Here is a 72,089-nt window from a genome sequence, read left to right as displayed (position 1 = left end):
GAAGTCGCCTTGGTCAATGGATACATAATCTACCAAAAGGCAAGTGATGAAAATAAGCTGTCACCTATAAGGTTTCGCCAGGACGTTGTAAATGGTCTTCTGCAAGAGTACACCCTACCTACAATCCGGCAAGGTCGTCCTTCTTTCCTACCGAACCCAGCAAGGCTAACTGAGCGACACTTCATAGCAAAGTACACAAGAGCAAATCATCGCCCAGACTGCATTGTTTGCAGCGACCGTCGGCAAAACATAAGACACCAGACCACATTGTACTGCCAGCAGTGTGAAGTACCTTTGCATATTGAGTGTTTCAAGCGATTCCACACTTTGAGAGATTTCCGGAATGTTCAAAATTAGATCTTTAATACTGCTATGCATAGAACATTTACCTTTTTGAAAACAGTTGTTGATGCTATTTTCTTCATGTACATTGTACACGTTACATTTGTAAAGTTTCCCATTTTTGACAAGAAATTCAAAATATCAAAGCTGAAATCGCAAGCTATTATCTGGATTGCATAGATAACCTCACAATGTTATAAAATGAATTTTGAACTACAGTAGAATGTTTTAGAATCATATTTCGTGTAATACATGGAATAACATACTCAGGTAAAACATGTTTTTGATACAGACCAATATGCAACTTAGATTTAGACATTTATCATGCGACCACTCAAAGATTCTCATAATGCATGTAAAGAACTATGTTTAGTGCTATGTAGATCAACTTTTATTTGTAAGACGTAACGTAAGATAACTCTGGGTTTTTAAAACTTATGAGAACGTTCAATTTTGCAGTTCTAAGTAAATTGAAATGCTGAATACTGTAAGCTTGCTGCTAGGCACATAAAACCCTGTGTTTGATTTCTCATTATGATGCATATCATTTCTATTTTTCTGATATGCTTTATAAATTTAAATCATTGTTGTACACATTGACTTTACTTTATCAAATTGAACATGTAGATTTATCATTTTGAATTGACAATTGAATTTCTCAGGTAAATTGCACTTTGAAAGTGCCCATATCTTGTGATGATATATGTAATTTTACTTTATTAATTCATTATCTAACGGATATAAAAATTGTGAAGAAATGGTGATATGCAGGTACAAAATACATCAGAATTATGTAGACGCTTTTTCTGCCAAATATTTGCTAAATACCATGTGAAATGTTGCTTGCTTTGTTTTTACCTACCTTGGTAACCTACCTTTTCTCATCTATAGATATTGTACAATCTTCAGGAATGTTATATTTTACTTTTACAGAACCACATTTACATGAAACACAGTTTTTCATATTTGTTTTACAAAAAAAAAATCCATAGAAAGACTTCAGATGGTATTTTTATTTACATTCTTTGTATTTATTTTTAATATATATTTCAATTTCTAAAGTTTGAATTTACAGAGTTTATTTTTAATTTATATCGAAGTTCAATGAGAAAACTTGCTTCTTTATGGTAAAGATGATACAAGGATGTGGGTCCCATTCGGAGCTAGAAGGAATATTGTTGGCAAGAAGAACATTTACTAAAAGTATTCAATAATTCATGATTATATATTCCCCCTGCCCTTCAAAAAATATTGACAATGTATTTCTTATCTTTAATATTATTTCCTGAAAGGAAATATGGCTGTTTAATTGCAATAGAAAAGAATATGTAATACTTGAACACAGCAGCATGTGACTATGTAGCTAGGTAACATAACATATGCTGCATCTTTGATGGTCTACTTTTAAAGTAGTACCCTATTTTCTGCAAAATTTAAGTTAACAAAGCTTCAACGTATGTGCTTACATGATTCCCACTTTTTGAAAGTGTAGTACATGATCAAACAATGGACTTTACAATTGTTCAGCTGATACCCTATTGCAACTGGGTAATAATATGAGAATGTCATGGGGCTAATTAAAATTGTTTACACTGAAGAACAATATTTCACAATAATTAACATCTATTTCTTCATTAGAGATGTTCAAACGTATTACCTATCTTTTTAATTATTTTCCTAAAAGGAAAATGCTGTTATTATTTTTCATAATGCAAGAATAGTGCAATTTTTGTATTTATTTTTGAAATCCAATATGGCTGCCATACCCACGTGACCTTTAGGGTGTGTCACATGACCTTTGATGTATTTTTGATGAATAACGTGCACTTACGTGTATGTTCAAAATGATAAATTGAGCTTACAAAGCTTTTAGCCTATAGTGGTTAAATTTGACAAATTTGGGTATCTGGTGTAACACAGGCTTACTATGCATTTTACAAAGGTGCCCGTTTACTTAATTGATTAGCAATATTTATCAATGATGTGTTCCTGGTTCTCAAGTATTTGAATTGTTGAATGTATTTTGCATCTTTTGAAATGTGGTGCTGAAAATAAATGCATTTATTTATTGAAATAACCAAAAAATACTATAATTTATTTGTTTTTTTGTAAAATCCAATATGGCCGCCAAGGTCACGTGACCTTCTGCTAGGGTCACGTGACCTTTTGTGAGATTTTTATAGTGTGGCTTTATGTTGCAATAACCTCTCAAAATATTGTCCCGAATACTAACACAATAAGAAAGATACAGCTTGTGCATTTGAAACAACACTTATGGTCATATATTACCATAGGAAACTACGCATAGGAATGCATGTATAAAAATTAATTACGCAGCGAAAGTGTTAAATTATACATCAAATACAGCAATACTGATGGAAAATGTTTTCCAGTGGGATCATTTGATATGTGAAATGTCCGCAGCATCGTTTACATTGGTTGTGACTTTAGTTGTGGGTAGCTGGGTAAAATTTGTGAAATACTTGCGCAGTAGTTGAAGTACATCTCGTAAATCTGCCTTCATGACAAACATGCAAGTTATTCATGCAATCAAATTCAACATTGTGTCGATATGTGTGTGTGTGTTGCTGTTGTATTATATGAAGGCAAGGTGTGTGTGTATAAAACCCACTATGTATACAATAATATATACTGGCATACTCAGTGTTTGTATTGTAGGGAATCCCTGTTTGAGAGTATGGTATGTCTGTATGTGTGTGTGTACGTTTGTGTGTGTTCATAAATGTGTTGAGTGATTGCTGTTTCCAATATGTTACTCTGTGAGATACCTAATGATTGATTCCAACATTAAGTGTATCTATAATGAAAATTATACTAATGAATATAGAGCTTACAAACCACTTGATAATGACTATAGGAATATTCATTGGTGTAAAATTGTGCAATAATATACAAAATCAGTAACATTTTGAAATGTGATTCTTTCTGTTTCAGGCCATTCAAGGTTCTCAAGACATCATCACTATTGGAATTCCTGGAGATGTTGTCACAGGCAATGGGATATTCCCTGGACCAACTGAGACCCTGGCCAATATCACAGCGTACCAACACTACCTACAGACCTTCTATGTTGTATATGGACAGTGATATCAATAGATCAGTGAGTTAGCTATTCATTATTCAAGCCACTGTAGATCTCTACCAGTGCTGTTTGAATGAATCTGTATCGCTAATGGTGCTCTGGGAAAAAAATATTGTTTACTACACCACTTTTCTGACAACATAGTCTGATCATAAACAGATGTTTGTTTTAGGCCTAAGGAGGTGAAATTAGAAGATTGTGGTTTTTCTTTTGTCTCCAAAGAGGTGAAGGTTGCTCTGCTTTGTAATTTCAGACTTTAAAAATTATTCAAATTATGGTATTTGTCTATTCCTAAACAGGTATATGAACTTGCAGAAGGTGAAAGTCCATGGAATGTATTTCTAGAGACTGTGGATGCAGAATCTGGCAATGCTGCATTGCCACCATTTGATAAAGATAGTAAGTCCCTGAATGGTACCATCTTTAGGTTGTGAAGTCGTTACACCTTGTAAAGATCACACCAATTTTTTGCAGAGATATATGTCATCACAGTAACATATGAGAGCTTTTTCTATATTCCACATGCCAAGAGGGGCTGGTCAAAGTTTGTCCGTCAGGTGTACGCAACATCTGAGTGTACAGTATTGGTGTGCAATTTCACACCTATTAATACCTTGATTAAAGTCTTCTACAATCAGCTGTTTCTCAGTCCTTGCTATACTTCTACAAAGTATTCAAGTATTGTCCCAGAAATTAATGCTGCCTCCATTTCTCTACAGAAAGCCCTCTCTGGGCGACCGCCATACACAGGCTTATCTACATTAAACACATATATTTTATTTACAGGTGATGTGTTACTATTCCTTAAATTATACGATGCCAAGACAAAGAGTATTTCATACTGTGGTCATATCTATCTACCTATTTCTACCAAAGTGTGTAAGTAATTTTACGCTGTCTGTCTCATACACTCGATGTATGCTGTTGTCGCTGTTGGACAGTGACTGTTGTTTTTAGATCAGCTAGATTATCTATTAAAAGTTAGTGGTTTGTATGCTAGTAGTGATAATTTATAGTAAAAAGTGTGTATGCAGGTAACATCTGTGCCACACAACAAAATTGTACAAATTTTACAGCTTGAATATCAATGTACAAGTGCAGAAAGTCAGTCATATGTGATTTACTACAAGGTAAAATGAGAGCTGTATCATCAAAGTTTTGGGTTACATATTGATGTTGTTTTCCTTGTTCTTGTTCTGTCCATACAACAGATGAATTGTTGCCTGTTCTTTGTGAAAGAGCCGGTTTCCCTCCGGTTGGCACAGATCTTCTTCTCTATGAGGTGAGTTGAATACTCAGGAATATTTTGAAAGAAAGGAAACATTACAGTGATGCTTGAAATTACCTACCTGTCAGCATGTCTTTTGAAATGCCTGGTATTTTTTTCAGGGTTCTCTGTGAGGGGTTTTTGAGGTGTTGGCCAATCCTCCATTTTTCGAGCAATCTATTTGCATGTTAATAACTTGTACAAAAGAACAACTTTCATGACAAAATAATATGCAAATTATTCACTATAATGTGAATTGGTTGTTTGTCTATTTTTTCCCAAGCCGTAGAGAACTCTGTGGTGGTTTTGATTCTAAATTTTTGTAATTTTTTTTCACTCCGATACTGATTCCAACTGTATGAGATTTTTTTGAGAAGACAGTGGAATGACATTTTTGATCATTGTATTGATAAGTATGGTACGTTTGGCACATTTGTCATATAACCTTTCTTCATATGTTTGCAGGAAGTGAAGCCCAACCTGACCGAGAGAATACAAGACTATGACCTACCTCTAGACAAAGCATTGGATGAGCTCATGGATGGAGATATCATAGTCTTTCAGAAGTAAGTCACAACACTTCAACATTGTGAAAATGGCGTCTATGTATGTCATTGGTCAGAATCCATGCTTGTCATTTGTCTTATTTTGTATGATTGATGCAGTTGTGTCACCAATGTTATTGTCTTGCAAATGTAATTTCATATTTCTGTTATCAGTGTGACATTGATATGCCCAAGTGATCATTTAGTACTCTTCATACTGGATTTCCACAGTAGACCAAAAGGGAAACCACAATGTACGCACCATGTGGATGTGAAAGATGAATTTGCTGGAATTTCATTGCCAAGTTTTAATGATAAATGCTAATTCCAAAGCCCCCAAAACCTGATATTTAGATACTGGTATCGAGGAGACTGACTCTTTGGCATTTGAATATTTTGTTTGTTTGTTTGTTTTTTCTAGGGATGATGTAGAGAATGAGCAGAGTGATTTGCCCACGGCCAAAGACTATTTCCGTGATCTGTATTATCGAGTTGAAGTGACCTTCTGTGATAAGAATATACCAAATGACTCTGGCTTCACGTTGATCTTGTCTCAGAGAATGAATTACTTCATGGTAAGTCTTGACTTTAAAGCCTGATTGATGGCATTCCTGCATTTGTAGCAATCAGTCTTCAGTAATCTTACTCATGCATAGTGGGTTAACTCTTCCTGTGCCAGTACATTGTGTACTGGTCAAACCACAGCATTAAAAAACACTATGAGTTTCATCAAGTATAGAAAGTAAAACAATCGGAGAGGTGGGGTGGGAGGGGGGAGGGAGCTACTGTTAGAAGTTTGGCTTTATTGAATAAATAATTTTAAAAAAAAGATAATTAAAAGAAGAGTTTCATTATGATAGTTCTCTTTTGGAGGACGGGGTCACCCATGGTTATAAAATGTGTTAAGAAGTACAATTTCATTGAAACACAAGTAACAATAAAGTATCAACTTTTGATGAACAGAACCGACCTCGATGTAGGCCGGTAGTGTGACAGCTCTGCTGAAAAAGGGGTGCGACTTAATAATGCATACATTTTCCATTTTCGATATTTTAAGGATTTCATCCTACACAGCTCAATCAAATGAGGGTGCGACTTATAATGCAGATGCGTCTTATAAAATGACTTTAACGGCATTTGCATTTCTCCATACAGGTTGCAAAGGCTGTTGCAGGTCGGCTGAATACAGATCCCATGTTGCTTCAGTTTTTCAAGAGTCAGGGGTGAGTGTGATTGCACTTTTAAGTTTCCCATGATCTGCTGAGCCAACCAAAAACAAAATGACCCGGAGAAAAGATGAAAGTTTCCACACCAGCTTAATTTCCTTGTCGAGTTTCAAGTCCTTGTATGATACTCCCTTGCAGATATTGTGACAGTATTTCAGTAAAATTGAAAGAGACTGTAATGTAGCTATCTAGGGACCTAGCAAACATCTCACACTGAGTGCCTCTGTTGGTTGCATCCTCTAACTGACCTATATGTGTACACTTTCTTGAACTGATGCAGTCAAAAGTCCACAAAGAGTTTTGTGGTCAAGTCGGATTCCGTACATCCATCCTTACTTTGGAATAATGAGTCTACTGAGAAGATTTGGATTTCTAAACAAAATCCAGGCCTTGATATGATGTTATGATGTAGAGCACGGGGAAACTTGACAATCTGATTGATTTACTTGATTTCATGCAGGTACCGTGATGGACCCGGCACGGCTTTACGGTGTACATATGATGGAACGCTTAGAGATTTACTGCTTGGCTTCAAACCTAGGCAGTCCAAAAAGTTGTACTATCAACAGGTAAGTGCTGTGTACAGTGTTGATAAGCATGTGGATATTCAAATGTGTCTGTAAACAGTGACTTGGATAGAAGAAGTAACAGTGTGCTCAGTATTCTTATTGTTATTTGTAAAAAATTATATCTGCGTATCCCATACTTTCAGCCAACGTTTATTTTTCACTGCAATAAAGGATATAACATTTTTTCAGTGGTCTACAAAAAAACTTTGATTGATATATTTGCAAATGAGCTTTTGTTCCCTGTAATCACAGTAGATTTAAGATGACACAGTTTAATGAAAATGCATTGATTTGTGCTTTCCTGTGTAACTTTATTTAGGAAAAGTCATTGAATAATTAATTATCTTGCTCAGATTTCAGTTCCGTCTTGGTAACAATAGTTTCCTATTATTCTTTCTTTACAGTTGAATATTAGAATAAATGAACTTGAAAACAAGAAACCTTTCAAATGTATCTTTGTAAATGGCAAACTGAAGGAGGAGGTAGGTTGACAGTAGCACTTTCTTTACAGTTTTTGAAAAGTTTGCGTACCCAGTTTTCTTTTGTAATATTTTGCTCTTCCCACTTAACTCAATGGAGGAGAACCATTGGTGTACTGTGTAGCAGGATTCTTAACACACCACGAACACTCTCCTTTTTCATCGCTGCAGGAGTTGATGCTTTATCCAAATAAAGGTGACAGCGTTGCAGGCCTTCTACGAGAAGCCAGGAAACAGATCACCATCTCTGAGAATGGCTCAGGCAAACTCAGGTAATGTTTCGCCCTTCTGATAGAATACAGAATAACAAATCAGGGCTTGACAATTTTTTTTTTTCCAGTTCACTTGTCCGTCGGACAAGTGGATTTTTAATTTCACTTGTCCTCTCAAAAAATTTACTTGTCCTCCATTTGTAATAATCAAGACCAAAATACTTGCGACGAATTCCGTAGCAGCTTTCAGGGCTTTCTTATTTTGGTAATTTTCGCCGATGTTGACGCCGATTTTTCTCAAAAGTTTACATTGAAGTAGGCCTGCGTACGGTCTGTGTGTTCCCGGCGTTATACGGCCTCCACCACAAGAGGCGGTATAACGCCGGGAACACACAGATCTGTACGCAGGGCTTACATTAAATTTGAAGGTACATATCATACATCGGCTTCCTGTGTTTGGCAAGCATAAATGCCGTCGTAAAAAGATTGGTCAGTTTCTGTCGCTGGTCGTCGTCATTCGGTTAACGCATTGCGAGTGCATGCGATCGGGGTGTTGGCAAGTGAATCCGTATCGGGCTCAGTGGGACCCACAAAATTTCCACAATCATTGTCCCCGTCACGATCTCATCTGCGATGCGCCAAACAGTCCAAATGCGGTTGACTAAACTCGTGAGACCTTATCGATTCAATGTGAAACATGTCGCATCCGTCAAGAAAAGCATTTCGCTTGGTTTGGCCATGGAGGTAGTCTCTTCCTACCTCCATGGTTTGGCAATGATGGGGTATTTGAGACACGACGTACAGAACATTTTGGAACCGTCATATTTCAACCAAGGCTACTGTGCTTTCCATTTCGGCAGATAACATCTACGGCGTTTTTCCTCATCAAAACACTTATGTTTAGATCTTTTGTCAGAAACATCGTTCTAATCATCACATCGAGTCGTCGATTCTCAGACGATCCCACTCACGCTGGCCCTCGTGGCGCTGTCGTAAATCATTGCAACGTCGTTTCTCAGAGTTACACATGCCCATCATCGTAAACTACGTGCCTCTTTACGGCAACAGTTTTGCTTGGTTTTTGCGGAGGTCTGCGCAACTGCGGAGCGGAAATTACGCTCTGGCTCGCGAAAATGCACAATGCCTTGTTTGCGTTAGTGGAAATATTACCGTAAAATACTCATATTTACAGCGATCACTCCACAAACTATCTGCCAACAATGTTCGTCTACTTCGCGAGGCTGCATAAATGATTTTGAAGTACTGCACGGTCGATCGCCGATAAGCAATATGATTGGGTTTTGCAATTTTTACCAAATTTGTTGGGGCGGAGCAGTCAGCATACAACAAAGAAATGCTGTTTACGCCAAATTTTAAGCGACTTTTTAATTGGACGATGAAACAATTTCATGTCGATCATCGAAAAATTGCAACATCGTGTGAGTCGGCAAGTGAATCGCAGAAGAACGTCACAATTGTATCTAAAAAAGTCAGTGATTGACATTTATTTTGTTGAACATGGAGGTAGTAGTACTACCTCCATGGTGTGAACGACAACGCAAATCGGGCGACACATGCACAAACCGCAACTTGGGTTCGCGTTGATTGCGCCAGAAGTTGTATAAACAACTTGTCCGGCGGGCGACCAGATTTTATTTTTGACTTGCCCGAACGTAAATTTCACTTGTCCCGGGCGTCGGGCGATAGGAATTGTCAAGCCCTGCAAATGTGTCACCTATTGTGCTTCAGAGATCAGTGGTAATTCTGCAGTGTACAGCTCAGCCAAAATGTTGAGTCACATTGTATGGAATGCATCACCAATGAACATAAAACTACACTGTGTTACCTCTTGTACTCATAACAATATGAATCTTAGTACCATGCAACCAGGTTCATGTCACTGTAATTTACAACACCCTGAATCCTATCAACGTGCTTTGTTTCTTGTCACTGTGATTTACGACACCTTGAATCTTGCCCAGGTTCATAAAACCCAGCCCCCCCTCTATCATTGGCTCATAACACCATAATAGCCATGCTTCACACCCTTATGGTGTGGCACTATGCTCTGGCTCATAACACCAATCGTCTCACTGATTCATAGTACATGGCCGTTTCCCTGGATGGTAACACCAACCTCCACCTCCCCATTCTGGTCCATAACTCACAGAAGATTTTCATGGCTCTTACAGTAACACTATGACTGATAATACCCTTTGTGTATCTCTTGCAGACTGCTTGAAGTTATCGGTAACAAAATCTTTCAGATTCAGAAAGATGACATATACCTGGACTGTCTGAACACAACTGGTAGCAGTAAAACTTACAGAATAGAAGTGAGTACCTCTGGCTGTGCTCTTCCGTGAGCCGCTGTAACAAAATACAGGCTTTGGCAGTCAGAATCAAACTGATGTAACGTTTTCAAGTCCCTGAAACTCAGAGACTGTTTCTAAATGTCACTTTTTTGCCTGTAAACTACAGTACCCTTTCGCTTTTGAAGCTGAATCACTGTAGAAAGAATAGATTTTAAGTTATGTAAAGTGTGTTGATAGACCAATAGGAGACAGTGAATCTCAAGTGATCACACTAGATGGAAAGATGTGTTATTCATATAGTTACTGCATAGCAATAGACAGAGATATAAAAACGGTTTTTATCACCCTTATTTTTATCAAATAAATTTGTAGGACATTGACTAGGAGACAGGATTCTTTGATCAATATAATAATTGAATAAAAATAAATACAAAATGAGAACGGAAATGCATAAATGCACAAGGTATTTCACGTAAGCATATATAGTTGTATGTACATGCAATAAGTGTACATTATCAACCCTTTGAGTGCCAAGTCAATTTTTGTCGCCTGTAAAAAAATCAACCCCTGTCAATTCTTTTCAAATTTTTACCAAAATTTTGAAAGGAAACAGTAATCAATGAAATGTGATGTTCATTAGGTCCAAAATGATGACAAAAATTACAGAAAAATTCATAAAAATTGGTAAAATATTGCAATAAAATTTTGGTGGGAAAAAATTACAGCACTCATAAGGTATAACGAAAAAATTCCATCAATTTACTGAGAAAGAAAAGTTTTTAGGGATTTTTAAAAGAAGTTGAGAGACAGCATGGCAATATATTCCATAGAGTAGTACCGGATTTTTCTGAGAGTACGCCCAGGGCCGTTAAACAGAAAATGGCTACATTGTCTGCTTCACACCTGTAGCTAATAACGGCCCAGGGCCGTAATTTGGTAAAAATTTACCGCCAATTATTATCTAAAAAATCAAGGAGTTTATCAAGATTAAGTTCGTTCGGGTAGTTCGGGTGTTTCGGCCGTCCCTCAGCAGTTGACAGATCTTCAAACATGGCGTCACGTGTCCAAGCGTCGCGTCGGGAAGTTCGAGTCGTTCCACTGATTTTGATGTACACGATGTTAAAGAGGTCGAGGAACAGATAATTGAGGAAGGGAGCTTTTGTATCTGCAAAGGCGCGGAGACTGAGTTGATGATAGCTTGCGATTACAAAAAAAAATGCCATACATCGTAGAGCAGCATTGTTAACACGCCAACTTTTTCCAAATCCAGTTCTTGGTTCTTGCCGTGTTTTATCATGTTGTACTGGCATTAATGATAAGGTAATTATCTCAGTTGTGACTCCTTCTCTACTACCTCCATGGTTTGTCGAACGCATTCAAATTTAAGCGAAGAAAATCATCGATCAGATTTTGACGTGTGCACGTGTTCTGAGGTTGACCTAGTTTGTAAGTGTGACAAGTTAATCAAAGTAGTTGAACGTGTGAAAATAGATACAGTGTTTCACATTCGTTGCACGCAAAGAGGTCAATAATCGTAAACAATTGTGGATCGTACCATTTCTACTAGGGATTACTACTACTGTTACGTTTGTGAATGCAACAAATTTACGCGAAAAAAATCATCAGATTTTTGTATCAAAGCGAAAAAACCTGAAAAGTAATGATGTACATTAAATAAAAAAATAATGAAACAGAGTTATTTTTAATGATAGTCATTTATTTATTTCATGATCCCCATCGTGCAGAATGGAAAATTCCTGGCTCCTGCTTCATCTGTCAATCATTGTCGGCATTGTGTGGCAAACTCTAACGTTGACTTTGCGTTCTTCTGGATCATTCCACCTGCATTTTAGTTGCGTAAATAGGGGGATACGGACATATATCGCCGAAGTAATTATCTTAGAAGTGTAACTTATTTTATTTTGTACGCTATATAAAACGTTTCGACCTTTGCGTAGGTAATTTTTTTCAAGGGGAGTCAAGTTGAAATGCCGTAGACAAAGGTTGAGATGAAATTTAAAATTCTTAATAACGGCCCACCCCCAAATAACCGCCCATGGGCGGTTTTTCGAGTGGCGTACTCTCAGAAAAATCCGGTACCAGTGTAGGATATTGCAAATTTACCAGAGGTTTGGCATCAAATGCAATGGTGTGGTTGAAAAAATTATTTTTGTGTCTGAAGTGTGCATCTCCAATGTTAGAGTGTGGTAATTAGTGCAATGTATGCAAAATAGAAGTGGCATATTATAATGTATTCATGTTTAATTATTATTCTCACACCAGGAAATTCCAGTAGATCAGCAACATCCAAAGGAAGATGAAATGTTAATCTGTGTAGCACATTTCCACAAGGAAGTCTTTGCAACATTTGGTGTGCCATTTCTACTCAGGATAAAAGATGTAAGATTCATTCATGATATCACTTTGTGCTAGGCTTTTCTGTCTTATCCAAAAAAATAGGTGTGATTTCTGACCAGCTGGAGAATTTTCAGTATAATCCATGGAATGAATAGCATTTATACGGTTATGTGGATCAGACTTTATACACAAGAGACAAGTGATTGATGGCAAAGACACAAGACCCATAATACACTATGCTTCCATGTCGACCAATACTGAACCATATAATATCCCCATAGTGATAGAGTACTAAGCTCATTCATTTTCTGTTCACGTGAACAAATGTCAAATTGAATGTTTTGTGTGTACACAATTTTCAGAAACTCTGTGGACTTGTCTACCGAAAATTGAACAGATTTCACCATTGTAGGCTTCATCCTTACTTTGATTGTTTCATTTGCAGGGAGAGCCGTTCACTGATGTCAAAAAGAGAGTAGGATCAATACTTGGCATCAGTGATAAAGAACTAGAAAAGGTAAGCCCACCTTTCTCCTCTCTCCTTCTTTTCGGCTTATCACAAGTAACCAAAGTCTTGTGATTTTTGGCCAAAAGTACACCTTTGCTTTTCTATCGAAAGCTTGCCCCAGCTACGGCCTTGTGACAACTGAGCTGCTGAGATGGTGTTCCTATCATGTCAAGTCAAGAAAAATTTTAATAAAATTACTTAACAAAGTCATGAAACAATGTTTTCACAATTTTGACCCTCATGCTTTTTGCTAAAATATCAAGCCCTAATTTCTAAAACTCAAACGTTCATTGTTTAGTGTATTGAGTATCCCACGTTCTCTTCAGCACAAAGGTTCACAGTGACAAGCAGACAGTGATCACATTTTATCTCCAAATTCTCAAAACACACTCATTCTGTTATCCAAGCAGTTGACTTTTTTTTCTGTATCTGTGAAGATACTACCTTGTGCCATGTTTCTCAAGTTGTAGTTGCATTTTCACAAATTATTATTATGGGACATCTAATACCAATAGTGATGTTTTACCACAGGATTTGTACAAGTGAATGATTTTGTCTTGGTTGACAGACATTTTAGAACCTTTTGGACTTGAGCACAGTGTGGCATTCAAAAAACTCCAAAATTTGTTGATTTTTGTAAGATTTCAGTCATTGTTGTATTTTTCCCTCAGATAAAGTTTGTCATAGTGGTTATGGGCAGACCAACCTCCATACCTGATGGTAAGTAACAAAAATTCCCTTGACCTTCTTCTTATCAAAACTTTTCATCTTGTCTGAAAAGGATGCATACAGGATGCATACAGCTCCTGTACTTCATATAAGTCTTTCAAGACTTTCAAGAAGTCTAGGAGTTGTATGCGTTCCTCTTCAGACAAGATGGGAAGTTTTAAAACTAGCCTAAATTTATGAGATAAGCACCATAACTTTTGGGAGGATAATTTAGGTCTGCTGCTGAGATCATCATATTGCCACAGTGCTCATTTCTTTTATGAATGTGCAATAACCAAGATACCAGAATATCATAGTTCATGGAGTTTAAGCCTCAAAAAAACCTCCTCCCCCTACCCCTCTGTAGGGTGACACAAAAGTTCATCTCTTCTGAAATTGTTGAGTGCATCATTCACTCCTTTCTTGACAACTGGCTCTAATTTTTCTTCATCACACAGATCAAGAGTATCATGTAAATCTGAAAGATTTCAGTCCTCAACCACTGCCTGGTAAGGGTTTCCATTTGCTTCATGTCTCTCGTCTTTTACAGTCCCTATATACTATTGCATGCAACCGTCTTTTTTTTTTACAGTCCTTAGGTAGTATTGCTTGCGACACTTTTCAAAATAATGAAATCTTTCTACACCAACCATAGGTGGCGCTGTTCGTTTTGAAATATTTGAACTCCAGGAAATGTTGCTTACTGAACAAAGAGAGTATTTTGAGAGAAATCCTGTTTACCATAGAACATCTCCTACTTTGTGCTTTCAGATCACTGCGGTATCTGAAACAAGAAAATTATCAGTTTGCCGAGAGTGAGTTAGAATACGAGCAAGTGAAATGTCCTTGTACAAATGCACACCTTTTCACGTTCTTTTCTGTGATCTGTGCTGTCCCCTAATCATTGTACACTTCTTCTTTGCTCTATGGCAATGTACAATTGCATTGCTGTCTCATGGTGTCATAAAAATACATCAAGCCATGTCCCTGTGAATTTTGCTCTCATTTTTGTTCCAATTAATTTTTTCAACTTAATTCCCGCAGGTGGCAATATGCAGCCAAAACCCTGGCTTGGCCTGGACCATATCAACAAAAACAAGAAATCCCGCTACACCTACTTGGAGAAAGCCATCAAAATTCTGAACTAGAGTGCTTTGTACAGTAACCAAAACACACTACACTGACATCAACACACCCACACACACACACACAAAATGAATTTAAAGATGAAACAGTATCAAAGAGAAGGAAAAATGAGAGTTCCCTAGCGCTAACCCTATTTATTGTCACAAGTAAAAATGCAGTGCTATCATTGGCTAGACTCATATCTGGCGGGACTATGCATGTACAGTCTTACATAGGATCTTACACCTTGATTGCTCGTCCATGTCCTTCACCTCAGTTTGTCCTCCCCACGCCAGCAAGCATCACAACACAACCTACAAGCAACAGCAAAATACTAAAAAAAAAAGGAATATAGTCTTTCTTCAGTTGTTTTTAACTATTGTACATTGTTAGGGGGATACTTGAACCTCATTTGCATACACTCCTAGAGTTAGCTGCAAAAAAAATATTGTTGTTAAGAATCAGTGTATGTGTAATTATTCCAAGTGATTTTATTTTTTTTTAATGTAAGTCTTGGTAATTCTTTGTTTCGGCAATGAGCAATAAAAGAGTCTGGAAACTGAATGATGTGGCTTTGTTGTTATTAACTTCTCATTCTCCCAGTCATGACCCTCATTGTTTTTTAGTCTCCAGATGAGTTGTGTCAGAAGATTTCGCACAATTCTAGAGGTATAAAGTACCCCAATCCCTCATCCAGATGGAGGAATGATATTTTGAAACTCACTTTCCTAGGATATTGTTGATTCGAAATATTGTTTCTACATTGAAGGCACTCCTGATGATACTGTTGAATTGTAATATGGCTTCCTTCTGTTTGTTACAGTTGTATGGCTAAACCATATAGTTTTGAGAATGGGAGTCCTTGCGAGTTACAAACAGTATACTGATTACTAGCCATTGTTATTAAAATATTTTCAGTGGTTCAACCAAAATCTCTTGCTGACGTGCAGCATACTTGAAAGTTAAATCTGATTGGTCAACTGGCATTATTCTCAGCAACTTGGAGAGTCTATTTGTACTATATAATTATAACGGTAAAGATTCAGTCAACCAATTGTTTCTGAGACATTGCACGTTAGCCCAAATTCACAGTTGCTATATTTTAGGTACAGTTAACTTTTGGTGTAACTTCTAAAGATTCCAGTAGTTTAGACTGACAGATCTGTCGCTTGAGGGCGCTCTCTGTGCTCGAGGGGGGGAGTGCAGAGAGTGCCTTGGGTGATGGATCTTTCAGTCTATCAGAAGTGCTGAACCACAGTCCCTCTATCCATAGAGTGGATAGAGGGACTGTGGCTGAACAGATAATTATATTCTAAGTTATACAATGTGAGATGGAAGGTAGATGAACATTCTGCATTTATAATGAATCAATATCATAAAACACTAATGCTGAAACAGTGCTCAGTAAATCTGGATTAAATGAACACTAATCTAATCTTGCATCTTGCAATATTGTCCTAAGAAGGAAAACATGAAACTCTTGTTTGAATCCTGGTGAAAACTGTTGTTCTACAATGTAAAATTGTGGGAAAATAATCATAAAGTAATAATAAACTTATGTTCTCTATATCAAAACTTGAGATAACACGATTGGAACTAATTTGGGATAATTGGATTTTCATATTTTTCAAATTTTCAAAAATGTTAGGTGTACTATAGCTGAATGTTGCAATATTAAAAATTAATCATAAAAACAAGTGTTTATCCTATACAAAGAAAAGCAGATGCGCTTACATTTGCAGATCAAATAGACATTACTTCACCATCCAATTATCCCAAATTAGTTCCAATCGTGTCGGATATAGAAGTTACTAATGTTGAACAAGCATAAACGTTGCTACTTTTCCAATATTCATATTGTTGAATCACCACTGTGGTGGTGTGATAGTTCACTCCACCTCAACTAAATTTGACAGTGCTAAGTCCCATATCATAAAAACGTGAGACATTCCGTTAGCAACTTTTATAGTTCAATGACTTCTAAGCAACAATGATATCGTATCGTTCATTTCGATTCGTTCTTCGACTGATGAGGGCGCTGTGATATTGTTCGTCCACTGCCTATACAGTACAGTAACGTCCCATGATGCTGTAGTCTTAAAAAAACATTGGTTTTTCTGAATTCTGAAACTGCAGCTAGACTGTATAAGAGAACAGGCGATGTGTAAAGTTCAATATATTTTCTAGTATTAGTTTTGTGTCTGAAACTGCAGATAGGCACTAAAGCCTGTTTTATAAAATACAGGAGAAGATTCAAAGTGTAAGGCTGCATTCACAAACACCTCTGGGAGGATCCAAAATAGTTCTCCGATTTTTCGAATGCCCCTGGTAACAAACTCAAAACGCGTTCGAATGCCCCCTTCTGACTTGCTATAATTTTTAAATCATTCCCTTCAAGGAACTGGACTGAAATTACAGGGGGAGGCCAATTTTTAGGGGATGGGTCGCAATTTTTGGCGCAAGTATATTTGGAGGGTCATGAAATTTCACACATGCCTTGTGGCCCGGGGTGTCACTATTTTTTTGCGCAATTATTACAAGTTGTGGCCAATATGCTTATAGTGCGTCCAAAAGTATCAAATCATGGCAAACTAATAACATTCCTCCCAAATATAAGTTATATCTGTACATTTATATATGTTTGATAATTTTTGTATGTACTTTGTTTGAAGTGGGGGTGAAAAAGTGCATTTGTGTACAAGAAATTTGATTTTTGGATTTCATTGAAAAAATATTCACTATACATGGTAGTCTATTAAAAAACTATGAATGGTATTGTTTCCCAAACAAAACTAGCAATATCTATGAATTTATAGATGTTTGTAGATTGATATAAATATACTTGATTGGAATACGATGGTTACACGCGCATATGTGTACAAGAAGATTTTGGAATATGACCGAATATGAGGATGGTTACAAGTGCATATGTGTACAAGAATGAATTTCACCAAACATGTGGATCCACTATATTTAATATTTTCAAATTCTCCTTGTATCAAGTCCTCCTCGTATCTGGGTTGCACCACAGTCGCTTGTGGTAGATACATTACTGCGTGTTGGATTGAAGTCCGTGAGAATTGGATGGAGGTTGGCTCAAAATGTAAGGTGTTAATTTTGGCATGGATTACACGCCATAGATACATGGCGAGGGCCGCAGCATGTTTTTACAGTGACGGCACCAATAATTTTGACGATGAGATACAGCTGGATATTGATACACTACCGAATTAGGTTTGTCAGTTTGCTCTCAAATTTACCCTTTTAGTGGTCAACTTTTACAACTTTGCGCCAACATCAGACAGACTAAAACAGCAGGTGACGCAGCAAGATGTCTGTAAACTAATTTACTATGTAGTATGTTTATATCTTTACAGCAGCTATCAGTTTCAATGGTGACACACACAGAGACTGGTTGCCAAGTTTTACAAGCAGTTCAAATTCACGGAGAGGTGGTAAAAGAACGACGTTACTGCAAATTTAGACTCAGAGGACAGTGTTCTTTGTAGTTTAATATCAATAAAGTTCATGACTTCAAAAATAATAGAGTGATGTGTAAAATGAACAAACTTTACTTTGGTTATCAACAAATGAATGACACCATATTTCTCAATGAGCTGACATCGGGGCCTACTTCAGTACGAAGTGAACTTGGGGGTTTCAGGCTATTTCGTGAACGTCATTTGTTTTCTATATTGACAAGATTGTAGCGACAAGTGATAAAAACATTGCAACATTGTAAGAGTGTTTACCATTTCTAGTTGATCCGACGTTTTTATTAAACACAAAAAAATCTAAAACTAACAACCCAAGGTCTTTGTGTCAGCAACTTTCTCGCCTAAAAAAACTCAGACAACAGTTTTCTATATTGACAAGATTGTATTATATTGATATTCAACTACAAAGAACACTGTCCTCTGAGTCTAAATTTGCAGTAACATCGTTCTTTTACCACCTTTACCACCTCTCCGTGAATTTGAACTGCTTGTAAAACTTGGCAACCAGTCTCTGTGTGTGTCACCATTGAAACTGATAGCTGCTGTAAAGATATAAACATACTACATAGTAAATTAGTTTACAGACATCTTGCTGCGTCACCTGCTGTTTTAGTCTGTCTGATGTTGGCGCAAAGTTGTAAAAGTTGACCACTAAAAGAGTAAATTTGAGAGCAAACTGACAAACCTAATTCGGTAGTGTATCAATATCCAGCTGTATCTCATCGTCAAAATTATTGGTGCCGTCACTGTAACACAAAAGTAGAATAATGCATTCAGCGGCCCTCGCTGTGTATAGTAACTTGGTAGAGGAGAAAACCACATAACTTGGTATTCTTTGGTCTATTTCTAGGAATATGCCAAAACAGTACTAGTGATAACATCAGGTAGCCATTGGAGGTGCAGTAAAAACAAAAAGATAGCCGACCACGACGGGAGTCGAACCCGCAATCTTCTGATCCGAAGTCAGACGCCTTATCCATTAGGCTACGCGGCCCCTTGACTCACGTGAGCGACATTACTAAAAGTTATCCACTAAATCAACATGACATGAACACGAACTATGTTTTTTCACCCATACTATGTTTGTATGAACCTTGTTTTGTGGCCAGTTTTCTTATTGTGATAATGTTAGACAATCGTTTAAAACCATAGCTTTGACTAAAAACTCATCGAACGCTAGTTTTGTCGAACGAGGTGATAGGTCCATGATGATATTCATCAGCACTGCAGGCAACTGAGGCGGCGCTATTTGTTGCGTAAGGTCATGTGTAGCGGGCAACGGCAAGGCCACTTCGACCGTGGTTTATTCATAATCACATATAGTCCCCTGGTTTCTTCTACATGAAACCATACGGTAGATCATGGTCATAGCTGATACAGACACGGTCCGTGGTAGAGGCAACATAGATCTACCGGTTATAGCACACCTTTCTAAATGATAATTTTAGTATTGCTCTGAATGAAACCGGGTCTCTCTCAGCCAAACTTGCAAGCCAAGCACTTCAGATAGTCGTTCGCCAAGTCGCTGCTGCTCCTTCATCGCTCAATTAAGGCAAAATACGAATATGAATGGACCTCAAAGCACGGGTTTGCAGGTAGACAGGTACGTGGTATAACCATGAAATTGCTAAGGAAAACACAGACGCTCTGACCTTCACAATGAACAAGACCCCGTGCTATACCATGGCATGGTATTACGTGAAGTGACAATGGACAGAACAAAATAAACATGTCTCACAAAAGATAATCGGCAAGTCGTGAGTGAGAGACGTCAACTATGTTCCGATCAGTGAGTTGCATGTATGATGTAGCGTGACTCAACAAGGTACTCAGTGGATATAAAGAAAAGTGTGGAACTTTGGACCAATGGCATGCAGTATGTTGCATGCAGCTGGGAATTCTACCTTAGAGTACACGAGCTGTGGGTCCATAGCTGTGGTGGTAGTAAAAGACAAAATCAGCCCGTAAAAGGCAGGAATCCCATCTGAAAATACCACAGCTGTGGACCCACAGCTAGGAGTACACCTACCAACCAGTGACTGGCAGCCACAGTACCATACCATTGCATAATAACCTTTTTACAATTACATGTAATACTAGGACCACAGGCACTTATGGGCCAGGTAGTTTGCACGAACAATCGATCATGTACGAGATGTATTGATCGAGCAGATGATCAATCGATTTAGTAGAATACCCAACCAATGAGCGCCTGTGAAAAAGACTGGATGTAGAGTCCATCGAAGTGCCTGTTTACCATTGTACTGTAGAACGCACTTGTGTTGAGAGAATGTAAAGACAAACACATCTCACAAAAGTTTGAAAAATTACAGGCGATCAAGATCAGCCTATGCCAATCAGTGAATTGTAGTATGATACTGCAAGGTAGATAATGATAAAGTGTGGAACTTTGAACCAATGGCAGTATCTTTCAAGCGGGCAGTCCTACCATGGAGCACATGTGTCCCTTCATCACAGGGACTAGTGCTCCATGCACCTACCAATCAGTGACAGGGAACCACAGTCCTGGTGAAGTGACTGTTGACAACATGTATGCAGTTGCATAATACAGGCCCATGATACAATTGCATGTAATAGGACTCTGGATGTAGAAAGTGCATCACATTTTACTGTTGTTGTTGTTGTAAGAAAATCATGATGCCATGAGGTTGGACTCTAGAGAGCAGGAATATAGACCAGATATGAACTGAAAATGCTCATGTGTTTCATTATATATTGTGGTTTTGTGTAAATTTTAACCTTGGCCACATGTTTTCAACTTCATTGAAAGTATAATGATCAACGTAATGAACAATAATCACCGCCGATTAGGTCATGAAGTATACAAATATGTAATTAGCTAAAATAAAAATATTAAAGTTCTTTTACTGCTGTCATTGTATCACCACTTTATATAGCAAGTGTAATTACCCTTGGCCAAGTCCTTCAAGCCATATATGCCGAGCTGTGAAAGCTCATTAGACATGCAAATTATAAATTAGCTGACGTGAAAATGTGAAATGACTTTTGATATTGTTTTAACCTGGTATAATCATCAATGTACATAGCATGTTTTGCCAACTTTGATCAAGTAAATCCCAGTATATATCCCTAATAAGCAAAGTTCATTAAATATGTAAATTAGGAATTGGCTTAAGTAAAAATGCTTAATAATTTTCAATAATGTTGTATCATGGTATCTGCAATATATGTAGAAAGTTTTGTCAACTTTGGTCAAGTTGATTCAGATTTATATTTCTAATTAGGAAAGTTCATTTAATATGCAAATTAGGAATTGGCTGAAGAGAAAATGCTTTATGACTTTCAATAATATTGTATTATAGTGTCTTTAATATACTTAGGAAGTTTCATCAATTTTGATCAAGTCAATTCAGATAAATATCCCTAATTATGAAAATTCATTTAATATGCAAATTAGGAATTGGCTGAAGTAAAATGTTTTTTGATTTTCAATAATATTATCTCACAGTATCTTTGATGTATATAGCAAGTTTCAACAACTACAATCAAGTTAATTCAGATATATATCCCTAATTTGGAAAGTTTATTAAATATGCAAATTGGGAATTGGCTGAAGTAAAAATGTTTAATGACTTTCAAAAATGTTGTATCATAGTAGCTTCAATACATGTAGCAAGTTTCATCAACTTTGGTCCAGTCAATTTAAATATATATCTCTAGTTAGCAAAGTTCATTAAATATGTAAATTAGGAATTGGCTGCAGTTTAAACACTTAATGACTTTCAATAATGATAAATCATAATATCTTTAATATACATACCAAGTTTGGTCGATTTTGATCGAGTCAAATCAGATATATATCCCTAATTAGGAAAGTTCATTAAATATGCAAATTAGCAACTCTCTTTCATGTCACCCCTTAATGGTTCCCACTACTGATATATCTTGGTGTGATCAACATTTGTAACAAATCTCATCAAATTGTGTGTAGTCGTTTTTAATGAGTATCCGTTTTTTCTAAAATCATTAATTATGCAAATGAGCAAAAAGTATGCAAGCCAGACCCACCAAAACTAATCAGTTCTTGCCATTTGCTAACTGAATCTATGTACCAGATTTGATTCTGATCTGATCAGCCGTTTTTGAGATATCGGACCAACAGACAGACAGACACACAGATGGACAGACAGACAGACATCGCTGCGACATATGCTCACGTGTGTAAATATGTGAGCAAAAAATGATAAATTATAAAACATCAAATATTTGTTCTGATAGCCAGACTCGCAGAATATAGAAAATATATATGTACTGATGGAAGGGCTTCTCTTTCCTATCATCACCAAGTGTACAATATGTATCATATAACCACAGTAGTGTAAGACACGTAATGTTTATTGTACCCTGTATTTGTGTTATTTTATTATTGCAGAATTCGTAACCATGTACATTCCTTTGAAAATCAGAAGGTTGTGATAACTGGTGGAGGTGGCTTCTTTGGTATGCATTTAGGTCGTATGCTTTATTCCCTCGGTGCCGATGTCTTGTTGGTGGATATCCGACCTCCAATACAGGATGTAAATGACGGCATCAAGTTTATTCAGGTTTGTGAAATCAAAGCAATCGTCTTACTTTCGCCCACTATTGATCAGTTGCCAAGAAGATGATGATAATTTGTCAGTGCTAGGGCCATCGCTTACTGCACTCACAAAATTTGGAAAAAGCTGGTTTTTGCAAAGTTATTTTTTGATGGCCATGTGAGTATTTTGTGTGTGGCTTGGCATGGCTGAGCAAAACACTGAATATCAGGAGGAGTGACAACTTAATTACAGACTGCAGAAATCAGTTGGCAAGGTTGCATGACAGAAATTGCCCTCCTGACTGAAACAAGTTCAGATTACTGACAAGTGTGATTTAATATTGTTTGACACAAAGAGGTAGCTGAAACAGTTTGCCCTCCTTCCTACATTAGTGGCTAATCCCCTTTTGTACCCAATAAAATATCATAAACATTTCAAAGCAAGAGGAAGGCAATCATCTCATCCCTGTGTTATGCAATTTGCATATAAATTACTTATTACTACAAGTTTTGTCATTAACACAGTATTGTACAAAGAAAAGGTCAGTCACAAAGCCGTAAGATGTTTATTCTAAAAGAGTTTGCCAGATTCCTTTAAGGGTACAATCTGTCTCTGGGACAGATATGTGGCCTCTCAAATTTCTACAATTCTTTTCTGATATACCATTTGTGGGGGCTCATTTTAAAGCTCTTATTACAAAAAAAAATTTCACCTAATTTTTTTCAAAAATAAAGAAAAATTATTTTGCCCTATAGGGATGGCAGCCATTTTGAATTTCAAAGATCGATGAATGTCAGATAATTAAAAATGCATACCGTGACCCCTGATTTTCATTCTCGTTTTGGTAAGAGTATGGCTGAAAGTTTCATTTAGAAAAGTTTGAGCAAATTGAACATCTTTTACTTTTGAGGTGCATACTTCCTTACATGTAATGATGATGTTTCCTCCAGTTCATCCATATAATAATGATGAAATGAATATAGTAGTATTAGAACTTTTTGAATGGTGTATGCTACAGAATGATAAGTCAACCCTATGATTTCTACTCTAAAAACGTCATCATAAGTGTACTGTTTTACAGTAACAGATGAGTGTTTACCAATGAATGTAGTCATGTTTTTACTTACCTTCACGTAATTTCTCACAATTCAACTTAAATGCTAATACTGTTGTGTACTTTGGATTACTGGTGAATTGGCAGTTTTACACAAAACAAAGGTATATTTCTATATTCTTTACATGTGACCAGGGTGATGTACGAGATCGCAATTTCATCTTTCAAGTATGTAGGGGAGCCTCATGTGTCTTTCACTTGGCATCCTATGGTATGTCCGGCAAAGAACAGGTAAATAAATATATGTGAAGTGGTTTTGATGAGTTCGTTGTCATTAATTGTCCTTGCATTGTCCCTGCACACTTTTCATCCTGCAGGTCTTTTCCCATAATTCAAAATGATATTGTTACAAACAATTTTTGACAAAAGAATTAACAATTCTTATCACAGATTTAACTTCTGGTCATACGTAATTGCTCAATACTGTCTTTCCCTTTCATAATGTTTTTAATACTCTGTAGTCTGATACATACATGTAAGGTTTTCTGTCAGTGTAAAATCCTATGGAATATATTCATGTCATTCTGAAAATAACATGTTGCACTCTTGTCTCCTGTTTGTTTCTGTAGCTACGAGGCAATGAATTCATCGAAAGTGTTAATGTTGGCAGTACCCAGAGCATGATTGATGGTAAGCTGTCGGTCAGTGGTGTTTATTAAAATGCCAGTGCATTGATACATAGCATGTATTTGGTATTGGCAATTGCTTTCCTCCACATATCAGCCCAAACGGCAAGGACATACCGGTACATGGAAAGCCAAATGTCTTGCTGACACACTGTTAATCTGAAAAATTTCATTGTAATGATATTTTTGAATATGTATATATTGTTAGCTCAATGGCAACTGCAGATAGCAGGGTTTCTGAAATTATGACAACAAACTAATAAGCGCTGACGTAATATAAAATATGAAATGCCCATTCCTCACTTGTTGTTCAAAATGTTACTTTTGTTTTACTCTGTTAAATTTAAGTTTTTTCCGATATAGTGGATGATGAACGTAAACTTAGGCGATGTTCAACTCTTCGTATTTAGCTGCAATTAGTATTTGTTTTATGTCAGCCATTTTGTACATTTTTCTCAGCATGCTGTGAACTTGGGATAAGCCGACTGGTATACACAAGTACATTGAATGTTATCTTTGGTGGTCAAGACATCAGAAATGGTGATGAGACTTTACCAATCCTTCCCCTTGATAAGGTGAATAGAGGCATTATGATTGCTATACATAATTTTTTCCCTCAAAGACATCAGGAGATTACCTCTCTCCAAAAGTGAACAGCATACATTCAACCCTTTCCCCAGTATGGTTTTGCCCAAACTGTTTGTTGTGGATGGTGATTGTGGACCTGATTACAGGGACTTTGGAGTGAATAGGTTAGGCTGTAAGATTCAGAGATGACTGAGTTTTCTTGGCGTTGTCTTTGTATAAATATTTTTTTCAATTTCTCTGTACTGCATGCCAGTGCATTTAATATGCCGCGGTTTCAGAAATTGCCAATCTGATCGAAGTGCACTATAAGTCTCTCCATTATTTCAAAGTTGTTGCTTTGGTGCAAATTATGGTTTTAGCATCATGACTGCTGACTTTTATGAATTCAACACCTTTGGAGGCGGTGTAGAAATTTCTTGAAATTTCTTAGTCGGCCGTGTTTGAAAACCTTTGACATGTTAACCCTTTTCCTGCCAAGTCCATATTTCACCACCAGGTCAAGATGGTTAAAATTAATGAAACACAACGTATTCCATATGATGTATTTTAACATAATACTGTACATTTGAAGGCTGTTGAAAACATAATACTGTAAACTTGATTTTTTTTGGACAAAAGATGCTATAACATACCAAGCCAAGTGGGTGAAAATACGTCATGTTTTGGCTCAATACCGCTTTTACTGACTTGCTGATGGGGAAGTGATACAGTTATTACTGTCTGGCAGGAAAAGGGTTAAATTGTTTTGAGTAAGTGACATCACAACTCCCGGCTTGGTAGACTCACTATGTGTAAGTGTTTCTGTAAGTTTGTTGCAAATTCATTATAATTACAGCCTTAGAATTGCAGCATTTTTGGTAAAAAACAGACAGGTTAGGAATTAAAGGGAAGGTTTCTCATCTGTGTACGGAATAGTTATAATCTTACCCTTCAGTCAAAGCATCTTCAGCAGTCTAGTTACAGTCAGGGAAAGTTGTAGAAGTAGTGCAATTACACAGAATGAGACCTGTGATTTCATTTTTTGCTGTGGATAAATACAGTCAAACCTGTGTATAGTGATCACCTGCGGGACCATGAAAAAATTACCACTATATGGCGGTGGTCTTTACATAGAGAGTGGATTTGGCACTGCTTTCAGTGACAGTGTTGGTGGTGAATTTAGGAATTGGTAACAGCAGTAATAACTTTCAATATCATATTCATAAAGCTATCGAAAATAATGCGAATCATGTTGCAGTGTTAAAATCATATTAAATAGTCCCCATGCTTGCTCTACAGTGAAAGCATTTTTCTGACAGAGGTCATTCAAAGGCAGATATGATGACCATTATACACAGGTTTTGTACCAAATGAGAGAAATGTCATGTGACTACTGATCACATAAGAGAGAGGTTGCTGTTGTGTAGTGGGCCTTGAACGTGTAAAACGCCAGGGCACTGCACCATAAAGGGGTGACCACTCTGTAAGAGTTACTTCTGAGACAGGTTTGACAGTAGATGTGTTTGTGAAAGCTCTATCTTATTACAGATATCAAAATTTCTGGTATAATGTTGAACAATGTCCATTACATTGCAGCACAAGGACCACTACTCCAGGACCAAATCAATGGCAGAACAGCTTGTCATAAAAGCCAATGGTAAAGCTATCAAAGGTGAGATGTACATGGTTAACTTGTTTGAGATGAGATATGACAGGGACATATAGAGGTGTCGTCTTTGTCTCAGTATTTTTAAGAAAGTTTTGAAAAGTTCTTACCTCATTGCTTTGCCTTCCTCTTTTTTATTGGATGATGATAATTCTTCAAAGATTGAAATGTTGAACGCAGTAATATGGTGATCTTCATGACAGAAATGACATTTAGACAGTGATTCAAGGGAAGCCATATTGGATTTAAATTCTCATATGTTTATGGTGCTACATATGACCATATTTGAAGTTGCTGTGTATTCAGAGAATTCAAAAAGATAAAAAGCAGCCAGGGGTGTACTTTACAGTTACCAAATGTGGAAAAATGGTCAAGACATGAGGATGGGATGAATATAGTTACAAGAGTCAAATAACATATTTTCAGTTACTATTTCTTGACATTGAAATGACCTTTGATTCTCTATATTCTTTCTGTAGGGGGTAAGAAGCTCTGCACATGTGCAATAAGACCACCAGGTATTTATGGTGTGGGGGAAACAAGACATTTACCAAGAATTGTGGTGCGTTGGTTTTCTTTGTCAATGAGTCAACTTCCATTGTGCACCTGCACTTGTTATAGCGCCCTCATTGGGCATAGCAGTTTGTACTCTTGATTTGAGGATTTCCTATGTCAGGCTGGTAATTTTCCATCCATATTTAATGGATTCTTTCTGAACCAAAGGTGAATTTTGTGACCTTATTATTGTTTCATATGGGTTACTTTTGTTTTGCTGAGTGAATGTAGACATGCATATTTGAAGCTAAAAACCAATGTTTTGATCCCAGAGACTTTGGTTACGAGCATTACTGATAGTTACTGTGGTTGTTTTGTCATTGAAACTGAACTTCAGTATATGGATTTGCTGACGGGTAAATCTGATAAGTGCATGCCTGAATGTGAGAATTCAAATATCAGTAAAGGGTTTCACCTCCTCTTTGATTGCACAGGAAATGATGGAAGCTGGATTAACCATGTTCAAGATCGGTGGTCCAGACATACTTATAGAATGGGTTCACGTTGACAACCTGGCAGCTGGACATGTCCTAGCGGCAGATAGACTTAGTGAATCTAAACAACACATAGCTGTAAGTTTGACCAAACCCTATTATGATGCTTCACTTTCCATTTCATAAGATTTCAACCCAAAGGAAATATTTCGTTTCCAAAACAGTTGTGATCAGAAAGACCAGATACTTTATAAATGTGATATTTCTTACATTATGCAAAAATATAAAGATGAAATATTTTCTGACAATTATGTATTTTCCATATAATAGGTGTTGTTTTTACAGATGATACTAGTCTGAGTGAAATTTTAACATTTTCATTATACATTCTTACATTTGTATCATGTAATTTAGGTTACTTTGTCCAAAATAAAAGGTTCACTTTAATAAGTCCTAGATGTTGGATATTTCGAAAATTTTAAATGTTATCTCATGTGTTTGAAAGAATCACTGTTTTACCACCATTGCTGTGTTTGTTTCTTCAGGCTGGTGAAGTTTATTTTATATCCGATGGCAAACCAGTAAACCAGTTTGAATGGCTGAGACCTCTGTACCATGGACTTGGCATCAGTTTTCCATCTTTGTCTGTGCCTTATATAGTCATGTATTATGTAGGTAAGTCTGAGGCTAAAGGGAAGAAATCGACTTGCATTTACATGTCAACATTAGATACGAAATCCGTATATATTTTGAGAATATTCAAGATATCCTGAACAGATTTTGTTCTTGGATATACTTATGAGAAGTATTGTGTTACTAGAAATTTGTTCAGGTATTTCCATTACCTGGGAGAAAATTAATTGTTACTTACAAACTTAAAATAATATTCAGTTCTGCAAATAGGCTAGGTCCAGTATTTTTCTATACATGCATATGGAACTAGAAGTCCCATTATGTTTGTCTATATACCATAAACAATGATTTCATGTGAGTCTGTGTTCTTGATGGCAAGAGAAATGTATTTTCCTATTGTTATTGAAAAAGACTGCTTTCCTTTCCTGACAGCACTTACTGAGAGCCAGTAGGCAGAATTTGAGTAAGGCCTCAGTTAAACCATGAATTTTGAATTTTTCCATTTCACCTTTTCTATCACAGGTTTACTTGTTGAATGGGTTCACTTCATTGTGAAACCATTCTACAACTTCCAGCCTCTAATCACTCGTACAGAGGTAAGTATGCAAAACTCTCCTTCTTGTGTTGAATTTCACTTGTCATGATGTTATTATATTGTCTCATTTGCACACTTTATGTCAAAATAAACGTAAAGCCAAGTAGTGCTGCCAATTGCCAAGTGCTTATTCCATCCACAGTTCATTGAAAAGAGTATAAATGTTTGTCTTCCGGGGAGTGTAGATTACTCTAAGAAGAGCAATATTGTAAACTTCGAGTGATAAACATGTTTTACTCTGATCAGGGGCAGGATCATTAGACTATATGTAAAAAACATGACTTCAGTTGCTGTATCTCCTACTGATTTCTCTTTGTGGACAATATAGAGACAAACTTTCAAAGCATTTCCTAACTTCATCATCATCATCATTTTATTGTAATCTTTAAGCTTAAAGTAACATAATAGAATTCAAATTCCGTAGAATATGTTGACAATAAGGAGCTAGTCGAGCCTAGTCCCATTAACTCAAATATACACATTATCAAAAACTATTAATGGCTGCTGTCTGATAAATGATACATGTAATTTTGTGAAGAGAAAATAGTTACTGTGACAGTAAAAAAAGATTGCACAAAGTTAAGTTATTACAGCTAGAATTCGTTTTACCTTCGAATTCGACCTAGTAAGTAAACACATTAATACATAGCAAGAGATTCTCATAAGAGATAATCTTTCAGGGCTTCTGTTAACCTAGATGTTTGATTTTCAAGAGAATTCGGCAGTGTGTTCCATAGTTTTACGTCTGTGTAACAGGAGAATGAAGTAAATTGCCCCTGCAAAAAACATCAAGATAATACGTTTTGTGTTCTTCAGCCATTTTCAGTTGTCACTTCTTTTTACTTCTACAACTTAACATTTTTACTTCTACAACTTAACAAACATAAGTACACATACAGTTTGTGTTATTCTATGAGTTGACCATAACATGAGAAAGCCATTGTGAATCCATGTACAAAGAAGTGCAATTTTATCAGCCTATTTGAATCACCTGTATTTCTTGTTTCTTCTCTGTAGTTATTTCAGGTAGCAGTGACTCACTACTTCAACCTGGAAAAAGCATCCCGGCATCTCGGCTACGAACCAATAGATCATGACATTGCAGATATTGTCGAACACTTCCAGAAACTAAAGCTGAAGCGCAAACGTCGTCAACCATCTGCTGTCTCTTACTGGCTGATCAACTTTGTAATTGCAGCAATGTTTGCAGTCATGCTGCTGTCATTTCTTCCAATGGTTACAACATAGCATTAAGTTGACAGCATTATTTTTTATATGGCCAAAATATTGCAATATCTAGGTGTTCTTCTTAGTGTTCAAATTAGCTTGGCTGTCCCCATTGTCAAACTGATACAGTACCCAGGGTATGTCATGGTTCTACACAAGGTGATTTGAGGGTTGGGCCACCCCATTATTTCTTCAGCAATCTTTTCATATTTTAATATGAATACAATAGAATTAACTTTAATAAAAAAAAAAGACATGAAAATTATATGTTGGTATTAAATTGGAGAACACTGATTTTGTATCATCGATGTTGTTTTTTGCCTCCATGGTTGTATGAATATCATACATGTATATCAAAGACATACCATACTGCATGGATCATGACAGTGCTAAGTACTTGTGATCCTTTTCTGATTTAATTCTTTGTGTGATTGTATTCACATGAATAATCACCACTAGTATGTCTTAAAATGACAGGGTAGTGACTTTGTCATTGGAAAGAAAAAAATCTTTCTCAGCATTTTATATTTGCAAGTGAAATTACGTTGACTTAATTCCAAAATCAATCATGGTTCTATGATTCATGAAATATTTGGAAACAGAATTTTGAATTTTCATCATAGAAGAATGTACAAGCTGTTAGTAGTGGTATTTATCTGGCGTTTGTTCGTCAGTTTGTGTGTATTAGTATATATGTATGTATGTATGTATGTATGTATGTGTGTGTGTGTATGTGTATGTATGTGTGTGTGTGTGTATGTATGTATGTATGTATGTGTGTGTGTGTGTGTGTATGTATGTATGTATTAGGATCTCTATCTATTCAAATATCTTGAGAACTGAAGTACTTACAAACTTGATATTTTGTATGCAGATGCATCATGGGTGTACTGGCAGCCTGGTTGTCTTTTCATGATATATTGTCAAAGAGATGCAAACTCCATATTTTGTTGAAAGTATTCTCCATAATCGCTGGTCAAACAGCTGTAATCTTTGGTATGAAGATCACTACAGGGATGATCTTATATAGATTTGGTCAAACTGTGATGAAATATGCAAGTTTGTATTTTCACAGCAATTTTATCATTTTCTGTCAAAATATTTTTAAAAATCTACTGGACAACCCTTATCTACACAGCCTGGATATTTGTTGTATCAGTTCCAAGGATAATCTTTTAAAGTTTGTTTGAATTGTAATGAAATATGGAAATGTGTATTTTTAATGCAACTGTTGTCATCTTTGGTCAAAAAGCGGTTTCACTGGTGGTGATTGTAGTTACTTCAAATTGTGGCAGAAATTGACAAGATTGGAGTTTTGGGGCAAATTTTTGCCATTTTTGGTCAAAATAATCATCTCAATATCTGCGTGTGTTTGTACTTTGAAATTTGGTGTAGATGATCCTTGGTATGACCTTGGTACTCCTTGTTGACTTTGACGCAAAATTGGGAAGATTGTATTTTGGGGCAATTCTTGCAGAGTGGCAGTTGGCATCCTGATACAATGAATGTGATGTCTGTGTAAGGATGTTCTATGGGGCTGAGTGAATACTTTTTATCTTAGTCTGTGGAGGGAGTGTTGATGATGCATGGGAGAGCCTAAAAGGATTTGTCGTTAAATACCTTCTGATCTACTGATTGGACCAGCAATTATGGTGATGGTTTTTTTTATCTGACCTTATATGCATATTTGTGAAATCATAAAAATAAAAAAATAGTTGTCCCAAATCCCCCATGTATGCACCTCACACAAAATATCATAGTAACAAGTGCAGCACTTTTCAAGTTTCCACAGTGGATGGACAGGCATGAAGGTATAGACAGACACAGGAAGTGGGCAAATACCCATATAATACCAACCTAGTTATCATTGATGATACAGTCCCCACTAAGTTGAGATTATTGCTATTGGTGGGCAATCTACTTCTGTGAATTCAACTGAGGGAATGCAGATGAAACAGTCCATTTCATGTCCCAGATTTCTATGTGATAGTCATCACAGTTTCTGCCAATGCAGCGACTAGTTTGTTTTGTTGACATCACTCTGTCTGGATGTTTTCTGTACCTGCAAATTTATCTATTTCAAATGTATGACTGGTATAAGAAAAATGTCAAAGGATCTTTTCACTTACCGACTGGTATTGCCATGCTATTGGTGTAATTTTCAGATTCTTGAAGAGGGGAGAAACATTTTCCATACAGAATTGCTATTGGTTTTGTGTTTTCAAGGTAAGGATGTAGATCAGAGACAGCATGTGCAGACGGAATTTTGAATTCTGCCAAATCATATTTTAAAGTCAGTAAGATACCATTTTGTTTGATCCTTTTGAGTCCAAATTGCAAGAAATGTAAATTTGTAAACTTTGCAATACAGAAAATTATATCAACAGATTGGATATGTTGTATAGATACAGAAGTTCATATAGTATTGTGGGTGCAATTTAAATGTTCAAATAAATTATCACATGAATTACACTCACCAGTTAGATTAGTACTCTATTCTTAACATGTGATATGGAGAATGTCAAGTACGGACTAATTTTTCTGTGAGACCTATAAAATATTACAATGAATTTTTACCCCGACTGCTGTTCAAAAGATTTATTAGTAAGATGCAGGGGCCAACCTGCAAGTAACAAACTGGCCTGTCACCACTTTAGCTCTCCTCCATGAAGATAGGCTCTGTTGTGGACATTTGCATACAGCCTTACATTATTTGTATTGTTTTGCAGACAAATCTAATGAGATCTTTGATGTGGGACAAATCTGTGGGCATATAAATATCAAAACAGAGTAAGTTGAATAGAATGTTAAAACTTCAGACTGTCATGTCCATGGTGAGGTGATGGTGAAATTGATCGTTGCAATATGCTGTAGCAGGTTGTTAATTAGATCGCGGGGTGAATGCAATGGGTAAGCCAGCCATTAACTGCTGCCAAGAAAAGCCAAGCGACCACAGGGAACTTTGGCTGACGCTTCTTATTTGATTGTTTGATAATGCATGTTTATTTAGATACTTTACAGGGTGAGTACTCAAGGAGAGTGGTGGACACACATGAGTGCTTACTACTCATTGAAAAGGTGGGGATACTATGCTTTAAACATGTGGAATAGAATAAGAAACTTTTTAAAGTATCATTTGACTATACTTGTAAAGAAACAAAGAAAGAAATGACAAAAAGCATTGAAAAGTGTTGGTGAAAAATTGATGTAAACAATAAAATATTATATGCCTACAATATATATTCGCCGCTTTTGTCAGACATGAAAAACAAATAGAATTGACTTCTCAAATAAACCAACCAACCTAACAAACAGCATCCACAGATAAATTGTAATGGCGGTATTTGATCTGCTTCTTCCCCAAGCAATTTCGGGTGATGGTGGACGTCTCCTTTCCACTACTGGCATTTTGAATTCCAGGGTATTTCTCAAGTTGATTATCAACGCAATTCAGAATGTCTGAAATGATCTCAGTACATGTAGGACATTACAGTCACGGAAGTTTTTACTGAGTAATATTGGTCACTTTGCAACCTTGACATCATAGGCCAAAGCATGATGTTCAGTCAATGTGGCATGCCTAGATTAGATCAATATTCATCATTTGTATGTATTTGTATGTATCCCAGTATAATCTTTGAGTTTTAAATACGAGAGAAATCCTTGCTACACACTTTGCAGAACTACAGTTTCTCATCTGTATGTGTCACCACAAGATTTGCATGATGTGTGAAACACTTGTCACATAATGCAGACAAAAGGCTTCTCATCTGTATGTGTCGACATATGAACTTTCAGATTTCCATTTTGTGTGAAACCCTTGCCACACACTTTGCAGACGAATGGTCTTTTGTTTGTGTGTGTCTTCGTGTGAACTTTGAGATTCCCATTACATCTGAAACCTTGCCACACACTTTGCAGACAAATGGTCTTTCATTTGTGTGTGTCCTCATGTGAACTTTGAGTTCTCTATTTATTGTGAAACCCTTGTCACACACTTTGCAGACAAATGGTCTTTCATTTGTAAGTCTCCTCATGTGAACTTTGAGACTTCCATTACATTTGAAACCCTTGCCACACACTTTGCAGACAAATGGTCTGTCATTTGTTGTGTGTCCTTACGTGAACTTTGAGACTTCCATTACATGAGAAACCCTTGCCACACACTTTACATACAAATGGTCTTTCATTTGTGTGTGTCCTCATATGAACTTTGAGATTTCCATTCCTTATGAAACCCTTGTCACACACTTTGCAGAGGAATGTCTTTCATTTGTATGTGTCCACATGTGAAATTTGAGAACTCCATTCCTTGTGAAACCCTTGTCACATACTTTGCAGAGGAATGGTCTGCCATTTGTATGTGTCCTCATCTGAACTTTGAAATTCCCATTATGTTTGAAATCTTTGTCACACACTTTGCAGACAAATGGTCTTTCATTTGTATGTGTCTCATGTGAACTTTGAGATCTCCATTCCTTGTGAAACCCTTGTCACACACTTTGCAGAGGAATGGTCTGTCATTTGTGTGTGTCCTCATGTGTACTTTGAGATGTCCATTACATGTGAAACCCTTGCCACACACTTTGCAAACGAATGGTCTTTCATTTGTGTGTGTCTTCATGTGAACTTTGAGATTTCCATTACTTGTGAAACCCTTGTCACACACTTTGCAGATGAATGGTCTCTCATTTGTATGCGCCCTGATGTGAACTTTTAGACTTCCATTACAATTGAAACCCTTGCCACACACTTTGCAGATGAATGGTCTGTCATTTGTGTGTCTTCATGTGAACTTTGAGATGTACATCACGTTTGAAACCTTTGTCACACACTTTGCAGACAAATGGTCTTTCATTTGTATGTGTCCTCATGTGAACTTTGAGATTCCCATTTATTGTGAAACCCTTGTCACACACTTTGCAGATGAATGGTCTCTCATTTGTATGCGCCCTGATGTGAACTTTTAGACTTCCATTACAATTGAAACCCTTGCCACACACTTTGCAGACAGATGGTCTTTCATTTGTATGTGTCCTCATGTGAATTTTGAGATTCCCATTCCTTGTGAAACCCTTGCCACATACTTTGCAGACAAATGGTCTTTCATCTGTGTGTGTCCTCATGTGAACTTTGAGATCTCCATTTATTTTGAAACCCTTGTCACACACTTTGCAGACGAATGGTCTCTCATTTGTATGTGTCCTCATGTGAACTTTGAGACTTCCATTACATGTGAAACCCTTGCCACACACTTTGCAGACAGATGGTCTTTCATTTGTGTGTGTCCTCATGTGAACTTTGAGATGTACATCATGCTTGAAACCTTTGTCACACAGTTTGCAGAGGAATGGTCTTTCATTTGTATGTGTCCTCATGTGAACTCTGAGACTTCCATTACATGTGAAACCCTTGCCACACACTTTGCAGACAGATGGTCTTTCATTTGTGTGTGTCCTCATGTGAACTTTGAGATCTCCATTTATTTTGAAACCCTTGTCACACACTTTACAGACAAATGGTCTTTCATTTGTATGTGTCCTCATGTGAACTTTGAGATTCCCATTTATTGTGAAACCCTTGCCACATACTTTGCAGACAAATGGTCTTTCATCTGTGTGTGTCCTCATGTGAACTTTGAGATCTCCATTTATTTTGAAACCCTTGTCACACACTTTGCAGACAAATGGTCTCTCATTTGTATGTGTCCTCATGTGAACTTTGAGATGTACATCACGCTTGAAACCTTTGTCACACAGTTTGCAGAGGAATGGTCTTTCATTTGTATGTGTCCTCATGTGAACTCTGAGACTTCCATTACATGTGAAACCCTTGCCACACACCTTGCAGACAGATGGTCTTTCATTTGTGTGTGTCCTCATGTGAACTTTGAGATTTCCATTCCTTGTGAAACCCTTGCCACACACTTTGCAAACGAATGGTCTCTCATTTGTATGTGTCGTCATGTGAACTTTGAGACTTCCATTACATGTGAAACCCTTGCCACACACTTTGCAGACAGATGGTCTTTCATTTGTGTGTGTCCTCATGTGAACTTTGAGATGTACATCACGCTTGAAACCTTTGTCACACAGTTTGCAGAGGAATGGTCTTTCATTTGTATGTGTCCTCATGTGAACTTTGAGACTTCCATTACATGTGAAACCCTTGTCACACACTTTGCAGATGAATGGTCTCTCATTTGTGTGTGTCCTCATGTGTACTTTGAGATGTCCATTACATGTGAAACCCTTGCCACACACTTTGCAAACGAATGGTCTTTCATTTGTGTGTGTCCTTCATGTGAACTTTGAGACTTCCATTACATGTGAAACCCTTGCCACACACTTTGCAGACAGCTGTCTTTCATTTGTGTGTGTCCTCATGTGAACTTTGAGATGTACATCACGCTTGAAACCTTTGCCACACAGTTTGCAGAGGAATGGTCTTTCATTTGTATGTGTCCTCATGTGAACTCTGAGACTTCCATTACATCTGAAACCCTTGCCACACACTTTGCAGACAGATGGTCTTTCATTTGTGTGTGTCCTCATGTGAACTTTGAGATGTACATCACGCTTGAAACCTTTGTCCACACAGTTTGCAGAGGAATGGTCTTTCATTTGTGTGTGTCCTCATGTGAACTTTGAGATGTACATCACGCTTGAAACCTTTGTCACACAGTTTGCAGAGGAATGGTCTTTCATTTGTATGTGTCCTCATGTGAACTCTGAGACTTCATTACATGTGAAACCCTTGCAACACACTTTGCAGACAGATGGTCTTTCATTTGTGTGTGTCCTCATGTGAACTTTGAGATGTACATCACGCTTGAAACCTTTGTCACACAGTTTGCAGAGGAATGGTCTTTCATTTGTATGTGTCCTCATGTGAACTCTGAGACTTCCATTACATCTGAAACCCTTGCCACACACTTTGCAGACAGATGGTCTTTCATTTGTGTGTGTCCTCATGTGAACTTTGAGATGTACATCACGCTTGAAACCTTTGTCACACAGTTTGCAGAGGAATGGTCTTTCATTTGTATGTGTCCTCATGTGAACTCTGAGACTTCCATTACATGTGAAACCCTTGCCACACACCTGCAGACAGATGGTCTTTCATTTTTGGGTCCTCATGTGAACTTTGAGATTTCCATTCCTTGTGAAACCCTCAATTGCCACACACTTTGCAAACGAATGGTCTCTCATTTGTATGTGTCGTCATGTGAACTTTGAGACTTCCATTACATGTGAAACCCTTGCCACACACTTTGCAGACAGATGGTCTCTCATTTGTATGTGTCCTCATGTGAACTTTGAGACTTCCATTACATCTGAAACCCTTGCCACACACTTTGCAGACAGATGGTCTTTCATTTGTATGTGTCCTCATGTGAACTTTGAGATGTACATCATGCTTGAAACCTTTGTCACACAGTTTGCAGAGGAATGGTCTTTCATTTGTATGTGTCCTCATGTGAACTCTGAGACTTCCATTACATGTGAAACCCTTGCCACACACTTTGCAGACAGATGGTCTTTCATTTGTGTGTGTCCTCATGTGAACTTTGAGATCTCCATTTATTTTGAAACCCTTGTCACACACTTTACAGACAAATGGTCTTTCATTTGTATGTGTCCTCATGTGAACTTTGAGATTCCCATTTATTGTGAAACCCTTGCCACATACTTTGCAGACAAATGGTCTTTCATCTGTGTGTGTCCTCATTTGAACTTTGAGATCTCCATTTATTTGAAACCCTTGTCACACAGTTTGCAGACAAATGGTCTCTCATTTGTATGTGTCCTCATGTGAACTTTGAGATGTACATCACGCTTGAAACCTTTGTCACACAGTTTGCAGAGGAATGGTCTTTCATTTGTATGTGTCCTCATGTGAACTCTGAGACTTCCATTACATGTGAAACCCTTGCCACACACCTTGCAGACAGATGGTCTCTCCTTTGTGTGTGTCCTCATGTGAACTTTGAGATTTCCATTCCTTGTGAAACCCTTGCCACACACTTTGCAAACGAATGGTCTCTCATTTGTATGTGTTGTCATGTGAAGTTTGAGACTTCCATTACATCTGAAACCCTTGCCACACACTTTGCAGACAGATGGTCTTTCATTTGTGTGTGTCCTCATGTGAACTTTGAGATGTACATCACGCTTGAAACCTTTGTCACACAGTTTGCAGAGGAATGGTCTTTCATTTGTATGTGTCCTCATGTGAACTCTGAGACTTCCATTACATGTGAAACCCTTGCCACACACCTTGCAGACAGATGGTCTTTCATTTGTGTGTGTCCTCATGTGAACTTTGAGATGTACATCACGCTTGAAACCTTTGTCACACAGTTTGCAGACGAATGGTCTTTCATTTGTATGTGTCCTCATGTGAACTCTGAGACTTCCATTACATGTGAAACCCTTGCCACACACCTTGCAGACAGATGGTCTTTCATTTGTGTGTGTCCTCATGTGAACTTTTAGACTTCCATTACAATTGAAACCCTTGCCACACACTTTGCAGACGAATGGTCTCTCATTTGTATGTGTCGTCATGTGAACTTTGAGATGTCCATTACATGTGAAACCCTTGCCACACACTTTGCAGACAGATGGTCTTTCATTTGTGTGTGTCCTCATGTGAACTTTGAGACTTCCATTATATGTGAAACCCTTGCCACACACTTTGCAGACAGATGGTCTTTCATTTGTGTGTCTCCTCATGTGAACTTTGAGATGTCCATTACATGTGAAACCCTTGTCACACACTTTGCAAAGGAATGGTCTTTCATTTGTATGTGTCCTCATGTGAACTTTGCAATCTTCCTTATGTGTGAAACCTCTGCCACATATTTTGCAGATAAAAGGCTTCCTCTCTGTACGTGTTCTTATATGCACTTCAAGATTTTTCATTTTGTGTGATAACCTTGCCACACACACTTTGCCAACAAATGGTCTTTCACTTGTATGTGTCCTCATGTGAACTTCAAGATGTCCATTACATGTGAAACCCTTGCCTAAAACTTTGCAGAAATGCGCCTTTCCTTTGTATGTATCCTTTGCAGACTAATGGATTTTCATTTTTATTATGTATGCTGTTGTGGCGTTGCAGACTTTCTTCCTCTGTTAAACTCTTACTGCAGACTTTACAAACAAACAGAGTTTCCTCTTCGTGAATCCCTGGATGTCTTTGTAGATAGGTGATCTCTCCTTGTGAAACTCTTACCACACACTTTACAATTGTCTGGCCTCATCTTTTAATTAATATCGTTGACACAAGTATGGTCCTCAGTTTCTGTTGCAACTTTACAAGAACTTCTTTGTGTCAGACCTGAAAGTAAATATTGACATTCATGTAAAGAGTGTTACATACAAACTTTGTTGGAAGTATTGTAAGATTATTGTGAAGCAGCTACTACATATTTGAAATTGGTGTCAAGTTATTTTTCAATTGCATATGTCATTTGACTAGATATAATGTACTTTAATTTGCACTGCAAGAACCTGAGAAATGTTTTGATAATACATTTAAATAGCATGGTACCAATATACTTGAAGTACGATCTGTCATTAAATGGCTGCCGTATCTAATGATTTAAATGCAGCTCATGCAGAGGGCTACCAAATGCAGCCACAAGTGGCTAACTGACACATGATGCATCAACTCGTCTAGACAATGAGACTGGGGTCTTATGTTACAGATGTACCCTGGAGGCTGGACAATTTGAACTACTAGTAAGGGACCTAGCGGCAGATAGGACTGCACTGTGATATTTATATAAAACACGATTGGAATTAATTTGGGATAATTGGATGGTGAAGTAATGTCGATTTAATCTACAAATGTTATCTCATCTGCTTTTCTTGTTACATTACACACTTGTTTTTATGAGTATTTTACGATATTGCAACATTTAGCTATATGGCACCTAACACTTTTGAGAAATTTGCAAAATATGAAAATCCAATTATCCCAAAATTAGTTCCAATCGTGTTATAAGGTAATTTAGATAATAGGCCTAGGTTATCAATGAAGGAAATACTAATGAACATGGTAGCTGTTACAGTTTGAATATCAGCAGCTAATTTCTTTTAATATGTGGATCCTTTGACGCTACGTTTCTAAAACAGAGTTTTCTTCATCAGACGCTTAAAATTCATTTTTGATAGGTGAGACACGTTGAATGATTGATTGACTGTGTTTATACATTGTAAGTTGTTCTACTGATGTTTATTATTCAAGTAGGGAAGCTAGAATGTCTACCGTTTGGTCTTATTGTGTTTGTGTGTATGCTCATGTGAATTTTAGTTCAAGCTATGGTAGCTTGTATTGAAGTCTGGCATTTATAAGTGTTTCGCCTTCATTTCTGTTCCTTTTCACGATTGTGGAGGGACCGTGTCCTGTTGTATGCAATTAGATTTTCGAATTGCGAACTCTCGTGAGATTTAAGTTTGTGCGCATGCGCATTGACCGCAATATGCGTATTTCCGAACAGACGGTAGGACATATTTATCAGCGATTGTCATAAATTTACTCAGTGGTTGCTAAGAAGATGCCCGAGTTCCAGTGTGCAGTACGGGACTGCAAAGCTCACACCCGGAAACTCCTAAATTTAGGAAAGTACCCATGGATGTCTGGGGTGACTTTTCATCCATTTCCCCATCGGATATCGCAGAAATATCTTCGCCGTAAGTGGATCGATAGTTGCCGTCGAGAACCGTCCTGGCTCCCCAACAAATTTTCAAGGGTTTGCTCGCGGCACTTTGATTCTGACAATCTCCCATCTCCTGGCGACTGGAGTCACAATATTGTGCCTCATAAATTTCCTTATAATGATTGGGGCCATTCTTCGGATCCATCCCGTCCCAGAAACCAGTGGCAGTTAAACCGAGGGGTCGAGAACCATAAAGTACTACAGCCAGCGGAGGAGTTGCATGATCTGGTGGTTCTGGAGACCAACTCAAGCCCATCTCTTGAACTTGAAGTTGAGTATCATTACGGAACTCAAAAACGTATTCCGCCTGTCTCCATGAAAGGTGAGTTCATCATTTTTACCGTTCTGCTTGCGAAGGTAGCATCTGAATGTAAGTATTTTTATTGCCTATTTGTTTGTATATTCATCACGCTGTCGATCGCGTAAGATGGGTACACTGGCCATTTCATCATTGTCGTCTGCTGTCAAAACGTGCCTATAAATAGTTTGCGTGAAGGAAAATTCGAATAATTTTGGATAGAGAACGGACAAACATGTTTTATGACGGTTATAAGTGAGTCGGGATGCTATAATTTATAAAAGTAAGTCGATTTTAAGCATTTAGTGAATCTTTGTGACCTGAATATTACTTTTTACTGCGCGTATGCGCGTCAAAGGTGTCCTTTGTGTTAGCGTCCGCGTCCATATACGCTCAGAACCATGTTTTTTATTTTTCTTTTTTTTTGCGGTGGGAACGAACGTGTTCCACAGAAATAATATAGTGGCTTTGCCGAAAGTGTCTTTTTCATATTTATGATGAATTCTAAGGCGAGATGGGACCGGATACCATACTTGACAAGTCCCTACCAATATCCCAGGCAATGTTTCCATTTTCCCATGATTAGACATTACGGGGTAAGAACTTTCAATGAATTCATTGACCAGCACATACCATGCCATGCTAATCCAGTCTCCTTACAGTCTTTCCAATTCATAGAGAATGAAAAAAAGGAGACTGGCGGAAGATAAGAAGGGCACTGTTTTCTAAGGAAGATCGGAACATTGCAAGGGAAGTTGATAGTGGGGATTTACCCACGTAGGTCTTGTACTTTTACAGTAAATGACTGTATTCCTCAAATGTATAGTTGCCAAATTGAGAAATAAATAATCGATTTTGCCATCTTTTGATTGTCAGATGGAGTCTTTACTGTCACCAGCCCACCCAGTGAAGATCACTTATATTGCAAAACTGATGTGGATGAAGTTTCCAGTGTATGTGTTGCTACTCAAACAGAAATCACAGGTATCCACAATCTTCTTTTAGAAAACTTTTTCTGAAGTGTTTTATATATTTGATACTTTTATGAGATTTCATTGTACCTTGTTTTTATTGTGTACCCATCCCTTTAAGATAACTATCTGTTCCTCATTTTATTATTTGTGCACTTATCTCTTTAAATACTAGTATTTCCTTCATCCACTGGGCCTGTCTCTCTGGCCAGGGCCTTTGATTCTCAATCACAGTTCTGTAGTTGATACACAGAAAGGATATTTAATTCGTCGACTAAAAAAATTACAGGCAATAACAGATAATGTCCCTTTTAGACAGTAAAGTGAAACTTGTTATTTTTTGATTTCAGGGTCACATCTATTACAAATTAACCCTTTCACCCCCAGTTCCCTGTATACAGGTCCAACTTTACCATAGAAAACAATGGATTTGGGACAAACCATGGTGGTGAAAGGGTTAAGAAGAAAATTTGCTTTTAAAACAGAAGATTCATAAATTGGAGTCTGTTCTAAATGACACTGAAACACTACGGCGAGACTTGACTGTTGAAAGTATTCTTAAAGATGATAAGAGCTGTATGAAATACACAGGTAGAGTATTTTCTCCTTGAATCATACTTACACCATGAGATAGACAGTTTATATCAACTATATCAAGGTACTGACTGTGTATAGATGACTCTTACTTGAGTTTCCATTTCAGTACTTGTGAGGCAGTAGAAAATATACATAAAGCCAGAAATATGCTTTGAAATTTGATGTTCAGGTTCGTTTGAGGGACCTTAGAATCTTTTTTCCAATCATTGCTAATTTTTTATACTTTAGACACATAGTTCTTTTTCTTCCAATTCGGTCCTTCAGTCATTGTTCTCATTTGTTCTTGGTAATGTTTAATGGTGTCTAAACATGTGATTGTTTGAATTTCCTTGTTTTTATTTGGTCGAATCTGCAATTTTATGCTTCAGTTGCATAAAACCTACTTTGACATATTTGTACTTTCCCCATGTACTGAAATAATCATGAATATAGTTCAAATCACTTGTGACTTGGAAATTGAAGCAAGTTTCACCTTCCTCCTTAGGGGTTGACCATTTGTAATATGGGGGGGGGGGGCAGAGTTGGGAATATTTTTGAAAACTATTCCTTGCAGACATAAATGAAAATAAAATCCAGCCACAGATGGCTTTACAAAAAAAGGACTGTAAAGATAAAAAAATCCTGTGAAGCTTGTTGAGAAAAAGAATTGCCACCTCATGCGTCTTCGAGACCCCTGAATATCTTATGGTCCACCCCATAGGATATATCTTTGTTTAAATCAGAGAATTTTTTGTGATGTCATCTATGTTATACTTACTCTGCATTTCTTTATAGTAGAAAATTATTAATCATGACCTTTTAATTGTATTTTTCAAGTCATTTCAGCTATTCACTCTGGTTTTGATATAAAATATGCATATCAATAGGTATAAGATCAAGGAGCCAACTTACTGATGTATTTGACATCGTGTCAGCAACAACAGCTAGTGGTAAAACCATCAGATACTGGCGTGGAAAATCTAGTGTCAGGTACTTACCTTGTTTCTATTTTATTCTATCATATTTGACAAACATTTTTGTGGCCCTACCCCAGTAATATTTGTTATACAGCTCCAGGGTTATCAGGTGGATGAGCATGACTTTGGAAGGGCTTTCAAATATTATTTGTTTTCAGTGGAAATGACAAAGTATGGCTGATGCATTTGAATTGTATTTATAGAAGGAAAAAATACATAGTGTATGTTACGTAAGGAGTGATGGAGGTTAAAGGAAATGATTTTCATTTAAGGGGAAGTTCACCAAGGCTGATTTTTACATATGTGCTAGCTTTTGTGGTCAGTTATTCGAGACACGCCACTGTCGCCATTTTCAACATGCAGAATTTTAAACAAAAACAGACGAAAATAGTACCAGAAGTTGCATTCTATGGCTTCATCAACATGGATTTTGCTTCAGGGGGAAAAATGCAAAGCTTGGCACTTCATCATGTGATACGGAATGGACCATTTTCCAATGATAATGGCATTATTCTTCCACTCATGTACAGACACACATAATCTGTGTAAACGTGAGTCAACGAACAATACCCATTTTGAAGTGGATCCCTTTCGTAACAGCTGATGAAAGCATCAAGCTTGACATTTTTTCCCATGAGTCAAACCCATGATATGAAGCCCTAAAATGCAACTTCAGCTATTATTTTTAGCTGTTTTTGTAAAATATGTTAGAAATGGTGAAAGTGGTGTTCTTGAATATTAAACCGACCCCAAAGCTAGCACATATGTAAAAATCATCCTTGGTGAACTTCCCCTTTAAAGTACTTTGTTGGTTGAACCAGACAGTTCAAGAGCAGCTTATGCTTTAGACTAATAATGGTCACAAGGTTTTTCATGATTTTTTTTACTAATTAAACTTTCTACATTTTTTTCAGAGAAATGAATAATGATGGACAACATAATGAGAGATCCACTTATAAAAAACCAGGAAGGAATAGGAAGCTTCGCCCTTTTCAAGAGTTCCTAATCACACTTTTAAGGCTTCGACAGGGACTGTCATTATTTATTTTGGCTGATATGTTCAGTACATCAGCCACCCGTGTATCCCAGATTTTTATTACTTGGATTACTGTTATGAGTAATGCAATGTCACCTCTTTTAAAGTGGCCATCCAAGAGAAAAATATTGAAAAATATGCCTCACAGTTTTAAGATGAAGTATAGGGCAACCAGAGTTATTATTGACTGTACAGAATTTTATATCCAAAAGCCATCAATGCCGAAAGCACAATACATAACATACTCTAATTACAAATCACGGAATACTTGTAAAGCCCTTATTGGTATCACTCCAGATGGATATATCAGTTTTATTTCAAAGTTGTGGGGAGGAAAATGCGTCTGACCGCCATATTACCAAGGAATGTGGGATAATTGATTTACTTGAAAGGGGGGACTTGGTCATGGCTGATAGAGGCTTTTTGATTCGAGATTTATGTTTAAAGAGGCATGCTGATCTTGCAGTTCCACCTTTACACGCAAATGTACATGGGGTAAGGGGAAACATTTAAGTTTAAATGAAATTGTTCAGACTCGGAATATTGCCCGTCTACGTATTCATGTTGAAAGAGCCATTGAAAGAATAAAAAATTTTTCACTTCTATCTCGTACCATACCATTGACTTTGAAACCTGTTGCTAATCAGATGTTAGTAGTTGCTGCAGCATTGTGCAATCTCTATGAACCACTTGTGAAGAGATAGTGTGGTCCATAAGTATGTCTCATCTGTCAGACTGAGTTTACCCGACATTGGCCTCTGAGATTACTTGTGTGTCTCATTCCTGTACTCTTAAACAGGTTGTTTTCATAAAATTTAGGTCCAATTCTTCATATATTCCAAATAATGAAATTCAATAATTTAGTTCCCAAATAGAAACCCGACACAACAAAAACAATGTTCATTTTTTATTGTCAAACTAGACTACTTCTATATTTTTATATGAATAACAATTTTTCTTAGCTTATGGTTGAGGCAAATGTTTTGATTTACAGAAACTCACATCAACCTTTCATAACAGACCAAGATATTCAAAGAACTAGCACTTGCAGCTGTATATCACATTTTCTTGCTCAATTTGACTTTGTCATATTACTACCTTAAACAATACTGTTAAGATACATTGTGTCTTATATGTACAGCTCATATTGATTTATAGATGAAAAGTTCTGGATATTTTGAAGATTTCATTTTTTATTTCTGAGTAATAATAATTTTTACAGGAATGACTTGCCTTTTGATGTCTTAAGTACAAGTTTGTGAGTTGCAAGTAGTGTGAGTGTTGATGGCATGACAATATCCCCTTGTCCGTTGGATACATGACTTGCAATTAGAACCGCTTTGCTGCTCACGATGGTAAAGCCACTGTTTCCAGTGATGTGCATTTCACACATTGGTAAAATTACATTATCTGGTGGTGTATACATTTGTAAGCTGTGTTGGAGTTCACGGTACATTTGAATAGATATGAGAGCAGTTTTCTATGCTAATTAGGTGTCATGATCAGACGATGCTGTGTCATCACTGCTATAAAATTGCCTTTAGAATATGACATTTACCAAATCTCAAGAATCATTACCAAGGCAACAGTAATTTGTATCACATATATAGCAAGCTTTTTTATAAACTAGAACAAGAACAAACATTTAGCTTATGAAATAGAAAACTACCAGCAACTTTCACATTAAACATTAGGTAAAACCCATGACATGAACATATTTGTCAGTTTGAAACACCATGTACTCCATAATGACCTGTCATAATAAATTCTCTCCACATGTACATACGGATGTTTCCCTAAAAACAGTACAAAATCACAATACTCCACCTTAGCTAATGCCATCTGCATCTGTATCTGTGTCAACCATGGACCAGATCCAAGATGAACATTCTTGTTTTCATCCATAGTTACATTATTTCGTTTGAGTTTAGTGTACTGCTCTAAAGTACAATCAGCGCCTGTACTTGGACACTTTATTTCAACAACCCCCCTACCGTGACACTCACATTCAACCATTGCATCTGGGCTTGCTCCTAGATAAGGTTTATCTGGATCAACAATCAAACCTGTTTCCCAAATCTTAAATTTCCTATGTAATTGGCCCAGCTTCCATACAGTACATACTACGTGCAACACTTTCCCTGTCATTACCATATTGTGTATGAATGTTTCCAGAAAAATTGTTTTGACCGAAAATAGTTTTAAGGAGAGAATGAGTTGGTGATGGATTTTGTACATGTATGACTTGATGAGCAATACTAGCAGTTATCCTCCCTATTCTTTGTTTAACCCACTCCTGATTCATAGCTTGACCCCTGGTATTTTCCTCAATTTTATCACAAGTACTCTGTGTAATTCTGATAAAAGAGACTCCAGTCCACCAGTGTTATGTTTTTTGCAAAGTTCTAAGAATGTAGGCATTTCCTCATCTGTATCTGAATCACTGCTCGAACTGCCAGACAGATACCGGATTGCAAGTGAATCTTCACTTGAAGCATGTTTCCACCTGAAACAAAAAAAACCCCAAACATTAGTGATTTTCAAATTTCTCTCAATATTACTTACATTGAATATATCCTAACTAAAGTTATCGCGTAACTTTATACTATACATATTCCAGTACTTTGGAATTCAGAGTGATGGCTAGCCTGTATCATAATTTAGGTAGGTATAATATGTATGGATATATGTTTTTCTGTCTATATATCTGGTAGTCTGAGTATGTATACATTTTGTGTATATGTATCATATGTATGTATGTATGTATGTATGTACTGGTATGTATGTATGTACATATATGAGTATGTATGTATGTATGTATGTATGTATGTATGTATGTATGTATGTATGTACATATATGAGTATGTATGTATGTATGTATGTATGTATGTATGTATGTATGCATGCATGCATGCTTGCATGTATGTATGTATGCATGCATGCATGCATGTATGTATATGAATGTATGTATTGTATGTATGTATGTATGTATATGTGTATGTATGTCTGCATATCTGCGTGTGTGTGTGTATGTATGTATGTATGTATGTATGTAGGTATGTATGTATGTAGGTATGTATGTATGTGTATATGTATGTATGTATGTGTATATGTATGTACCTATGTATGTATGTATGTATGTATGTATGTATGTATGCATGTATGTATGTATATATGTATGTAGGTATGTATGTATGTGTATATGTATGTATGTATGTGTATATGTATGTATCTATGAATATATGTATGTATGTATGTATGTATGTATGTATGTATGTATGTATGTATGTATGTATGTATATGTGTATGTATGTCTGCATGTCTGCATGTATGTGTGTATGTATGTATGTATGTATGTATGTATGTATGTATGTGTATATGTATGTATGTATGTGTATATGTATGTATCTATGAATATATGTATGTATGTATGTATGAATGTATGTATGTATGTATGTATGTATGTGTACCCATATGTGTATGTATGTATGTGTACCCATATGTGTATGTATGTATGTATTGTATGCATATATGTATGTATGTATGTATGTATGTATTTGTGTGTGTATGTGTGTATGTATGTACGTATGTATTTGTATGTGTATATGTATATGTATGTATGTGTATATATGCATACACATGCATAGATGCTTGGATGCATTGATGAACTGTGTATGAGAAGGTATGTCGGCAGGAAATCTGGTCTGTATTATCTGTAATCTCATAAAGAAATGACAGCAGCAAAGTGAGAAGGCCTTTAAGGTAAATACATCACTGCTCTCTTCATTTGATTTGAATCACGTTGGTGACACAGGTAGATATAGGTTGGTAGGTAGGGATGCAGTTTAAGGAAGTAATGTGAATTGGATTGTTGGTCCATAGATATACCGGTAGGTAGGTAGGTATGCAGATAGTTTAATAGGTATATGTGAGTAGGTTTGTATGTCTGTAAGTAGGGTTGTGTATATATATATATATATATATATATATATATATATATATATATATATATATATATATATATATGTGTGTGTGTGTGTGTGTGTGTGTGTGTGTGTGTATGTGTGTGTTGGGGGTGTGGGTGTGTGTGTGGGGGGGTGCATGTGGGGGGGTGTGCATGTGTGTGTTTGCAGATAGGTATAGTGAAACGGTAAGGCATGTTGCCATGTACATTATTACCGATAAGCTTGTTAAAATAGCCTGCATCATAAAAGGCTCAACTTTTGTCTAGACATTTTAGAGGATAATTTTTATTTCTTGATGTGTAATTTATTCAGCAGATTGAGCATATTGAATCACTTGCCTCAAAATAATTACTAAAGTTATAGAGTGAAATGGAGTGGAGACCTAGGCTTTATTTCACCATAAGATTCAATTGTTTGCTATACTTGTGATGCTCTGTCACCACTGCATGCTCACCAAACAAGTTGACCACTCCTCTCTCCATGTAAAGACACCAAAGAATATGTACATTTGTCTGTTTCAAAGCTCACCTTTTTTCTAAATCATCTGGCATGTCAATTACTGGCTGATACATAGCAAGTATTGGTTTTATGAGTGGAGTTGACCTATTTGTTCGTACATCAATATCATCAAGGAGCTGTGGGGTTGCTGCCTTCTTAGGACAATCCCATGTACATGCTATGTCAGTGCCAACAAGAGTGTGTCGATCCTGATGTCTGTCAGTAAACGACCACAATCCAAACAATAGTGCTGCTACATGCTTACATGCTTGATCATCCCTATACAAAAAATATTTAATTGCCTCAATTAGACATAGTTTATACTAATGACAAATGCAGCCTGAAAGAAGCATAGAAAAAATGTATTGAATTAATTAAAGGGACATTAGCTGTTACCTTTGGCCATTTTTGGAAGAGCTTTGGTTCTGTGCTGCAACTATAATTCCTTATACTAATCCCCATATTTTGCAGAAATGCCTAGTATTCTATTTGTCCATGAAACCTCTACATGTCAATGTTGACATATGAATTATAGTCCAGACTTGAATACAATGGGCAACAATAACCATGCTTATTATGCTTAACATTGGCTGTGACAGTGTTGATGAACTAATATCCAGTATTTCATCATGGTTCAAGGATTCAAACCAAAAACTCTACAAACAGCAAAAATGATGAAAAAGCTTAGAGTTAAAGCTCAATCGGTCTGGCATATTGGGTCATGACAAATGAATTGAGGTTCTGAATTAGAGATTGATGAGAAAAAAATAAACATTTTTATGTGATGACATGAAACAAGAAGATTTCTGAAAATAACATGAACCTTGATCACTTTCCTTCCTTATGACTTTGAGTTGAAAAATGCTACATTCATCCATACCAAGAAATGTTATTTATGAAATGTTTTAATTATTTGAATATTTAAATAAACAAGTTTTACTTACGCAGGGCACTCACAAGATGATGACATGATATTATTTTCTTCTAAAATTATCCAGATCTTATAAACAGCTTGCTGTTCTGTTTCCCTGACACAAACTCCCCTGACATATGTGAAATTATCATTGTGCTTGCTAAGCTGTACCTAGAAATAACCAAACGTTTTCAACATATTGGTAAAACAGATAATAGAATAAATTAAAATTATCATTTTTTTTCAAATTCACAAAAAAGAAATCAACCTACTTTATTAACATGACCATCATTATGCAACTTCCAACCATCAGATGACTTATAATTATTAACCATTGATTTTGACCAGCCATTGCTGAGTAGATAGACTATCACTTGTGGAAGTTCAACATCTGGTAAAAAATTGAGGTCATCTTTCCACTCTCTTACACTATCTGGGTTGACCAACAATCTGCCATCAGTAGTAGTTCTTTCAAATTGAAAATAAAACAAGAAAAAAAATATTAGGTGCATTATCAAGGATGCTGTATTTGCTGTTGTCATATTTTTTCCAAATAGCAATAATGCAAATTGGAAATCTAGTTGATGAAGTTCATTATTATAAAGGGACAATAGCTGTCATATTTATTCACAGCATGGGTTGAATATCACAAACCTCTATACAATTTTATGAAATTGACTGAAGTTGATGTAAACCATACACAAGATATCATCTGGTTGCATCAATTAGTCCCATGTAATTAATACGAAGGAATTTTTTAAAAAACACTCTATCACATATATAGAATAACGAATGAACCACCCTGTATTCTCATTAACATAATTCCAACTTCTCCTCCAATCAAATCAAAGGCCGTTTAGCCTACTTATGCGTGACACTGTGAACTTTGCCCTTTGCTTTGCGGCGAGGTTTGCAGCAGATCCAGTACATATCCTTGCTGTGGATCCGTAGCCCTACCACTCCCTTTGCTGGTTGTGTTGCCACTCCCCCAACACAATCAGCAAAGGGATTGGTAGGGCTAAGGATCCACAGCAATACATATCCGAGCTCCGAGTTTAATAGGGTCACGAACAGACAACCGACTTCTATTGCACCTATTTTGTGTGACATGATACAACGACAGACACACTGCGAAAAACGTAAACAACGCTGACGCCGATTGCCTCACGTTTCGGAGATGCGGTGCGTGCCGAGATTTGCGTACAGCTAGCTAGCAGAACAATGTATATGTCGTTGAAATCTTTGTTATTACGTCGTTTGTCCGAGCGTCATTTTCTAGATTAGCCAATTGATGATACATTTTAAGAACACGGTCGCTCCTGTGTTCAGACCAAATACTTCGTGCGGTATAGTTACACAGTTTCTGTGGGCGGAGAGGCGGTGCTTACATTTATCATGGAAGTAGCAATTGGTCTACTGCAAGACATGTAAATAGATGGTGTTGTTGTCGTACTGTGTCATTTTGGATAAGATCTATTATTTTGCGCCTTCGGGTGACGCGGCTGTCAAAATCCATGATATTGCTTACATCTTTACTCAGGCTACTAATATTTTCCAAATCCTGCTGCGCGACGATTTTCCAACACTCCCCCCCCCCCTTCCCTTCCCGTAAAAAAACCCCGAATGCTCCATACCGCACGGCCAAAAACGACTCGACGTTTCCGCACTCCAGAAATATTTTCCAAAGCAATCGGATACATCCTCAAATTCGCAAAATATGTGAATCGGCCCAAAGCAACTCCCCGTTTGGATGCCTCAAAAGCTTTCCGCGCTCATTTTGGAACACGCAAACGAACGAAATAAGAAGAGAGCAAGACGCTCACTGACGCGGATTTGGCGAAATTTGCTGATAATACGCTAAAAATCTCATGTATCAACTCCTTTGAAACAACATGTCACCCAACCCAATCGAGAAATTTAGTTTCTTCAAGCATTAAAAAGCTTAAGTTTCGATTTTTGCGTGAGAAACGTCATTCTAGAAAGTACTTTCAGTAAAAATTTACGATACAATTTCAACACGGTAAAAAAAAATAAATCACAAACCTTCTCCTTTTCAGAACACTCTCCCGACAAAAGTCATCACGCTCGAGTGGTACTTTCCTCTCCTCTGCTGTCTTACATAAGTCTTCCAACTCCTGTTTTCTGTAATTTGTTGTGCTCACTCCCCGATCTCTCAAATACTTCTTCAATTCAACGACTGTTTTCGGCCGTGTCCTTGAAGCCATTGTTCGAAATGTTACGCAATCTGTTGTCCTACCGTGTTCCGTTGCTAAGACTAATACGCATGCGCATTTTCAGAATCTCGCGAGAGTTCGCAATTCGAAAATCAGGAATTAGATTTGACAATAGTAGTGTCGGTGGCGTTATCTTTTTGTTGGTGTTCAAGTTGTCTCCTTGTTTTATGTTCTGTTTCTCTGATAATGCGTTCATTTTCATTCTGGTCACGATGTGGATCATTGATGTGCTGGGACGTAGAAGACATGAAATGACTGGCCATCTGATGGTTACAGGAATTGTGAGTCCTTAGCTAAAAAAGTCTGGAAGACCATGATTCTGTTGTTTTTCCTCAGTAGTCAAAGTCGAGCAGTCGCAATATGCGTATTTGTCAGACAAACAGACATATAACATGTTGCACATTTCAAGGTTGACATTGGTGTTCCGCATGGCCTAATTGACATGGTCATTGGTTTATTTTAGTCACATGGCCCGGTTTTACGGGATATATCTTAAACATCTCCAATTTTAGAGTGTACACGAACTGTTGAAAGCAAAGTTTGTTGATGTCTGGAAGAAAGTCATTGAAAGCCCTGAGAAACTAAATATTTGTTGTAGATTAAAACTCTTTTCAAATAAGAGAAGTATCTGTCTCTTGTTCAAAATCCTTTTGATAGAATAGCATTGACAAGAACAAAATTTTCAAAGCATATTTTCCCAGTTGAAGTACATCCGTCGTTATAAGAATATTCTTAGACACCTCAGACTTTGTACTTCATCAGGTATGTAAGGGTGCCGGAAATCGACAAGTGCGGGGCCAAAGTGAGGGCTAGCACAATCAAAGTGCGAGCGAATGTGAGGGCTTGAAGTGAGGGCTCTCACAATCGAAGTGCGAGCAAATGTGAGGGCTTGAAGTGAGGGCTCTCACAATCAAAGTGAGAGTGTATTTGAGGGTTGAGCTAAAAGCACAATACGATACAGCGCAGCCCTGTGTATGAGCATGCATGGAGCTACAGCATCGATCGAAGCTTCACGATATGAGCGAACGGCTATTAACCTTGGCTATTAAAGTACATAACGTCCCTGATGGAAAAAATTGTCAAACACCGTAAAAATATGAATGAGGCATTTTGTAATCTTTACATCGTTGAGTTTCTTGAAGAATATAATGTCTGGCTGATTTTTAAAAATCGGCGACTGACTGATCAGGCAGGGATCGCACATTCAAAGTGCTTGTCAAAGTGAAATCAAACGCCATATGTGCGACTGGCAGAAATATTAAAACATCAGTCATCGCCATGATTAGGTTATACACTGTCAGGACTGAAAAACACTTTCTTGTAAAGCTTTTAAACTTCAGACAAGCCCATCGGGGGATTATCGTTATTGAAATTAATGCCACGACAATAATGACACACGACTGATCACGTCGTTCAAAATCTCAAGTGTCTCTCGACACTCATGAAGGCGCGACTTTGCAAAATTTTTAAATAACGGGTATTTACAATCTAGTATTGAAGTTTGACATATCGACAATTTTGGGACTATAGAATCGATACTAGAATCGAATGAACTGTGGTTGTCCCATGGGAAGCCGCGTCTGTGTAACCGCCGATGTTCACCAGCGTTTTTTGGGGACTGTAATATCGATACTACACGATACCAGAATAAATTGCTTGGTGCCATGGCACGCCCGGTCTGTTAAATCGACGATATTTACCCGATATTTATCGGCGATTTGGGGATTCTAATATCGATGTTAGACGATACTTGAATGACTTGTGACTTGCCCTGTGCCTCGGCTCGCCGGATCTGTGAAATTTCCGATATTTACCCTATATTTTTCGGCGATTTGGGGACTCTTATATTGTCGGGAATGGAAATCCGACAGAAATAATGCAAAACAGATAGTATATTTTCTGTTTATTATCCAGGGTTCTGTACACATACTAATGACGATTTCACAGCGTCAGTTTATCTATTAGTTTATTTGTTAGTTAAATGAAGCCATAACATGCAAATCTGACCTTTCCGTTGTTTTTTATTTTATGTCGACTTTGACATTAACTTTGGTCGTAGACCCTCGAGAAAACTGTGATCTTCATCGTTACCAGAACATTCACCATGACTGGTATCAAAAAACCCTCAAAATTCTCTGTGTCATTACTCGGAACGTGCCATGCAAGAGCAAAGTGTACATATTCAGAACGTCAGTTTGATCGTTAATGAGATTCAGTGTTAAGTACGAAGTATTGTTGTCGGGGACCGCTTGGCAAATAAACTTTATGTATTCTAAGATAGATAGCACAAAAACAAAAAAAAAAAAACAAAACAAAACAAAAAAAAACAAAAAAAAAACAGCAGTTGCCTGTCCCGTTTTTCTCGAGGGTCTATGCTTTGGTGTATATATAGAAGTAGAACCACGGACTAAAATGTGTGTTGTAGCAGAATTACAGAACACATCGTGTCTGCTTGTCTGTCCATCAGTCACACCAAGACGAATTTCCCTTCGCCACAAATATCGATACTAAACGATACTAGAATGACTTGCCCTGTGCCTTACAGTTCTGGCCAAACCCAACTTCCAAGGACTGACTCTAGCTTCGATACTAGAGGATACTAGATTTTGTCAAATCGCAAGTAAATATCCGATACATATCTAAGATTTCACTACCTTACAGTTCTGGTCAAACCCGACTTCTGAGAAATGACTCTAGCTTCGATACTAGACGATAATAGATTCTGTCAAATCGCAAGTATAAATATCCGATATATATCGGAGATTTCACCACCTTACAGGTTTTGCGTCAGGGTAGCGTCAGGGTTCAGGTGTCCGAATTTAACGTGTTCATCGGGTCGATGGCATATTTAAGCCAAATACCGTGATGTAATATTTTTAGACTCATACTTTTGCCATTGCTGCATTGGTAAGGTTGAAAAAATACGCGGAGTCTTTGAGGTCGGCAGTATTGCTCTGTCTTATTTATTGTTGACAGTACAACAGGCTTAATTTTGAAAGTCTTAAAATTTTCAATGGTGAATTTTAGTTACACGTTCAGTATTTTACGCGTGCGCCCCTTCGGAAGCAAAAACTTCCGACTTTTATACAAGCTGATAACTTGCTCCAGACCATGACAATAATTGTCTAGTTATGACATTTGGCCAATTTCAAGATTAAACTGCAATGATCATTTCCATCTTAACACAAATTAGAATGACGGTACGCTTAGAGACCACACCCGATATTGACACATGAAAGAGAGAGAGAGAGAGAGAGAGAGAGAGAGAGAGAGAGAGAGAGTGAAAGTTACGTATTTTACTGGGAAATAGCCACTGCGTTTCAGTTGAAATATGTTTCAACACCACCTTTCGTACAATCGACTAAGTCTAGGTTGTTGTTAAACGTAAATGCATAAAATGTCTTTGACATCCTACATGCCTGTCACAGAGTTTATGTTTATCTCAAGGCTGATACACGATGCATGCATAGGACGGTGATGCATATTCGTTTTACAGCAAGTGATTCGGTCGCGATGTGTTGCTTGCCGATAAATTGCTTGTTCTAATCATCAAGTCGTTGGCTTAAAAGTTTCAGAGCCAGAGACGGCACAATTATTTCCGCTACAGACAAACAACGTATAGGCCCTAAACGTGATGCAAGGTCGCAGAGCTTTCTGATTATATAGTATGAAACAAAGGAGACAGTCAAATTTCTATCTAATGGCTGGTCAATCGCTGACTACACAGAGATAGCTATGATTTCTGTGAGTATAATTGACAATGAGATTGATTCAGTGAACAATATTCAAGGGCTCGTTGACCAAAATGGCATTCTTTATTGCGGTAAAATATCCATCATTGTTAACAAAATGTAAAGGTTACAAGCATTCATGACCCCTGATATTCTGATGCAATTGATCTTTTGAAATCATTATCAAACTTTGTGTACAGAGAAAATAAAAAGCATACTGTCAGTACAAACGTAAAAAAGAATTTGTCATTTGCTGTTGTCTGATTTCTCAGTTTTCGTAGCTATTGAATTTTTTTATCCTCAAAAAATCAATCATAGAGAACGAGACTAGTCTCCATAAATACATTTTCCCATGATCTTACTTTATCTGATGAACAAACCAGTCTAAAATTTCTTCAAAAAAGTTTCCTCTTTCTTCGAAAATTCTCCGACAAAAACTCCACATACGACGCCATGTCGGATAAACAATATCTGAGTCATGTGCCCAGGTCGTGAACTGGTTTGATTGAAGTCACATTATCAGTCGCGCTATAGTCGTACAAATGTACCAGAAGAAGTATCGCTCGCTTGAGTTGCATGTATTAATAATAAAAAGGATATCTGTGATATTTGAAATGCAATGACTAAAAACACGAAAAGGTTAACGAAAAAGACGGAAGTGATGTAATGGGTCATGATCTGTACGCAGGTCATGTGTACTCGTTCCGCGCTCAGCCGTTCAACTGTTCACAGAGCTATGCCGCACCGCGACTGTATTCTGGAGATAGTAAGTTTTTAGTAAGTTTTTATTCAACGTTGAAAACGACTTTGACTCTCATTTTTCGTATGTCTGAGCCCGACTTTGATCGGTTCAAAGCGCCCCTCACTTCAAGCCCTCACATTCGCTCGCACTTCGATTGTGAGAGCCCTCACTTCAAGCCCTCACATTCGCTCGCACTTTGATTGTGCTGGCCCTCACTTTGGCCCCGCACTTGTCGATTTCTGGCACCCTTACATACCTCAGACTTTGTACTTCATGCCACGGTCCCTCCACAAAATTTTGTGGAGATACTGTGTATATGCAAAAGAGATGTTAGAGTTCAATTTCATTGTATTATGATTTGTCAAAGTGCACCTGCACAAGGTTTAGGAGATACTTACTGCAATTCTATTTTTGATATTCATGCATGAAGCTCAGCTGAAACATTTTGACAAGATGTCCTTTTTCAAGTATGTCTTGTTACGATGATTCCTTTGTGCATATCACTGCAAAGCTCTTTTGTAAGCTTTTTTCATCTCTCTTGCGAAGTTTTTCAATCTTGTAATTATTTTGTATTTCATCATTTTATGCCAATCACGTATGTGTACATGACTAAATAAAGAACATACAGACATACAGACACCACCGACTCACCATATAAGCTCTTTTGGTATTTACCGGTATAGACATATACCAAATATGAGCTAAAAATCAGCTCTACAGCGCTCATCGGTCGTACACACCGGCGCCCGTGGGCCGGGCTGCGTCTTATCGATCGATCGCGTACTCGATCGGCCCGCCAATGGGTATTTTGGTTGCAGCGGACGGCAGATCGAGTAAGCGATCAATAGTGGGTGCCCAGTTCAAGCACAAGAGCACCTGTGGTTGTACAGGCTACAGGCCAACACGAGCCTTTCATGTTCTTACCTCCTCAATTATATCGACTGGACGCCGTTCAACGCTTGGCTAGACTGTCAACATTCCCCTGTGCCTTTTCTTTCCTACCAGGCCTGCTTTCCTACTATTGGTATAGCCTCTTGCACAACGGGATGGGGCGGTTCGGGAATGCCGAAGGCACAGTCGCAAGTAACGAGTACACGAGGCACGAGGGGAGCAAGGAGGTAGCAAGGAGGTATGGGTACTGTTTTTCGGTCTTCGCATTGATTGGTTGAAAATACAAGAAGCTGACCTCCTAACTCACTTCAAAATGATCGCTAACATCAAGGTTCTTAGGGACGTACGGGACGGACCATTAGAACTTGGGAGGGGTGGTCAAAAACAGAAAAGAAAATTTCAGAGCAGAAAGTTAGGAAAAAAAATCTTCAAACTAGTTTGCAAAATAAAAAATAAATAAATAAGAATACAAATGTGTGAAAAAAAATCTGCAAAAGTCTTTTAAATCTTGATTTTTTTTTAGATTTTACCGACAGGAAGCAGCTTTCCATATTTTTAGTACATCCTCCAGGCACATATTTAATTTTGTGTTTTATTGTATACATTTAGAGTGACTGTATGCCTTATACTGGAAGTTGTGATCATCTTATCTTTTCAGAACTTTTGTATTCTGATCATTTGAAAATTATAAAATTATAGAGCCTGTTTTCTATTTGTTTCCTGCGTACAAACCAAGCACATACACTAGGTAAAACATTGAAACTATGGTATGGTTGTCAAGACAGAAATTTATATTTGCCCTTCAAGATCAAGGTGAACAGATGCAGGCCACATCAGCTTCATTTTTTTTTACAGCATTTTATTGCAATGGTGAATGCAAGAATGGTGAACAAGTAGAAACACGTCAATAATGATAAAACAATTTTAACATATCAAGTCATTATGTATTATTTTGCTTTTAAAAAGGCATTTCAGTTCTTTTTTTCTCAAAAAACAGCCTAAAAAACAACAGCAACACATTTTTTAACATTCAACAATACACTACGTAGAATGCCATCTATCCAACAAATCCCAACACAAAAACACACAAAAGGGTTGAACTTTGAAGGTTTCTCTATAGCAAATACTGAATAAATTTGCATGACTAATCATTTGTGTGTAGCAAATGCTACAATTATCTGAAGAATTTTTCCACCACAAAAAAAGAGCATGATTTAAACAAATCTTAAGGGACTTATGTAGCAAATTTCAAGGAAATTGGACAAGCCCTTTCAGAGAATACAGATTTTTTGACCATAAATGGCATAAATTGCCCTAAAAAGACAAATATTGAAATTTCACCACATCTATACACATCCAATCAATTTGGACATGCTGCTACCGAGAAATAGATGTTTTGATCAAAAAAGGGCAAAAATTGCCCTAAAAACACAAATATGCAAATTTCAATATATTTTGCAAACAACTTCTCAGTTTGTAAAAATGAATTGTAAATCATGAGATATGCATGATGTTTGGTGGAGTGAATGTAGGCATTTCACCATGCAGTAGAAAGGGAAGCCAGGAAACCCAAATAGTCAATTTTCAAAACTATAGGAAGCTACTGAGGAGCAAGAAGACCATGTTTCAGAGGAAGATGTGTAATCTGAAAAAAATACTCCCCAAGTGCCACCAAATAACACCATTTTAATCTCTCAAAAGCTTAACCTGCGCGGTCGCTTGTGGTGCTTTGCACCACATCTTCGTCCTCTTGTAAAAAATCCTACGGAGAACACTGTCATCATACAGGGAGGGAAACTCATTGCCGACACTTTCTTTTTTCTGATTTATATGAATCATCTCTTCATAATTTTTTACAGAACCAGAAGAGACGGATGGACTGTCATTGGTTGTGCAATGTAAATCACTAGGCCCTATTTATGTTGGGGTTACAGCACACAATCTTATTTGCGCTAGTGATATACACTAGTGAGATTGTATCCTCAGACAGCGTCGAACTAAAAAAAATTATAAATCTGAAAATTTACACTGAAAAAAAAAATTAGCACAGCTTTTCTCATTTGGAAAAAAATTTTTTTTAGAAATTTGCAATTGTTAAAAAAATTTTCACAATCTCATTTTGACTGACCACCCCCTCCAAAGATCTAATGGTCCGTCCCTTACTTAATGCTAGCCTAGACCCTATTCATCGCTTTTTGGACCTTCGTAGTGGGGACGAAGGCCGTAAGCGACGATAGGGTCTAGGCTATTACTTTGCACGCCCATAGAGTCAAATATTATTTGCACCTTGAGGATCTTGGTATCTATTTGCAAATTATGGTCAACATAATCATTTTAATCATTATTGATAAATAAATTATCATTTGTACCTCCTTATGTAATTTTCATACCCAACATCAAAGCACAACATAGTACAATATGAAAGGGGTGGACCATTTGATATCCTGGGGGTCTGGAATATTTGCAAAAAAAAAAAAATGTTCCCAAGCGAATGTCAATGAAAAAAAATCAGCCAGAGGAGGCTTAGGAAAAAAAATTGGTTCACTAAGGTGGAAAAACAAAATCCACCGAAAAGTTATTTCTGGAACACATTTTTTTTATTTTCAGGGCACCCTTGAGGTGCAAATTGAAGACTGTGTCAGATACACAATGGTTCTTCGGCCAAATACATTTGGGGAGTGCCATATTTAGATTTTAACGTCTTCCTCATATAGTTAGATCCCAAGGGTATAATTGTGGTCAGTACATGTAGCAACTTTTGGCTTTTTAAACTTATATATATAGGAAAGTTAGGGCAACTTCACACATCATTTTCTACCTTTGTTAATGATGGAGTATATTGAATCAATAAATGTGGTTTTATGATATGGAGGAACCTAGCGAGACAGCGGTGAATCGATAGTGCTTTGACCCTGGTCATGTGATCTTGGTCCCCAGGAGAACCGGTTATATCTTAGAGTGATTCGTCTTAAGGGAGCCATCATTTTATACGGCCTGGGGAAAGGTCGGAGGAATGTGAGGGGGTCACTCAAAATATTGAAAACTTCAAGGGGGATACTCAAAATGAAGAGAGGAAGAACAAGGGGTTACTCAATTTTTTGTGCCAAACAAAGTGAAACACCTCTCAGATTGCACCATTGTATACCATTGTACATATCAGTTTCTCAAAATTTTCGAGTTTTACTAGTAAAAGACAAATTGAAAACACCCCAGATTGCACCAAACTGCACCACTGCACACACAAATTTCTCAAATTCTTCATAGGACCCAGGACAAAACTGAACTGTTGTGAATTCATCCTTTATTATCACAGAAACATATTTTTTATTGATTCAGTTCAATAACCATTTTGACAACTAACCATACCATATTCAGGCTTTTCATTGGAAGCTGGCAGCTGGAGAAATAACACAAGAAGCCTGTCACAGATTTTCCATTCCTGCATATTCTTTGGTCTTCAATCTCTGGCAAACTGAGAACTGTTTTTTACAAAATGTATGGTTATTGTTTGGTTGTTGAATATTTTGACTCAAACACTGATCATATGAAAAATGTAATAAAAATATCAGTGTTCAATGTAATTTTCAAACAATTTTACCAAGTGCAAAATAAATTGAAACGCCTCTCAGATTGCACCATTACATATATCAATTATCAGTACGAGAGGGGGTATCCCCATCTTGTGCTCTCCCCCTTGGGGTATTTTATCAATTCTACTTAGAAAAGACAAAAGTAGCTAAAAAACCAAAACACCTCTCAGATTGCACCAGACTGCAGCATTGCACACATCAATTTCTTGAAATTTTCCATGCAAGATAGGGACAGCTCCTCTGGCGCTTTCTCCCTCAGCATCTCACGTGTTCTCCGCCTGTACTTTCAAATTCTGCCCAGTCAGATATCCCAATGAAAACTCTGTCATGATTCATATCCAAATTAAACAATACTATATGGCTGGTTACTGGTTATAGCGCGTGAGCTTTAGTATCTGTATATTATTGTCATTTTGTGATGTATTTTTTTTATAGCTGTACATGAATTGGTATTTAACTTTTCTAAGGGGGGGTAGGGGTCAGTTCAAATTTCTGAGTTAGAGAGGGGTTACTCAAATTCATCATGGTTGGCGGGGGGGGGGGAGGGAGTGTGTTACTTGAACGGGGGGGGGGGAGGGAGTGTGTTACTTGAAATTTTGGAATTTCCAATGAAATTGCTCGGACCCCCCCCCCCCCGGCCTTAAATAATGACAGCTCCCTAACAGTATTTTGGAACAAAAGTGCTGTTCCTTCATCAGTTCCTTGAATTGTTTTGTTTTCCCACATGTTTGGTAGCTGGTAAATGGTAAATATATGTACAAGTATTGTGTTCCGACTGATTATCTAATGTGCAACGTTTTACTCCGCACACGGTAGAGGACTGTACATTTGTCGTTGGGAAAAAAGTATCCAAATGAGGAGTGCGAGGAAACAAATTACCAGCAATAAGAGAGTGAAATAAAAATTGAACAGTGGATCAGGAATGAAAAAATAGCGCCAATGGCACTTGATCACAACTGGCACATTGTGAAACTACTCTATCTCTGGGTATACCTGTACATGAAATACTGAATGGGTAGGTGCTGCGGGTTTGGAGTTTGTCAGTAAATGCACACACAAAACAAAGTCCCGAAGTAGCGAATTCCAGCCATTTTCAAACCACACTGTTTGTCAGTGGGGTAAGCAATATTCGCAAAAATCACATTTCCAGGCTAATAGACTATGTTTTACGAAATCACACGTCCTTATCACAAAATAAAACGATCTTTGTCTTTAAATCAATGCGCCAGTAAACAGGTCCAGCAGCTAGTTATGTCATCAAGTCTGTAATGTTAAGGGTCATAACAAATGTGAGAAATCTAAAACATTAAATATGTTGTTTTTTATCAATTTTATTACCAAAAGCGCATGAAATCTCTGATACTTTGAATCAGCCATCCTGCATATTTCTAACATTCATCAAAACCTCATTTCTGTTCAACAACTCATAAAACAGTCCATAATGCAGGATTGGTGTACATTCCAAAACTACATATATGAAAGACCCCTAAAATCAATTAGTTAAAGGGGGGTTAGAAATTTCCCAAACTATATTGGCTCCATTTTTCGGAATCGGAACCTTGGAACCAGTCTGAATATCTGTACCAAATATCAATGCAGTCTGTTCAGCGGTTTTTGACTTTTTGTCATTTACGGAAAATGGACACTGAGTCTGTCTGACACCGGTTGAAGCTAACCCTATATCACAACTTCCAGATGTGATAATGACCTATGGTCATTATGTTAAAAAATACCGCCAATGGCGCTTGGACATAATGACCGCCTAGTATTATCGGCATTTATCAACAACCACACTCACTGTGAATTAGACAGACCACGAAGTCAATGAGCAACATATAGCTGAAAGACTATTTTTCACTTTGCGATTTTAAGCTCATTTTTATGAGAAAAGAGACATGTATATGTATATGGAGAAATAGCAGAAGACATATTTGTAAATTGTTTGTTAAGTGACAATCATATATGCATCTCTTGAAATTTTGTGGTTATAAGGTATAACACTAGTGTAAGAATAATGAGGTTCGAATAAGTTAGTAAAGCTAAGTTGACCGTAATTAAGATTGCAAAATTATACACTAAGCTGGGGAAATCTGATTGAAATAAATGTTGAAAAGTAGCAAAGTCATGGTCATCTTTTGTCTAATACCTTGTGTAAGTTCATGAACTTTACATAAATCTTGCTGTAGATTTGTTGCTAATCATGGCAATAACTGTGTTTCAGATCATTTGAGAGCAATCCATCCATGACAGCTTTAAATTGTAATATACTTCTATTTAAGGAGAGAAACTTCTCAAATAATTTTTTTCCCTGTAATTTGCTGTGGAGAACACATGGACAGATGCTCAGGACTCTATGCTGGTGCTACTTGATAACTAACCTACAACTTGTAACGTCATTGTCTAACCTGTTCACCCCAATTTCCTGTAGACAGGTCCACACTCTCCATTGATAACAATAGGTTTGGGCCATACCATTGTAGTGAAAGACTGTAACATGTGAGGTTGTGGATACTTAATCTCTGGAATGTCAAAGTCTGTATATTGACTCAAGGATGTTTACTTAACAAATGCCTAGGGTCATCTCAAAAGTGAGAATCTAAACTATGAAATATGGTTTTTTTTAATGCTTTTGATGCCCAAAAGAGCATAGAAATCTCTTATACTTCGAATCAGTCATCCTGCATATTTCTAACATTCATCAAAACCTCATTTCTGTTCCACAACTCATAAAACAGTCCACAATGCAGGATTGGTGTACATTCCAAAACTACATAATAAAAGACCCCTAAAATCAATTAGTTAAAAAGGGGGGTTAAAAATTTCCCAAAAACTATCTAACCGCCGCTCCGTTTGGCTCCATTTTTCGGAATTGGAACCTTGGAACCAGTCTATGTATCGGTATCAAATATCAACGCAGTCTGTTCAGCAGTTTTTGACTTTTTGTCGTTTACGGAAATGGACGACATCAAACACCGGTTGAAACCACCTCAATATCACAACTTCCAGTTGTGATAAAAAAATTGTAACCCCTTAAATCTTCCAGACCCCCCAGGATATCAAATGGTCCACTCCTAAAGTTTCTGAAGTTTCTTGTTTTCTGTGTTTAAAATATGTTCTACAATATCAAATATAAGCATAAAGGTTCTTAACATACCGATTTTCATACCCCACATCAAGGTTCTTACTTCATGCATAGCATGATGCTTACTTTCAACTTATTGAGGATATTATCAACATACTGGCTTCTATGTTCAAATTATGGTGAATATCACTATATCCTATCGTTTTTCATTACGACTTATCATGTTTAACCTCCCTTAATGCCTTAAGGTTCTTAACATACCGATTTTCATACCATTCATCAATGTTTTTACTTTACTTAGCAATATTGTCAAATTATTTCTAGATTATATTTTTGTTTGTTCAAAATAGTCAAAATTACCACATTATATCATTTTTAGTTATGAATTATCATATTTAACCTCCCTAAATGCATTAAGGTTCTTAACATACCAATTTTCATGCCCACATCAAGCTTCTTACTTCACTCATAGCATGGTTCTTACTTTCAACTCATAAAGGGTTCCTATAAACATAGTGGGATAAACTCCAGGTTCTTGGCTTCTATGCTCAAAATAAGGTGAATATCACCATATCCTATTATCTTTAGTTATGACTTCTCAAATTTAACATCACTTAATTAAAGCACTGATTTTCATACCACACACCAAGGTTCTTACTTGCATATCGCATTATCCCCGAGTTTTAGGTTTCGATGTTCAAAATATCATAAATATTGTCATTTATTAAAAATTTTTTAATGAATAATCATATTTTACCTTCCCACTGGGATAAATGTGCATAACGTACTGATTTTGACACCCTGCAGCAAGGTTCTTTATACATATTGTCCTTCTTACTTTTAACTCATCGAGGTTCTTATCGGCAAAGTGACATATAAGCTCAAGGTTCCTTGCGTCTGTATACAAAATACGGTCAACATTACTGTCTTTTTATTTTGTTCAGTATAAATATCATACTTAACCTCAGAAAAACATTTAAGGTCCTTAAAGTACTGTTTTTCATAAGCACATCAAGGTTCTTATTTCACATGTACGGCAGGATTTCGATTTTCAACTTATCAAGGTTCTTATCCATAGAGTGAAATAAGCTCAAGGTTCCTGGTTTATAACATCATAATTTGAAATCATTTTGAATATTGAGTTATCATAGTTTACCTGCCTGGTAGAGTTATAGTCAACATCACCACATCATGAATTATAAGCTCCATATAAACCCAGGGATTGGGGGGGGGGGGGGGGGATTGTCACAGGGTTATTGGACTTTACATAGGGGTGGCCCATTTGATTTCGGGGCGGGATGAAGATTTGTTGCCGGCTAAATACTGGAAAAAAATTGTTTCTGCAAAAGGGAAAGAACAAAAAAATTGCTTCAAGGAAGGCTGCAAAAAACAAATTTGCTGTGATAAACCCTTTGGGTGCATGGCGGCATTTTTGAACAAGAATCTTTGAAAACAGAATTGTATTACCTTTGGAACTGCCACCTACGGTAGCATTTTTGAATGGGTATCTAGAGAAGCAGCAGCCTCTTCTCAGTAGCATGGATCACGGTAACTCTGTGTGGAGTGACCGTACATGAGTGTGTACTTGTATTCTGCTGCTGCACTCCCTGACTGCACTGTGTCATAAATGCAATGCAATAATGATAATGTTTGTCAAGTCTACAAAAGAGATTGAAATCAATAAACAAATAAATCTCATTATAAAACAGTAACACTTCATTAATAGATACATGTCTATTGAAGTTAACATTTTGTCTCAAATTTTACTAGAAACAAAACAACCGGTGAATGTCAATGTCATGTCGTATGCCATCTGATCAAATATTTCATGATGAAGAAGTGAATATTAATCTGCCATTCATATCTCAGTAAGTATGTATGCTTTGTGATATTCATTTGGTGTGTAATTGCTTCAACTCAAGTCTTCACTCATATTTTTTGACATTGCCTTGGTGGTGTGAAATGTAAATGGTAAGATTTGTAAACTTCCTGATAGGATCAAAATAAACAATATATTTTACTGTATTTCTTCATAAAAACGGCTTGATTTTACAAGATTGAGACTGAATGATTTTGTATTTTGACAAAAAAAAAATTTTGCTTTGACTCTACTGGTCAAAAACAAAATTTGCTTTGAAGCAACCTCAAGAAAAAAATTTGCTGCCAAGGTGCGTAAAAAAAATTTGTTGCCAGACCCATTTCCTCATCCCCCTCCTGCATCTAACTTCTTGAAGTCGAAATGTCTGGTCTTGAAAAAGCCTTATAAGGTTATTAACCCAGAAGACATCATTTTCTTGAAGATGATCTTGAACTATAAAGTCTGTGTCTAAATATCATACGGCAGAATTCAAAAACACATCTTGGGGGTGTTGAAGTAGAGTGGGAGGGTGGGATTGAAGTATCCCACACAATATCAAAAGGTTACTCGGGGTCTGGAAAGTAGTGTAAACCTTCAATTACCGAGTGCTTCATTGTTCAACATATATTAAGATTGTATACCAGTAAAAAATCAAATACTTGTATATTGAGAATTTGCTCAAGGGTCATCACCAGTAAATATATCAGCTGGGAGCAAAACCCAGAAAAAAAATGCACAGAAGCACACATTCATACAATCAACATCTGCATGAAATTTATTCAAACTGAACATTCACAGGTCAAGAGTGTTGGTCCAAAGACACAAGCTATACCCAGTTTTCAGAAGTTACTACATTGTAACTTGATTCCTAAAAGAACCTTATCTGTATGAAGGTACCATGTCATAGAATACGCCATCATTAAGGTGGATCGCGCTCTGGGGACAGATATTAAGACTCAACTTTCTGCAATTCTCTTCTGATCTACCACTTGTTGGGGCTCATTTTAAAGCTCTTGGAGAAAGAAAAACTTTTACCGTCTTATTTTTTTGAAAATCTATTTTTCTCTTATAGAGTTAACACAGGAATAGCAGCTGTGTAGAATTTCAAATATCACAAAATGTTGGGTAATATGTTTTCGCTAGTTCCAAACTTAACACAGTGATCCCCGCATTTTATTGTTGATTTGGTAAGAGAATGGTTGAAAGTTTCATTTGGAAAAGTTTGTGCAAAAGTTTAAGTCTTTCACTTCTGAGGCGCATATTACCATAAGCAACCTGTGTTATAGGCAGGTTCATATTGCCTCCATATCAGACTTGATTTTGCTGTTCCATCAATGAAATCAACATGTAAATGTTCAAGTGCATGCTGAAGGCTGTGTAAAGATTGCAAGTACTGTCTTAGAGGCATGCTTTCTTTTCTATTGTCTCTGTGAAACTTGAACTTCTCAATGTCTTTTTGTAATTTCTGTTCAGACAATTTTATCGCTACTCTTTACTATGAGGATTTTAGAAAGTAAGCCATGATTTTCATGTTTCTTACAATTTGACAAAATCAACATGGTAAATAGACTGATATACTGTATAAATTTTCTCTCTCACTCACTCCCTCTTTCAATGACAACAATCACAGATATTAAACAATATAAGACATTTTAATCAATTACACTTATCCTGCAGGGCTTTAACCCTTTCACCCCCAGTTCCCATTATACAGGTCCAACTTTACCATAGAAAACAATGGATTTGGGACAAACCATGGTGGTAAAAGGGTTAAAATGAGAAGAAATAATTACATATTGACTGCTACAAGGGTGTTGAGGTACATTGTGCCTCAAATGTTTTCCCTCATCGCCATCCCATACAATTAAGTGTTGACACCTACTGGCTATATAGATGTTATTTTGTCAGACAAAGCTAAGTAGTAAAGTTATAAAATTAATCTTTTCATTGAAAAGAGTTCAGGCCTATCCTGTCTTATTCTTGAAAGGGTCACATTGCGTGAAACAAGACAATGTGACATTATTTCTTTATAATCAACCTTTGAGTGTTGTAATATTCAAACCAAACAAAACTATGCCAAAAACAGAAGTTACATGTACAGTCCTAAATTTGACATGGTGTCAACTCGTTTACTTCAAGAATTTGGAACATACCTCCATCTTATTTTCGGATGGTTCCATATACAAGAAAATGAGGAAAAAAGGGTTTATTAACACTGAATGGTACAGAACAGCTTACGTGGGCTCTCACCCTTTTAATTCAAAACTTTCCGTTTCTGAATTTATTGTAGGAAATGAAAAATTGGTGTTGCAACAATGAAAAGAGAATCATCAAATATAATATTGAATCAGAGAACAAAGAGACAAACATATCAGCATAATTATATACACAGACGTTACCTTATTAAAATGAGACACAGATTCCATAAAAGACGATATTTTAGTGCATGGAACAAATGCTTGAAATGCAAAATTGTAAAACAATTACACTGTATTCAAATAAGAATTACTTGACAAATTCTGGAATTGCCAGTCTAATGTGTGCTTCCGGGAAAAATAGTTCTGCTTCGAAACGAGGTTTACCTAATAGTCATATGTTCCTTAGTTGCAATTTGTTTTTTGAAATTCAAGTTCAAGCTCAGATGTAACTTGTTAGAGGTAGTGTACAGCTTGCAAGCTTCCGAGTGAAAATTGATTCAGTGATCTTTAAACAATATGTCAACCATACAGCCATACGAAGGGCTGTTATTACCAACACGTTGCTCTCAATAAACAGTATCTTATTCAATAATTTCACAAGGTATGACATTAAGTGAAACTGTCTTTTACCGATGAAAGCCTGTGGATATTGGTTGGTCCATTTATAGCTTATGACCCCGGACACACGAGGCATATATAGAATATAAGCTTGTCAATTTTGCTACAAATTAAAACTCCTATGATATGATCAAGAGTAGTCAATCTGTTTATTTTCTCTTTTCCATTATCCAAACATGGCTAATGGATAAAAGAGGTCAAAAATTGAAAATAAGGTCATGTGAATTTGTTTGTGCATGATGTAAGCAACATGGTTATGACAATTTGTTGTCCAAAGTCTCTGATGCTAAATACTGAACACATGTAACCCTCATCCATACATTGTATGAGATACAGGTCAAAATTATTGACATTCAGATTGGTGTACTTAGTATAAATTGTCAATCTGTGACAGTTATTTCATGCTGCAATGAACCAGCTGATAGTGCATCAAACTTGATAAAGGTAATCTGAGATTTACTAGAACACCACAAATCTATTAACCCGGAGGCAAGTTACTCCACAGAAAGATTCATGGTCTTTTTCATGTTGTCGATGGAGAAAACATTTCACTTGCAGATTTGGGATGGGTAACGTCACTGCAGACCAGCTAGCTGAGCTTCGGTTGCTTATCCTGCAAGTAGGGCAAGACTGAAAATGGCTGGGCCCTCACTGAACAATTTTTTCAAATCAAGGTTACCCTAGGGAGTCTAATTACTTAAAAAGCTATGGCAAACCCCCTAAGAAAACACCATTCTTTTCAGAATGAGTGGGCTAAGTGCTGATCAGATGTGCTGCTTGTAGGCTGAAATACATTCAGCATGGTAGATACAGAGAAATACATGTATCCGCATTCACACATCATTAAAATGTATAATCCCACTGAACAGTAACAATGTGGCAAAAGGGCGCCCTCATGTTGAGACATCTTTGAATGTATGAGAAGAGCATCAACAATCAATCCGTATTTGCTTGCATTATCTTAATCTTTGGTTTTGATCTCTGGTGGTCGTCTCACTGTGCAATTATCAATGTATTGGCACCTGCCGTAGATATTCTATAGATATTCTACAGATCTGTTATCATTATCTGTTATCCGTTCTCTACTCCATTCACACTCATTAAAAGAAATCACCTACAATAAAATCATGGCAAGGGAATATCCTAGTTTCCCAGAAACTAGTTCTGTGTTTCCAGATGCGGATTCCCTGTCCTATGTACTTTTAAATTTGAACATGTCAGAGTTCAACATGCATTGCATCTTTGAATGTTTCATATTAAGAAGAAGGAAGGTAATTCTATTTTTGTTAAGGCACACAGTGGCATGTAAGTGTCAGCAGCATAGAAGTTGTCCATGGAGGTAAAGGAAATGAAAAGGCAAAAACTCTACAGAACTGATCAAAATGAAGATTACTGTGGTTTTACGACTTATCCGGACACCAAACTTGCTAATTACCCAGCAACTTCGTTGACGATATTGAGACTTTGATCGGTAATTACCAAAGCACTTTGGTAATTCACCGCAAACTTGATACTCGATCTGGCTGCATGAGTGCTCCATGGGGTACACAATGTGTATACAAAGTCACTGATACGTATCATACTAGTGCCATAAACTAATTTGTGACCAGGGGTTGGCATTCCACTGAACAGCATTCCCTAGTAAAACCAACATATGTACATGTGTGCTGTTCGTCCGTGTTACATGTAAAACTCAACTACGGAGAGGTTAGGAGAGTATAATGGATCGTTAGAGTTTATTAAATTACTTTTCAGAGTAGAAAAACTATTACTAACGTTAAAACAAGGGGACATTCCTGTTACAGCATTGTGAGGAAAATCCTACATTATCCAGTTTATTTAATCCTATGACCCTCCGTCTCCGTCACCTATTAAATTAGAATATTCCCATTCCACGCATCCCCCATTGGTTTTCCTCCTCTAAAACCTGCAGTTTCATTCATTTGAAGCAATTATCCTTTCATCTGTGAAGAGTTTTTACCGGTGACTATTAGAACTTTCACTGCCAGTTGTTGTTTTCATAAGATGCAGACGATTTGATACTGAGTACACTGAGTTGCTTTTACGTGCAGGCAATGCAGATGCCACTTCACAGCTCACACTGTGCTGTTGATCGGCAAAATACAAGACGTCTTTGTTTCACTTTTTTTTATTTCAAGATATGATTCATGTGAAAATTTTACCAAATGTCACTGATGGGATTGTGTTTTCAATTTCATTTGATGCAGGGATATGAAATACTGTGTCAGTTTAGCTCGGAATCGTTACTGAGTTTTGCTGCCTTTTTGGCAATGGTTGTCTATCAGCATAAATGTGATCGAGGAATGCCCGTTCATGAAGATAGAGAGATTGAAAATCTTTTCTGTATTCTAGCTTCCTTTACAAGTTCTTCAGGTGTAAGTTGATTAAGGAAAGAGATTGAAAGTTTGAGTGGTGTTCAATAATTGAGCCTAAATCAGCACGAATTGAGTGGAAAAAGTATTTACATGTAAGTAGGACTGTTCAATCAGGCATGATGTCCATTGAAATTACAGAAATCTTTTTGGTGCAGTGGGCAGGTTTACTGCAATGCAAGTTGTATTTGTCCTGTGCCATTTTCATCACTTTGTTCAGCAATTTTTTGTATGGGTACACTGTTGAAAACTTTGAGTGCAAACTCATGTCTCAAATTGGTTTATGCTATCACTGTATGCACTGAGATGTCGGTGTCTGTGTTTACACTTTGCCACCCATGGAGTTACTGCAGCCAGATCAAGTATCAAGTTTGAGGTGAATTACCAAAGTGCTTTGGTAATTACTGATCAAAGTCTCAATATCATCAGCGAAGTTGCTGGGTAATTAGCAAGTTTGGTGTCCGGATAAGTCGTAAACCACAGTAAAGGTGACATGGCAAGGAGTACTGTATATGCTAACTAACAAATGTCAGAGCTACATCTGTGAATAATGCAG

At 37.0% G+C, this 72,089-nt stretch overlaps 6 protein-coding genes and 1 non-coding gene across 10 annotated transcripts in view; 3 read left to right on the top strand and 4 right to left on the bottom strand.

Annotated features, from left to right (window-relative positions):
* Positions 1–15,321, top strand: part of LOC139151248 (ubiquitin carboxyl-terminal hydrolase 7-like) — a 45,382-nt gene extending 30,061 nt beyond the window's left edge. The window contains exons 18-33 of the mRNA XM_070723902.1: positions 3,298–3,463; positions 3,745–3,844; positions 4,232–4,324; positions 4,657–4,727; positions 5,178–5,278; positions 5,679–5,832; positions 6,413–6,480; positions 6,944–7,052; positions 7,457–7,534; positions 7,703–7,803; positions 9,977–10,079; positions 12,342–12,458; positions 12,862–12,933; positions 13,596–13,644; positions 14,091–14,141; positions 14,677–15,321. Coding sequence (XP_070580003.1) covers positions 3,298–3,463; positions 3,745–3,844; positions 4,232–4,324; positions 4,657–4,727; positions 5,178–5,278; positions 5,679–5,832; positions 6,413–6,480; positions 6,944–7,052; positions 7,457–7,534; positions 7,703–7,803; positions 9,977–10,079; positions 12,342–12,458; positions 12,862–12,933; positions 13,596–13,644; positions 14,091–14,141; positions 14,677–14,780 — 1,537 coding nt within the window. The 3' untranslated portion in view covers positions 14,781–15,321. The remainder of the gene's footprint in view (positions 1–3,297; positions 3,464–3,744; positions 3,845–4,231; positions 4,325–4,656; positions 4,728–5,177; positions 5,279–5,678; positions 5,833–6,412; positions 6,481–6,943; positions 7,053–7,456; positions 7,535–7,702; positions 7,804–9,976; positions 10,080–12,341; positions 12,459–12,861; positions 12,934–13,595; positions 13,645–14,090; positions 14,142–14,676) is intronic.
* A 3,854-nt stretch (positions 15,322–19,175) lies between these two features.
* Positions 19,176–19,248, bottom strand: Trnar-ucg (transfer RNA arginine (anticodon UCG)). Its single transcript has one exon. It is a non-coding gene; the product is annotated as a tRNA-Arg (tRNA).
* Positions 19,249–19,284: 36 nt separating this feature from the next.
* LOC139151254 (short-chain dehydrogenase/reductase family 42E member 1-like) lies at positions 19,285–32,709 on the top strand. The gene is made up of 11 exons (XM_070723912.1): positions 19,285–19,857; positions 22,669–22,840; positions 24,066–24,161; positions 24,500–24,560; positions 25,016–25,131; positions 26,720–26,795; positions 27,269–27,351; positions 27,779–27,916; positions 28,324–28,453; positions 28,934–29,007; positions 30,024–32,709. The coding sequence occupies exons 1-11, from the start codon at positions 19,820–19,822 to the stop codon at positions 30,252–30,254; spliced, it is 1,215 nt and encodes a 404-aa protein (XP_070580013.1). The 5' UTR covers positions 19,285–19,819; the 3' UTR covers positions 30,255–32,709.
* Positions 32,710–34,855: 2,146 nt separating this feature from the next.
* LOC139151250 (zinc finger protein 709-like) lies at positions 34,856–58,062 on the bottom strand. 3 transcript variants are annotated; one of them, XM_070723906.1, is made up of 5 exons: positions 57,828–58,055; positions 50,469–50,664; positions 50,228–50,367; positions 49,314–49,562; positions 45,994–47,326 (listed from the first exon to the last, which is right to left on the bottom strand). In XM_070723906.1, the coding sequence occupies exons 2-5, from the start codon at positions 50,529–50,531 to the stop codon at positions 47,122–47,124; spliced, it is 657 nt and encodes a 218-aa protein (XP_070580007.1). In that variant the 5' UTR covers positions 50,532–50,664; positions 57,828–58,055; the 3' UTR covers positions 45,994–47,121. The 3 variants fall into 3 exon arrangements, with proteins under 3 accessions (XP_070580005.1, XP_070580007.1, XP_070580008.1); XM_070723904.1 differs by lacking the exons at positions 45,994–47,326; positions 49,314–49,562; positions 50,228–50,367; positions 50,469–50,664 and adding exons at positions 34,856–36,580; positions 36,916–38,680; positions 38,765–39,578 and having other exon boundaries at positions 57,828–58,062; XM_070723907.1 differs by lacking the exon at positions 50,469–50,664 and having other exon boundaries at positions 57,828–58,056.
* Positions 37,985–38,971, bottom strand: LOC139152254 (zinc finger protein 709-like). Its single transcript, XM_070725396.1, has one exon. It carries the CDS (start codon positions 38,969–38,971, stop codon positions 37,985–37,987), a length of 987 nt encoding a protein of 328 aa, XP_070581497.1.
* Positions 40,465–45,437, top strand: LOC139151257 (THAP domain-containing protein 5-like). 2 transcript variants are annotated; one of them, XM_070723919.1, is made up of 5 exons: positions 40,465–41,284; positions 42,137–42,244; positions 42,582–42,822; positions 43,695–43,797; positions 44,699–45,437. In XM_070723919.1, exons 1-3 carry the CDS (start codon positions 40,801–40,803, stop codon positions 42,647–42,649), a joined length of 660 nt encoding a protein of 219 aa, XP_070580020.1. In that variant the 5' UTR covers positions 40,465–40,800; the 3' UTR covers positions 42,650–42,822; positions 43,695–43,797; positions 44,699–45,437. The 2 variants fall into 2 exon arrangements, with proteins under 2 accessions (XP_070580020.1, XP_070580021.1); XM_070723920.1 differs by having other exon boundaries at positions 40,466–41,284; positions 42,619–42,822.
* A 9,895-nt stretch (positions 58,063–67,957) lies between the features above and the next one.
* LOC139151246 (bifunctional apoptosis regulator-like) overlaps positions 67,958–72,089 on the bottom strand; it is a 24,958-nt gene continuing 20,826 nt past the window's right edge. The window contains exon 7 of the mRNA XM_070723901.1: positions 67,958–72,089. This exon is cut by the window's right edge and continues 868 nt beyond it. The gene's annotated coding sequence lies outside the window, so the exon portion shown is untranslated.

This window comes from Ptychodera flava, chromosome 15, assembly GCF_041260155.1.
Source record: "Ptychodera flava strain L36383 chromosome 15, AS_Pfla_20210202, whole genome shotgun sequence".
In the NCBI taxonomy this organism is placed as follows: Eukaryota; Metazoa; Hemichordata; class Enteropneusta; family Ptychoderidae; genus Ptychodera; species Ptychodera flava.
The sequence above is the reverse complement of the archived record's forward strand: the minus strand, read 5'-3'. Positions and strand labels throughout refer to the sequence as shown.

Bases quoted from the DNA above. Each gene is read 5' to 3' on its own strand.
- LOC139151250 (XM_070723904.1), bottom strand. From the start codon at position 36,451: ATGAGGACACACACAAATGAGAGACCATTCATCTGCAAAGTGTGTGAC.
- LOC139151257 (XM_070723919.1), top strand. From the start codon at position 40,801: ATGCCCGAGTTCCAGTGTGCAGTACGGGACTGCAAAGCTCACACCCGG. The intron at 41,285-42,136 runs GTGAGTTCATCA...TTTGATTGTCAG, and splicing joins TCCGCCTGTCTCCATGAAAG to ATGGAGTCTTTACTGTCACC. The intron at 42,245-42,581 runs GTATCCACAATC...TTTTGATTTCAG, and splicing joins TACTCAAACAGAAATCACAG to GGTCACATCTATTACAAATT.
- LOC139152254 (XM_070725396.1), bottom strand. From the start codon at position 38,971: ATGAGGAGACACACAAATGAAAGACCATCTGTCTGCAAAGTGTGTGGC.
- LOC139151254 (XM_070723912.1), top strand. From the start codon at position 19,820: ATGAATGGACCTCAAAGCACGGGTTTGCAGGTAGACAG. The intron at 24,561-25,015 runs GTAAGCTGTCGG...CATTTTTCTCAG, and splicing joins TACCCAGAGCATGATTGATG to CATGCTGTGAACTTGGGATA. The intron at 26,796-27,268 runs GTGAGATGTACA...TTCTTTCTGTAG, and splicing joins CAATGGTAAAGCTATCAAAG to GGGGTAAGAAGCTCTGCACA.